Source organism: Eucalyptus grandis, chromosome 11 (genome assembly GCF_016545825.1).
Source record: "Eucalyptus grandis isolate ANBG69807.140 chromosome 11, ASM1654582v1, whole genome shotgun sequence".
Taxonomy (NCBI): domain Eukaryota; kingdom Viridiplantae; phylum Streptophyta; class Magnoliopsida; order Myrtales; family Myrtaceae; genus Eucalyptus; species Eucalyptus grandis.
The window spans coordinates 39,772,900-39,844,988 of record NC_052622.1 but is presented as its reverse complement, the minus strand read 5'-3'; the positions used below and the strand labels follow the sequence as shown (position 1 = coordinate 39,844,988).

The following is a 72,089-nucleotide window of genomic DNA, read 5'->3' as shown; positions in this document are numbered from 1 at the left end:
GGCAGCTTCCACTTCGTCGTGGCTTTGCTCGTCACCGCCCTTGTCGGTTCCGCCGTCTATCTCTCGAGCGAACAGCCACAACTCCGGAGCCCGACGCCCACCAGACGGTCCTCCCGATGCGACTTGTTCTCCGGGAGGTGGGTGTTCGACAACGTATCATACCCATTGTACAAGGAGAAGGAATGCTCGTACATGTCGGAGCAGCACGCGTGCGAGGCGTACGGGAGGAAGGACTTGAGGTACCAGCAATGGCGGTGGCAACCCCACGGCTGTGATCTTCCCAGGTATAATGATGCGCATCTGCTCCACTCTGCTTTTCTGCTTCATCCTCTACTTCTCACTAAGTTCGGCAGCGCAAAACCCCATTTTCTTTATGAGATCTCCCGAATGAAATTTCTGGTTCCGTCACTGAAAATGGGGTTCAGGTTCAATGCCACGGCGTTGATGCACGTCTGCTCCACTCTGCTTTTCTTCTTCATCTTCTACTTCACACTAAGTTAGGCAGCGCAAAACCCCTTTTCTTTATGAGATCTCCCGAATGAAATTTCTGCTTCCGTCACTGAAAATGGGGTTCAGGTTCAATGCCACGGCGTTGTTGGAGAGGCTGAGGAATAAGAGATTTATGTACGTGGGCGACTCCTTGAATAGAAACCAATGGGATTCCATGGTTTGCATGGTCCAGTCCGCAATCCCTCCCGACCTCAAATCCCTGTCGTATCATTACAACGCCTCCTTAGTCGTCTTCAGGGCCCATGTAAGTGCTCTCCTCCAACACAGTCATTAAATGATTATTATTCTTCTTCCTCCTCTTCTTCTTTTTCTTGTGCTCTCCTACTGACATTTATGCATTTAGTAGTCACGGCTATTTATTTATAGTTATATATATGTATATATATTGACCCATCTTGCACATTCACCAAAATGACCTCAAAGGGACATTGGTTTAAAAAAAAAAAAAAAAAAGTGAAATATCTTAGTGTTTATCAACAGTACCGCCATAGATTATTTTTTATTAGGCGCTTGTAGAAAAAACCTCTGTTCAAATCAAAGTTATGAGTCTATTACTCGGCCAGATAATACGAAAACCAAACCCACTAGACCCAGTCAAATCACATTTTAAGAATATGTGAGACTCCCATATGGGTGTCACTCAAATACACAAGTCTTCGTACAATTCTACCACTAGGATATAGATCTTCCATGTCATGGTGTCTCCATCTATCCGGACTGTTGATGCGTACCTCATTCACGTACAATATTGTAGATCAATAGTTGAGAAATGTTTGAGACACCAAAGAAAGCATCATGCGACACAGAGGATTTAGATCCATATTAAGTAATCCCTTAGGAATATGATGTCGTGTGGTCTCTAGAGTGTGTTTACACCAAAAATTGCAACTCCCTGGCCGTCGACTCGAACTAGAAGAGGTCCAGCACAAGACTTTGCAGAAGTAAAATTCACCGAGTGTCGAGAGCTTTTAGTTGGCAAATATAGACAGTCAACAAAACAAATAAATAGTTGTCGACTGTAAAAGCTAAAAGAAATTACCAACTCCAAAGGTATGGGTGTCAGTGAATGAAGTTGCCGACAAGAGAGTCGCGATCAAAGCGATTTGCGGTGAATTAGAAATAAGTCAATTAGTTATGGAGCTGGCAACCTTGAAAGCACTAGTGAAGACTAACACAGTTGTTAGACCAACACAATCATCAGGTCATGAAGCCACTAGTTTTGGAAGCCACTCGCTGTAGTGGCCGGGGAATATCGGTTGTTGTTACTGTCATGAAGTGAAACCGCAGGAGTGTAACTTTCAGGTGTTGGACACTAGGTCGAAGTAGTAAGTTTGTTTAATAATTGCTTGTAAATACATGTTGATGAATTTTAGGAATCATGTAGGATGTGTTTGCGTTTTTTTGCATCCGTCAGTCAATAAAGGAACACCAGCTGCTCACTTTTATCACTTTTATCATCTGATTTTTTTTTTTGGTAAGAAGCTTTTATCATCTGATTTATCTTTACATTTTCAATATTTTTACATGATTGGCTGGAGTTATCTCTAATCTTAGTACTTTTAGTTTTCTCTTCGAAGCAGTTTCATGATTGCCGACATTTTTCGACGACACATAGTGTTTGTGCAAAGATTGTTGTCAATGTACGATTGAAAATTCTTCACTCTTTCTTTATTTGCTCTTTTTTTTTTTTTTTTGGTCGAATATTTGCTCATAATTAGATAGGTAACATTGTGGAGTTTCCAATGCTCCTTTTCCGTAAGTCGCACGTGAAGTGAGGTTCCCATGACTATGGATCCTCGAGCCGAAGAAAATCGGTGTAAACAAATGAAAAGATAACGGTATCAACAATTAAATGATGGATGCTTCTTCGAGAACTTAGCAGTAGCCGACGCATCCAATTTTATTTTATTTTTTATTTCAAATGCTCGTTAGAAAACCCACCCGTCACCGGTAGAAAAGAATTTGTACTTTTGTTTTTGGACACAGGTAGTGTAAAAAAATTATTAGGCAAGCAAAGTTCTGACGCTGATACATTATGCAATTCTTTGATTTTCGGCAAATGGATTCATTCCATAAGCAGATGAGGCTTTTCATCTCACGACTACTTGTGTAAAAAAAATTCTACACTGCCGATGTACCTTGTATAAATCATTTTTTCTTGCTAGCCAAATGATGTATAATTTGATGTCTGAACTTTGATTCATTTGGTTTTTGTTAATTACCACGTTTCATGGATGTGAAGGAATATAATGCGACGATTGAGTACTACTGGGCGCCAATGCTTGTGGAGTCTAATTGCGATAACGCAGTGAGCCACCCGGCTGATCATCGCATCGCTCGAGCTCAGGCTATTGAAAAACATGGCAGGCGTTGGAATGATGCAGATTTCCTCATCTTCGACTGCTACCTCTGGTGGAGGTTACCCAAGATTGAACTCTTGTGAGTATATGTACTATTAGAAATTATGTTTTACGAGTGTCTCAAGAGTATTTATTAAACATAAATTTAACGAGAAAAGTTTCAATTCCAAAAATATTAAATACTAGCATTTTAAAAAATAAGTCATCACTATCGTGAAAACTATAACATTGCTTTTATTTAACTACTTAACAAGTGCCGTAAAATTTTTGTAAACTGAATTCGGTTATAAGAAAGAAAATATGCTTTTATCCCCTTAATTTTGGTTTTCTAATATTCTAGAGGTTTTTACAGTTGCACAATGATCCCTCCAATGTTGTCAAGAGTGTTTTTTCTAAGTTTAAGTGATTGGTAATTTGAAATAAAATAAAATAAAATGATTGTATGATAATCTTTAATGTATTGTGAGGATAATAGTCTATTCTGATTAACAAAAAAAATCAAATTACAAATAATTATAAATTGTTGTGAAACCCACTTCTTTAAGAATTTGTGACTTACAATAAACTGTTATTCTAATAGTACTATTATGCTAATATAGCCCTTTTGAAATATCCATTTCTACTTCTTGATTGACTATTTATCTGTACTTTCTTTATCCGAGTCCCAAATGTAGCGTTTCAAATCCTATTTCCCACTCTAAATAAAAATTATAATGAAGACAGAGAGATGCTCGTGAAAATGTTAAACTTAAAAATGTAAATTGAATTACTTAATTTAAGGATTCTGATCCCTTAATCTATATGTAAATTCACTTCTTCTACTCATGGAATTGTTAAACTTCAAAAAATAAATTGAATGATTTGAATTAAAGGATACGGATCCCTCTATCTATAAGTAAATTGACTTCTTCGATTCATCAGGATACAAGCTAACACGTTCACTTGGAGAGAACTTTTGAACAAAAAATGAAGTAGTAGATTTTTCACTTTAAGATAATGACAAACTGGTCATAATGTCTAGAGTTTGAGAGGTGGTCACGAGACTTGGCAACGACGTGGCTACCTCCTACGGGAATAAATATAAGATAGAGACATCCTTATATAAATTTCCAATTGTAAAATTAATACCTCGAGAAGAGGACGCATCAACACATTAAATGTTCGATAATTGAGGATTTATCCCCTAAATTTAGAGAAACCCAGTCTCCTAAATTGAGACTATTTTGTGTAAATTCTATAATAATATGAGAGAGCTATATACTTCAATATAAAGCTAAGTCCCAATTGAAATTTCTTGAAGACACGAGAGTTGGATACACATAAGAAACTCTTAAGGTCAGTGCTGAGCTCACCGTAAGGTAAATAGTTCTCAAATGGAAGCTGATCTTTCTACTTCGATTTGTTCTTCTTTCAATGAGAATGTGATTTTTAATATCTCGATCAGGTGGGGATCATTCGAAAGTCCAGATGCAATACACAAAATGGTGGAAATGACTCGTGCATATGAGATGGCTCTCAATACCTGGTCAGACTGGTTGGAGATGCATGTCAATAAGTCAAAGACTCAATTAATCTTCGTTAGCATGTCTCCGACTCACAAGAAGTAAGTTTTTACCACATGCCTCTTTGTCTGGCGATACCTCTTTTTTCTTAAAGCAAATTGTTAGGATCATTGAAGCCTACATTTCTTTTTTCCAAGAGCTCTGCGATCTGCTTGATAATGAATTAACAAAGTCTAACGTCGAAAACAACAGAAAAGGTTCTTAGGTTGATTGACTAAAACATCTTTATGCAATGCATTGTTTTTCTTGAAATTTTGCAATTTCCTGTTACATTTAATTCGATCCAACTAAAAGGATTTAGTAAACTCGAGGTACCAAATCATGCACTAGGCCTTTATAGGTCATTAAAACGAGCCCAACACCTCGTGTTTTAAGCCAGCTTCTACAAATTTCTTGATGCATATGGCGTTGGTCTTTTTCTATATGGCAGAGCAGAGGAATGGGGCGGGGTCCCTGGCAGAAACTGTTTAGGGGAAACCGAACAAATTACCCGAGAAGGGTATTGGGGTAATGGGTCGGTTCCTGCGATGATGCGTGTGGTGGAGAGCGTGATCGAGAAACTCAAAACAAGAGGCGTCACAATCCACGTCCTCAATATCACCCAACTCTCAGAGTATCGCAAGGAAGCGCACCCCGCCATCTACAGGAAACAGTGGCATCCCCTAACTAAAGAACAGCTTGCATATCCGATTAGCTATGCGGATTGCCTCCACTGGTGCCTCCCTGGAGTGCCAGATGTGTGGAACGAACTTCTCTACACTTACATTTTCCGTTATATACACACCTAGGGCAAATTCCAAATATTAGTTATGCCATTGCTTATACTTTTACTTTTTGTTTATCTATATATTATTCATAGTGATAGAATGGGGACAAATCAATCTATAAAAAGGGTGGGCTAGTTTCACTCCCATTACAATTGAAGACATACCCCATTTCATGTCGTATTGTCGAGTCCGCAATCCCTCCCACCCTTAAATCCTAGTTGTATCGCCACAACGGCTCCTTTATGGTCTTTGGGGCCCATCTAGGTGCTCTCCTCTTACACGTTATTTATTGACAAATTGGGTTTATACTAAAGGGTATAATTGTCATTATTATTTTAGCCCTAAACCCTATGTATATATTGTATATTACTTCATCAATGCAAGTAAGTTCGCACAATCTCTACATGGTATCAGAGCGGCAATTCTTGGAGCCCGTCTCTCACATCTATCTTTGGCCTTCTCGCTTGCAATCACTGCTGCTGCTGCTACAGGGAAGAGGCCGTAGCATTGATGCCATGCTCCGACAGAATGGCTCCGATCAAGCGCTAGGGTTTCTTTCAGATGCGTTTTCGACAAGCTTCCCACGCCACCGCAGCCTTGTAGCGGATGATGTTGGAGAAATCTTCTTAAAGTGTTTTGAAGTTGACAAAACGTTTCTATCGCCTAGTCGAAGGCTTTACAGGACTCGCTGTTTAAAGTCTGAAGACCTCCGACAGCCAGACTCAAGACTCAAAGTCTATCCTCATTGACAGTCTTTAATCCGTTGTAGAAAGGTTATCCAGAACTGGATGTTCCGTTAAGGATTTAACCTTATCAACTGGAGAAGATCTCATGGCTGGAGAAGACATAACGGAGTCCTTTGATTGATCGAAGATTGACTCGATAAATTGAAGATCCGATGATTGCCTAAATATTATTGGAAGGTTCTGCTTATGGAAACCGAGATCCTGATTGTATAGGCGAACAGGATTGATGGGCTATCAACACGTTCCTTTAATAGCTTGGACAATCTTCCTAATTGATTTCGTCCAACGGGTAGATTGGAGGAATTCCTTTGGTAAGTGCCAACGGGTATGATGGCATAAAGGAGTATATAAGGAAGACTGTCTTAGTTGTTCAAGGTGTGCGCGATAGAAGAATTCCAAAGTCTGAAGCTCCTTTTTGTTTAGACAAATCCTTTGAGCGAATACTTGTATACGAAAGAAAGAGTCTATATTTGTGAGAAATCTTGAGGAGGTGTGGTAGAACATCTACACTGTGGAATCAAGGCAAAGCTGTGCTGTAACCTCTCTCTTGTTCATAGTGGAATCCAGCCAATGACCAGAAGAGTGGACTCTTGATATAACCCATAAACTTCAATTTTCTCTTCTCTCGCCTTACTTTGATTATCGTTTCCTCGACAATTGATTAAGAAAAATTCTTTATATACCTATTCACCCCCCTCTAGGTACTCCAAATTCATGACCAGCCCACTCATCTCAACCTCGGCAATATTCTACTGCCCAAATTCTAAAACTCAACCTCGGTGATATACTACTGCCCAAATTCTGAAACTGCTTGTTTTATCTAATCTCTTCGTCCTCAAGAATCGGTTCTTGTGTAGATGTGAGCAAGTGGGTCAAAATCGGCAATGGTATTTATACCATAACAGCTTGTAGAGATAAACTCAAAGCGAACAACCGCTCTTTTGGCCGCAAGTAATCATGGCAACCGAGTCTCAAAACTCTTCAGCCACCGTTCCCACACATGAGCAGGTGGGTAGCCCTTATTTTTTGCATCATTCTGATAACCCAAGATCTAATCTCATTGGCATGGTCCTTATGGGTGACAATTACAACAATTGGTCTCGTGCCATGGAGATTGCCCTTTCCACCAAGAACAAGATGGTGTTTGTTACTAGAGAAATAAATAAAAAAGCCAGTTGCAATAGATCCTACCTAGCATCTTGGATTCGTGTGAACAATATGATTCTATCTTGGATCCTTAATTCCATCCATCCAGATTTGGTGCCAACAGTTCTCTACGCAGTCAATTGCGGATGTCTGGGCCAATCTTCATGAACGTTTTTCGCCATCGAATGGTCCTATGATTTTTCATCTCGAGCAAAAGATATGCACCCTTGCTCAATGTGACAATGCCGTGATAAGTACTACAACAATTTGCGAAGCTACTGGGATGAATTGAATAATTTGGATCCATTACCGCAATGCTCTTGTTCGGCTCATTCTATCATCACCACACAACAAGAGAATCAACACTTGTTTCAATTTCTCATGGGTCTCAATCCGAGGTACGCTAATGTTATTAGCCAGATTTTACTAATGAATCAGTTACCTAATGTTGCATGTGCATATGCGCTAGTTCTTCAAGATGAGTCACATCACCATATCTAATTGGACTGCCCATTATCCGACCAAACAAGCACTTTGCTTAGCACTCACGAAAATAATGCTCCACGGCCGTACACGAATTCCTCATACCATGGACAGCCCAGCTCTCTTGGTGCCCCCACTCCGTCCGCTAACCTAGCTAAATGGACAAACACATCTCATAGCCGAGAAAGATGTGCCCAATGTGGTATCCCGGGACATATGCGGGATGTGTGTTATCGACTTCATGGCTTCCCTCCTAACCACAAGCAAAGCCGTGGATAGCCATCTACTTCCTCCCGGCTTGTGGATAACAAGTCCAATCATACTTCTATGCGGCATCTCCACTGTTGACAAATGATCAGTATAAGCAATTAATGCGCTTGTTGCAAGAGGTAAACATCCCGAAAGCCAACCTCTTAGGTAATGTTCTCGGCTTAATTTCAAATTCATTTAATTCTAATACTTGGGTCATTGACACTAGCGCCACCAATCACATCACACTTGAACCCCATTACCTTACAAACCCGACATACTATTTCTCTCCACATCCCACCATTGGAATTCCAAATGGTGTTGGTGTCCCCGTGACATCACACGGTTCAGCTCCCCTTACCTCAACTATCTCCCTTGATAATGTCCTTTGCGCTCCCTCTTTCAAATACAAGTTATTGTCAATCTCCAAACTCACTCAAACTTTAAACTGCTCAGTCATTGTTTTTCCTAACTATTGTCTTTTTCAAGACCTCTTGACGAAGAAGATCATTGGTCGGGGCCATGAACGTGGTGGTCTCTATTATCTGGAGATTCCTACTACAACCTCTTCATCTCATCTTTGGTACGCCCGCTTAGGACATCCATCTGAGTCAATTTTATCTACTTTGCAACAAACTTTATGTTTTAGTCTAGCAAAACAATTCAGTCCATGTGATGCTTGTCATTTATCTAAGCAAACGCATCTATCTTTTGCGTCTAGCACTATTACTACTTCACGTCCTTTTGAGCTTATTCATGTTGACATTTGGGGACCCTGTTCTCATTTTACACATAAGACATGTCATTATTTTTTATCTATTAATAATTAATAATTGCGCTATACTTGGATTTTTTTGCTTACTTTTAAGTCTGATGTAATTGACTCTATGATTCGTTTCTTTACTTTTGTTGAGACTCAATATCAAACCAAAGTCCAAAATGTTCAATTTGATAACAAGACTGAATTCATTTCCTCTCGCTTACAAGATTTTTTTTGCGCACATGGTGTTCACCACCAACGTAGTTGCCCTCACACTCCTCAACAAAATAGAGTTGTTAAGCGTAAGCATCATCACTTGCTCAATGTTGCTCGTGCATTGCGTTTTCATTCCAGCATACCTCTTCACTTTCGGGGGATTGTGTCTTAACTGCTACTCACTCATTAATAGACTACCTAGTCCTCTCCTACACAATAAAACCTAGTATGAACTTCTTTATGGCAAACCACCTTCCTATTCTTATCTCCGTGTCTTTGGCTCATTATGCTATGCTTCCACCGGTCATCTTCACTCCGATAAATTTGGTCCCCGATCTCGCCGACATGTTCTAATTGGTTATCCCACAAACCACAAAGGTTACCATCTCTATGACTTTCAAGACCAAACAATTTTTACCAGTCACAACATCATTTTCTATGAACAATATTTTCCTTTCCGTCAAATCATCAAACATACCACAACCGAACAAACCTCAATACTTCAATTACCCATACTTGACCTTGGTAAAACGTACCCACCTCCCTCCACCCCAATCCTTGCACCGACCTCAACACCTCAACCTCCTGCACCCATGATCGCACCACCACCAACTAAACCCAAGCCATGCCTCAGCCATCTCGGCAATGCCATCCACCCGAATATCTTCGAGACTACTACTGCGCTATTGTGGCCTTTGATCAATCCTCTTCGGACTCTAAGGTAGCTAAATCAAGTACTCTTTACCCTTTATCCAACTGTTTATCATACTCGCGTTTTTCACCCACTCACTGTGCCTTTTTAGCCTCCATATTCTCTAAACAAGAACTTGAAACTTATGACGCTGCGTGTCAATCTCCCAAGTGGCGAGAGGCATTGTCTTATGAGATACAGGCTCTTGAACAAAATGGCACTTGGGATATTGTTCATCTTCCTCCTAACAAACATCCCATTGAATGTAAATGGGTTTACCGAATCAAATATAATTCTAATGGCACCATTGAGCGTTACAAGGCTTGACTCGTTGTAAAGGATTACACTAAAACAGAGGGGTTTGATTACCATGGCACATTTGCGCATGTTGCTAAAATGGTAATTGTCTGCACTTTATTAGCTCTTGCTTCAATTTGTCATTGGCCTCTCTACCAATTAGATGTGAATAACGCTTTTCTGCATGGTGATCTTGACGAAGAGGTCTACATGAGGTTTCCATCGGGTTTTCATACTAAGGGGGAGAATTTAGTTTGTCGACTTAAGAAATCACTCTATGGCCTTAAACAGGCATCAAGGCAATGGTTTGCTAAATTCTCTTCTACACTACTTGATGTTGGTTTTCAACAATCAAATGTGGACTATTCACTTTTTACATTAGTCCGTGGCTCTCTCTTGACCATTGTCCTTGTTTATGTTGATGATTTGGTTATAACGGGTGATGGTGAAGTTATGATTCAACTTCTCAAGCGATTTCTCAACACACAATTTTGTATTAAGGACTTGGGCACTCTCAAATATTTCTTGGGCATTGAAGTTTCTCGTTCCAAGTTTGGGATTTTCTTGTCACAAAGGAAATACGCTCTTGATATTTTGTCTGACATTGGTCTTCTTGGTGGACGTCCTATTGATACTCCGATGGAACCCAATATACAATTTTCGGACTCCTCTCCAACTCTTAAGGATCCAGGTTCATATCGACGACTTATTGGTAGATTATTATATCTTATAGTAACTCATCCAGATTTACTCTTTGTAGTGCAACATCTTAGTCAATTTATGCACTCTCCTCATGAAGACCATTGGAATGTTGCCCTTCGCATTGTGTGATATCTCAAGCATGATCCTAGCATTAGTTTATTTTTCCCATCTAATTCAACTCTCCAACTTAATGGTTATACAAATTCTGATTGGGCATCTTGTTCTACATCCCGACAATCTATTTCTAGCTACTGCATGTTTCTTGGTTCTTGTCCTATCTTATGGCGTTCCAAAAAACAAACCACTATTGCCCGTTCCTCAGCAGAAGCCGAATATCATGCTATGGCGTCTGCCGCATGCGAAATCACATGGCTTCACATGCTTCTCTCGGATCTCCATGTCAACACTACCACTACCAATCTTTTTTGTGATAATAAAGCGGCCATCCATATCGCCACTAATCATGTCTTCCATGAACGAACCAAACACATCAAGATTGACTGTCACTTGGTTCGTGAAAAAATTCAAGATGGCACTTTGCATACTCTTTATGTTCCCAATCACTCCCAACTCGCGGACTTGTTCACGAAACCGGTTGCACGTGATTTATTTTGTAATTTTAAGAACAAGTTGTTGACATGTTTACATTCACCAACTTGAGGGGGAGTATTGGCAAATTGGGTTTATACTAAATGGTATAATTGTCATTGTATTGTTTTAGCCCTAAACCCTATGTATATATTGTAAATTACTTCATCAATGCAAGTAAGTTCACCCAATCTCTACATCATTCGATGATTCTCTCTCTTTTTCTAGGCTCTTAAGGAAAAGCTACTCATTCAATTACTGGCCTACTGGGATTTATGCATACTAGTCACAGTTATTGTTTTATGTTTGGATATATAAACCCCTCTCGCACATTTTCCACAATGACCTTCAACCAAAATTGATTTTGAAATTGAATTGGGTTGCTGAATGGGCAAAAAGTGAATTTTCTTAGTGTTTATGGACAATACCACTATCAATTATTTTGATTAGGGTGCATGAGAAAAAGCGACGTCCATGTTAATTTTTCCTAAAAAAAGCGCGGTTGATATCAAGATATGAGTCCATTACTAGACAAGATATTACATAAACTAAATCAACTAGACCTAGTCAAATTGCATTTGGAGAAAATGTGAGGCTATACTGAGTGCCACCAAAAGGCACAAGTTTCCATACAATTCTTGTACTAACTTAATCTTGTAAGAATTTTTATGGTATGAACTATATTAACTGACATTGTAATTTACCGTTTTATGGGATTATTACAATAAGATGAGATATAAAGATTCTTAATTAGAGAGCCTGTGACTTAAAACTCTATAAATAGTGCTCAAGTCTCTTCGTTAACTCTAATTCACAAATAACTTTACATAAGGAGCGTAAGCCGGCAATGGTTAGACAATCTAGATGTTGATAGAGAAAACTCCTTTATTATTTTGAAGCAGACAAAACTTTTTCAAAAAACTAATCTGAAGACTTGCAGACTCAAGTGTTATAGTCTGAAGATCTCCAGACTCTATTGTCAAAGTCTGAAGACCGCCAAACCTTAATCTCAAAGTCTGCCCTCGCTGACAGGTTCCAGACCGAAGAATGAAGACTTATCCAAATGCGAAATTATTTTCAAGGATTCGATTCGTATGGTTTGTGGAAAACCTTATGACTGGATGCAGCATCTACTTGATTGATTGTTCTTATTGGAATCAATTTCAATATGAAAATCCTTTGGAAGGCAAACAAACTTGGAATGTTCTACTTATGGAAACAAAGATCATGATTGTATGGGCAAGTAGGATTAATGGGCTCTCATCACATTCCTAAAACGACTCGAGATCTCTTTGATTGATTATGTCCAACGGGTAGATTGGAAGAACTCCTTAGAAAAGTGCCAACGGTCGTGAAGGCATGAAGGAGTATTTAAGGTGGACTCTCCTGTTGTTCGATGAAGTGCTTGAAAGAAAATTTTCAAAGTCTGAAACTTTCTAGTTCTTTGCTTTCTCATTTGTCAAGCTCAAAATTGTATACAAAAGAGAGAAACTCTTAGTGAGATTTTGTGAGAGACCAAGAGAAACTCTTCACTGAGAAAGTCGAGATCACAAGCTATAAAATCTCTTTTGATCCATAGTGAAATCCAACCAATGGACTGTCAGTGCGGGAAAGTGGACGTAGGCTTAATCTAAACTGAACTACTATAAATTTTGTGTTTCTATTCTCTTTCCTTGAACTCCTTACTTTAATTCGTGGCTTTATATAATTGTTTAAAGTTGATTATGTCCTTAGTTTATTTTCTTCTAAAGGCAATTTACTTTTACTAAGTCTTGCGAAAATTTTTATTTATACCTATTCACCCCCCCTTTACGTGCTGATACTAGCCCTTCCAAATGTCACATGGTTTCATGCTACCAAGTAATGGCAAAGACCACCGCAACTCTAGCATTATATTCGGATACGTCGTATGTTGCGCTGAAATTCTAATAAAGATTGATAGTACACAACAAGCCAAAAGCATGAAAATTTATAAATTGGACAATAATGTGCCAACATGATTTTCTTAAACACGAAAATCTGTAAGTCAATAAATTGTGCAATCTATGTTTAGTATTAATTTTTAAATAATTATAGCAACTCAAATCGAAGTTTTTATAGATATTGCCTGACGGTGGAAAACAGATTTCATATCTTGTGAACGGTATAATAACTCTAATTAATTTATCATTTTTAAAAAGATTACAATGTCTCAGTACGTGTATAGCGTCTTGTCCTCTTGCCAACAGGGTGCAGTTTTCTCCATCGTAAATCCCGAATGCAACCACCACATGGGAGAAGGGAATCTGTACTTTTGAAATATCTAATGCCTCCTGCTGCAAAATGTATAAAAATAACTGTCGCGCTTAATGCGGTTGCTTTGCAAGTGGTCATTCAATTATTTTCTTTTGTTGACCAAGAGCATTAAAAACAAAGAAAAATAAACTAATCATCTGGGGAGACTAAACTGAATTTATTTACTTTTGAGTCTTCAAATTGAATAATTAGAAGCATTCACGTGTCACGAAAAAAATAACTCCTAATTTCCGGGGCAGTTACATATTTTTTAAGTTGTCCATCTTCTTAAATATTTTTTTCCATAGCACCAGGGTGTATTCTTTGTTCTCTCCTCTTTGAAAGTTTGAAGTACAGATGCATCAGAATCCGATCTCGGTCAATATCACCTCCCCAAGTAACTACCCCAGAAGAAAGTAGCAGCCTCCTCAGCAACAATACAAGAAGAAGGCTGAAGAAAAGAGAGGGGAGAGAGAAAGAGAGAACGAGAGCAACAACAATATGGCAAATAGATCCCAGGTGGCTGCAATCGCACCTCCCACATGGGCATCTTCAGTTGCCGCCAGCTTCCACTCCCTAGTGGCACTGCTCGTCGCCGTCCTGTCGTCTCCACCCTCTACCTCTCGCGCGACCAGCCACAAGGGTACCGAGTCTACCGACCCGTCAATGTGACTTGTTCTCCGGGAGGTGGGCATGCGACACCGTATCGTACCAACGGTACAAGGAGAAGCAACGCCAGTACATGTCGTCGAAGATCACATGCCAGGCGTACGGGAGGAAGGACTTGAAGTATCAGAAATGGAGGTGGCAATCCATCGCGGAAGGCTAGCACTCTAACAATTTAATAGATAAAATAAGACAATAAATTAAACATCAAATTTACGTAATTCACCTATGTCCACGTAGGAAAACAGCGATGAATTTTACCATAAATTAAGCAATATAATAAAAATTGCTCACTCAAGTCACTCAAATACGTTCAGTGTTTCCTAAGCTCTCATTACATCCAATAGAAATGCACGCAATATTTAATCCCAAAATTTCTTACGAAATAATCTTTCAATTCTAATGGAGAAATTTACAATATCAAATGCTCGACAGCACTTCAAAGTGTTTGAGAAATCCTTCTGGAATATTTTGAAGCTGACGAAACATTTCTATCAGTCTAGTCTGAAGTTTTGCAGACTCTTCTATTAAAGTCTGAAGACCTCTGGACTACCAGACTCAAGACTCAAAGTCTATTCTCATTGACAGTTTCTAATCCGTTGAAGAAATGCTATCCAAAACTACTTTATTAAGGATTTGGCCTTATCGACTGGAGAAGATCTCTTGGCTGGATATGACATAACGGATTCATTTGTTCAAATCAAGAATGATTAAAGATCCAATGATTGGCGAAGTATTCTTGAAAGTTCTACTTATGGAAACCAAGATCCTATTGTATGGGCGAGCGGGATTGATGGGCTATCGACATGTTCCTTTAATAGCTCGAATAATCTTCCTAATTGATTCTGTCCAACGGGAGGATTGGAAGAATTCCTTTGGTAAGTGCCAACGGGTATGATGGCACAAAGGAGTATAAAGGAAGACGTTCCAGTTGTTCGAGGAGGTGCACGATAGAAGAATTCCAAAGTCTGAAGCTCTTTGATTCTTAGTCTATTCATTTGCTGAGCGAAATCTTGTACGGAAAAGAGAGTCTATATTTTGAGATACCTTGAGGAAGTGTGATAGATCATCTACACTGTGAATCAAGGGAAAGCATTGTTGTAACATCTCTTTTGTTCATAGTGAAATCCAACCGGTGGGCTGTCAGTGCAGAAGAGTGGACGTAAGCTTGAAATAAGCCAAACCACTATGAACCTTGTGTTCAATTTTCTCTTCCCTACTCTCTGTTTTACTTTGTTCTTAGTTCGTTTTGTTAAATAAAGGAGAGCTTCCTTTCTATTGTTTACCTAGTATTGCTTTTATATCTCGAGAAATTATTTAAACACCTATTCACCCCCCTCTAGGTGCTATTACTAGCCATATCAATTGGTATCAGAGCTTGTGTACTCACTTTATTTGAAGTGTTTTACTTCAGAGTTAAAGATCCATGGCTAGTATGCTAGCTCCAAGGCTGGTGGAAGGGCAAAGCAATACCAGACCACCTTACTTTGATGAAAAGGATTACAACATCTAAAACAACAAGATGAAAGTGTTCCTATGATCAAAGGATCCTCTAGAATGTGACGTTGTAGAAAAAGGAATCACTCCTAAAGCTGCATCTGTCTCAAAGAGAGGAAAAGAAACTGTTGAGTCAAGTGAAATGACTCAGGAAGAGATAATCAAGAGACAAGCTTTTGATGCAAAAGCAATTTATTCTTTATATTGTGCTTTGTCACCTACTGAATATAACAGAATATCTTCTTGTGTTACAACAAAAGAAGTCTGGGATAGATTACATATCACCTATGAAGGAACTGATCGAGTGAAAGAGACCAGAATCAACATTCTCCTCGGTCAATATGAAGCCTTCAAAATGAAATCAGGAGAATCTATAACTGACATGTTTAGTCGTTTTACAGAAATCATGAATGGTCTTCAAAATCAAGGTCAACCAATTTCTGATCCCATGAAGGTAAACAAGTTACTGCGTGAACTCTCCAAGGATTGGAATCACATAAAGACCTCAATAAGAGAGACACAAAGAATCATGCCACTATATGTCGATGAGTTGGTTGAAACTCTTCAGTCTTATGAAGTGGAACGAATCAATGAAGATGAAGATCCTAAAGGTAAGAAATCCATTGCATTAAAATCCAATGATGATTCTGATGTCACAGATTCTGAAGACGATATGAACGATGAGGAGCTTGCTCTCATGATAAGAAGATTCAGAAAGCTGAACAGAAAAGGAAGAAGATTCAATCCAAAGAAACATAATTTTCAAAAGCAACAGACCAAGTCTGTTGATGATGATGAATCAAACAAAGATGTAGTCTGCTTTGAATGTAAGAAAAATGGACACATCAGACCCAACTGTCCTCTTCTGAAAAAGAAGAAAGGAAAAGCTGAAAAGTATCGAAAGGCTCTTAAAGTAGAAACCTGAAGTGATACAGAGTGTGAAGAAAGTGATGATGATTATGCCAATATATGTCTGATGGCACAATCAGATTTAGATTCAAACTCTGAGACAGACTTAGATTCAGACAGTGAATTTGAGGTAAATAACCTTAAAATCCCTGTTAAAGTTTCAAAATACATTGATGAGCTGTGTTTTAGTCTTAAGACTTCTCTTAAAAGGATTTCCGAACTTAAAAAGGAAAACTCTGCACTAAAACAATAGGAAAATGTTTTGAAAGAAAAGTTGAAATGTTTAGACATGAATGTTTCTACTCTTAAAGAAAGCGAAGATAATCTCTTGAAAGAAAATGCATTTTTAAAAATGACTTATCAAATATTTCAAAAGATTTTCAATAGGATCGAGAAACTTGAAAAATTCTTTCAAGACAAAGACCTTATTTCAATAAATCTGGTTTAGGAATGACAGCAGAAACCATTCCTTTAATTGATTTTCCTAAAGTAAAGGAAAGAATTAAGCAAAGACCTCCAAAGACATTTTACAAAAATCATTTTCAAAAAGTATTTGTAAAACCAGTAGGTCAAAATGCTCTCAGATGTTCAAAGTGCAATAGTGCATATCATTTTGAAAAAGAGTGTCCTATGGTTTGGAAACCTGTTAAGAAAGTATGGGCAAAAACCGCATATCATACTAACACCAATGGACCCAAGAAAATATGGGTACCAAAGAAAGCTTAAGTCCTTTTAAATGCAGGTCACTATCAAGAAAAATGTAAAATGGTATATGGATAGTGGATGCTCAAGACATATGACAAGAGATTCAAATTGTTTCATAAAGCTCGTTCAAGTAAATGGTGGAAAAGTCTCATTTGGAGGAAACAGCAAAGGAAGAATCGTGGGATTTGGAACTGTAAAGATTGGAAACCTCACAATAAGCAATGTTTCCCTAGTGGAAGGACTCAACTACAATCTGCTCAGTGTCAGTCAGTTGTGTGATACTGGTTTCAAAATCAATTTTTAAGAGGGAATATGTTCAGGAACCAGTAAAGACTCTACTCAGTCATTCATGGGCCGAAGACATGGAAATATCTACCTCTTGGATGTGAAACCAGATGAATCGCAATGTCTAATTTCAATTCAAGATGAAGCGAGCTTATGGCACAAAAAGCTTGGGCATATCAATATGAAGCAGATAGCCAAAATTTCAGCAAAGAAGCTTATTCGAGGTCTACCCAAATTATCATACCAAAAGTCTGATCTATGTACACCATGCATATTGGGAAAGCAGGTAAGAAATTCCTTTAAACCAATAAATCAAGTTTCCACTAATCGTGTACTCGTAGCTTCGCATATGGATCTCTTTGGACCAACCAGAACTCAGAGCATTGGAGGTAAGAAATATTGCCTAGTAATTGTGGATGATTACTCACGATTTACTTGGGTATATTTCCTGACAAGTAAGTCTGAAACCTTCTCTTACTTTGAAAAGTTTGCTAAAAAGGTTCAAAATGAAAATGGTATGTTATCTCGAGTATAAGAACAGACCATGGAGGTGAATTTGAAAATCAAGATTTTATAAAATTCTGTGATGAATCTCGTTTTCAGCATGTGTTCTCTTCTCCATATACTCCAGAGCAAATTGGAGTTGTGGAAATAAAGAATAGATCGCTTCAAGAAATGGCTAGAACTCTTTTAATTGAAAGTAACATCTCTTCACGATTTTGGGCTGAAGCAGCTTTCAACAAAGCATGTTACATTATCAATAGAGTTTTTCTAAGGCCTATTCTTGAAAAAAAAAAAACCCTATGAGTTATTCAAAGGAAAGAAGCCTATTGTTTCATATTTTCATGTGTTTGGATGCAAATGCTTTATATTGAAAAATGCAAATGATAGAGTTGATAAGTTTGAAGAAAAATCAGACGAAGGCATCTTCCTTGGATATTCTACCTCAAGCAAAGCCTACAGAGTCTATAACAAGAAGAGTCAATCTGTGGAGGAATCAATGAATGTCAAATTCCAGGATTCTATGCAAAATGAATCTGCTCAGACTCATCTTGAAGAATCTAAACCTGCCCTAGACTCTACAAAGTCTAAATCTCAAGAAGCAACTCAGACTTTAAAAGACCAGCAACAAATGGTTATTGAAGATTCAAATGAAGGAAATGATCATCAACCTGACAAATCAACCAGTAACTTGAAGCATAAGTCCAGTCAGCCCAAAGACCTCATTATTGGTGACATTAATGAAGGAATTCGCACAAGATCCAAAAGGCGCGAAAGTCTAGTGTTGTGGCTCTTATTTCGAAATAGAACCAAAAGCATAGACGAAACTTTATCTCGATGAAAGTTGGATTGAAGCTATGCAAGAAGAACTCGATACAATTCAAGTATTAATGATGTCCGGAGTTGACTCCTAAACCAAAAGGTAAATCTATTATTGGAGCTAAATGGGTTTTCGGAACAAGATAAACGAAAAAGGTAAAGTCGTAAGAAACAAAGCAAGACTTGTGGCCAAGGGATATACGCAAGAAGAAGGGATAGACTATGACGAGACTTACGTACCGGTAGCAAGGTTAGAAGCAATTCGATTATTACTTGCTTTTGCTTGTTATAAGAATTTCAAAGTTATTCCAAATGGACGTCAAAAGTGATTTCCTAAATGGATTTATCCATGAGGAAGTCTATGTGGAACAACCACCTGGGTTTGAAGACCCAAGGAAGCCAGACTCAGTATTCAAACTGAAAAAAGCCTTGTATGGATTGAAGCAAGCACCTCGAGCTTGGTACGAAAGGCTGAGTAAGTTTTTAATTCAAAATGGCTTTGAAAAAGGTAAAATAGACACTACTATGTTTATCAAAAGAGAAAGCAAAAGTTTTCTACTTGTTCAAATATATGTTGATGATATCATTTTTGGATCATCTAATGAAAGTTTGTGCAAGAAATTTTCTAAGTCTATACAAGATGAATTTGAAATGAGCATGATGGGTAAACTAACCTTCTTTCTTGGACTTCAAGTGAAACAATTGAAGGAATGGACTTTTATTCATCAAAAAAAATATGCTAAAGATCTTGTCAAAAAGTTTGGACTGGAAAATTACAAAAAGACTGAAATACCAATATCAAGTTCTTTGAAGATAGACAAAGATGAAGGAGGAAAGAAAATTGACCAGAAGCTATACAGGAGTATCATCGGTGATATAGCTAGTATAAGTACCTAGAGGGGGGTGAATAAGTATATAAAGGATTTTTCTCGATAATTGCACAATACTAGACAGTTGATAGATTTGAGACAAACAATAATCAAAGTAAGACTGAGAGAAGAGAAAATTGAACACGCGGTTTATAGTGGTTCGGCTCATTTCAAGCCTACGTCCACTCTTCTGCACTGACAGCATATTGGCTGGATTCCACTATGAACAAAGAGATGTTACAGCGATGTTCTTCCTTGATTTCTTGGTGTAGATGTTCTTCCTTGATTTCTTGGTGTAGATGATCTACCACACTCGCTCAAGGTATCACTAAGTATAGACACTCTTTGTGTATACAATTTCGCTCAAAATGTATCCACTAATAATCAAGGTACTTCAAACTCTGGAATTTCTCTATCGATCATGCACTAAAGCAACTAGAACGTCTTCCTTTTATACTCCTTTATGCCATCATACCCGTTGGCACTTACCAAAGGAATTCCTCCAATCTACCCGTTGGACGGAATCGAGTCAAGAAGATCATTCGAGCTATTAAAGGAACCCGACGATAGCCCATCAATCCTGTTCGCCCATACAATCGGGATCTTGGTTTCCAAGAATAGAACCTTCCAAGAATATTCCGTCGACCATCGGATCTTCAAACGATCTTGATTACGAATAAAAGAATCCGTTATTTTTATCCAGCCAAGAGATCTTCTCCGGAGGATAGGACTAAATCCTCAACCAAATACTTTGGCTCGGATTGCCTTTGTCACCGGATTAGAAAAACTGTCAATGAGAATAGTTTTGAGTCTTGAGTCTTGAGTGCTGAGTCTCGTGATCTGAAAGTCTTCGGACTCTAAAACAAAGGTCCGTATTTATCCAGACTAGACCGATAGAAACGTTTTGTCGACTTCAAAATATTCTGAAAAGATTTCTCCAACAATCTCCCCCTTTTTTATGGTAACAAAACTTTCCTGTAGATTTGAACAACTTTGACCTACAAAACATTACTCAAGCAAAATGGCTATCTCATAAAGATTAATAAATCAACCAGACTCGCATCCACGAAAATTGGTTAGTCTTTCATGAGTAAGACCATTCAACAACACTTGATATAAATGCAAACAATCAAACATCAAAATCCACAGCCAAGTCAGTCAAATTCAAGTTCACACTCAAGTCATACTCAAAAACAAATTTTTAAACACACAAAAGAAATTTAAAGTCAAAGTTTAAAGAGTTCAAATTGCAGTTCTCCCCTTTTTGTCATCATTAAAAAGGTGAGAAAAGAGTCAAGTCGCCTTGGGAACGCGCACAACTGAAATCTCCCATCGACGGACGATGCCTTCCACCTCTTCAAGTCTTCCCGTAGATGAGCCACCTCTTCTCCTTTGGCATTGGCTTGAATTTGAAGAGCGAGGTCTTTCATTTGATCTCCAGTGGTAATGAAGATGCTTGTCCAGCATTCTTCATGACTTGAAGTTCACATTCCGAGCATAGATTTGACCCCGCATTTCCAGAAGAACATCAAGGATACGACGAAAATCTGCGGTATTGTCCATCGTGTGCTCGCATTTGCTCTTTCGGATGGAGTGAAGGCGGGACGATGGAACTTCGGTGTAATCGGCGATTTGGTGTTGACGTATCATGTCCTTCCTCGGGCATTTGAGAAGCCTGAAAATCTTCCTCGGATTTGCTGGTGAGCGACTCACACCTTCACTTTGTTGACAGCATGTGGTGTAGTTCTTCCTTGCTCGCCATCTCCCCCTTGTCTCTAGGACCTCAATTGGGGAAGAGTGATGGTCATGCTCTTCAGCGTCTTGATTCCCTTTCTCTGCGGCTTCATCTGCAGACTTTTCTTTTACTGCTTCTCCTTCTTCAGCTTCTTTCTCTTTATCTTGTTGCTCCTCTCGCTTCTTTGTTCTTTGCTTGTCCCTCTTCTTCTCTCTCGTTCTTTTCCTCTCGCTTCTTTTCCTTTCTTCCGTCGTTACGTTGATTCGGTACGTAACGTCCGGTCCTTTTCAATGCAGAGATAGTGAGATCTTCCTCTTCATCTTCATCCTCCAAGATAAGAGTTCTTTTCTTTTTTGGATGGAGCGCCCATGGCTCCTTCCCTTTTCTCTTTGATGCAGAAGATACTGGAGTCTTCACTTTGAACTTTTCCATTGCCTTATTAAGCTCTTTCAGACGCATTTTTGTCAACATTTTCAAACCCACCACCATTTTGTCGCATAGTTGAACACAAAGAGTATGTGGAGGTTCAATGTTCAAGTGTCTGAAGATCTTGGTCACAAGACCTGGATAAGGCAATTGGCCTTTGTCCTTCAACATTGCTCTGTACATGTGAAAGAGAATGGTGTGAGGGAGAGAGAACTTCTTCCCCGAATTGATCGCGTACATCAATTTCGCCTCGGAGTTAGATACGTCGCCTTGGATGTAGACTTTGGCCTGATACAGTTGATCACAATTTTGTGAAGCAAGATGTTGATGGCATGCATTCTTGAGTAGGTAACTCTTCCTTCTGTACTCCTGTCTTTGACAAGTTCCAGTGTTGTACGAGCGATTGAAACCTTGATTGGTTTATATCGTCCTCTTTCAACTCCAATTATGTTTGCCAACATGTCCACATCTACCTCATAGACTTGGTCTCGAACACTGAAGGATATTCTATTCGCATCTAAAAAGCTAAGATTCGAATAGAAGTATGCTGTTAATTGCGCATAACCGTACAGTGGTATCGGAGCAAAATTGCTCAAGTTGAAGCAGATTGAACTTCTCCCTTAAGTTCACATTAATGGCATCCAAGAAATCGAAATCAACACTCCTAGGGTTTATCACCCTCGTTTCAACAATCGAAGAACAGATTCTCTGTTCCTTCGATTTAAACAAATCCATCCTTTTTCCCTTCACCTTCGCAGCAACACCCATTCTAGGTTGAAATTCACTTGAACATTTTATCATCAGCGTTCCCCGTCGCCGGATTCGGTCCCGATACACGAGGGTCACTTGGAATGTTCGCAAGTGCTTCCTCACCTTTCCTTTGGGAGCAATTCCCAAATCCTCCATTAAATCGCAAAAATATATACTCATTCCCATAATTCTTATCTTTAAGGAAATCATCTATATAGTTCAGCGGAGTCCCAATGCTCTTCAACGCACGATAGAGCTTGTAAATAAAAGAGGGTTTTGGACTCTTACGGTGCAAGTCTCGATTATTTCTTCCTCCGGTTGTTGACCCGCACCTTGTGGGGTAGATGATGAAGAGTGACGTGGTGGAGAGTGAATAGGGCTCGTTCTGACTCGGTAAATCTTCCTCTTCGGTGAGATCGAAATGGGTAGGCCCCTCCCTCATTCTCTGTGGTCCCCTGTTCGCAATTCTTGAAGACTTTCTCGAAGAAGACATCCTTCCTTGTCGTTGAAAGATTCCTTTACTCGCTTTCCCAAGAAAAGATGACAACTTTCTCGAAGATGAACACGAAGTAGAGACAGGATTGGGAGGAGAATCCCTTTTTAGGGTTTTGAAGTTTAAGCGAGGAAAACCGTATATATATAACTCGCTTTAAAAGGAAAAATCAATCGGCACAAAGGAAAATGAACAGACGCCTCTTTTTAAAATCGATAACTGCCAAATAGGAGTTAATCTTTTTGAAAAGACAAGATTCAGTTTTTCACTAATGATCGTACCTTTTCGAGATTGAATATAATAACAACTTACAGTCTATAGCCATGAATGTCTGAGTCTGAGGGTTGGAGAGTCTCTAGACTTTAACTTCCTCAAGCTTCAAAATGTTGAGTCTGGAACGGATAAAATCGAATTGATTTTTCTCCAAAGGCTTTGTGAATATATCCGCTAGTTGATTTTTGAATCAACAAATTGAATCGAGATTTCTCCATTTTGAACATGATCTCTAATGAAATGATGTCGAATCTCTATATGCTTTGCTCTTGAGTGAAGGATTGGATTTTTAGTGAGATTGATTGCGTTTGGTGTTGTCACATCTAATCTCGTGCATGAGTCTTCAATTCCAAAGTCTTGTAGCTGTTGTTTTATCCATAGAATTTGCGAACAGCAACTTCCAAGAGCTACATACTGCTACATTGTTGAGAGAGCCACGGTGCTTTGTTTCCTTGAGAACCAAGACACATCCCCTTCCAAGCAGCGGCAAGTTCCCAAAGTGCTTTTCTATCAACTCGCAACCGGCCAGATCTGCGTCTCGAATATCCCGGAAGATTAAAGTCTCCTTCTTAGGATACCAAAGACCGATGCTTGAAGATGAAGCAACATATTTAATAATACGTTTCGCAGCACTGAGATGGGATTCTCTAGGATCTGATTGAAACCTAGCACAAATGCAAACACTTAACAAAATGTCAGGTCTAGAAGCAGTAAGATAAAGAAGTGAACCAATGATACTCCTGTATAGCTTTTGATCGACTTTCTTCCCTTCTTCATCTTTGTCTATCTTCAAAGAACTTGACATCGGTATGTCGGTCTTTTTGCACTTTTCCAGTCCAAACCTTTTGACAAGATCATTAGCATATTTTTCTTGATAAATAAAAGTTCATTCCTTCAATTGTTTTACTTGAAGACCAAGAAAGAATGTTAACTCTCCCATCATACTCATTTCAAACTCATCCTGCATAGACTTAGAAAATTTCTTGCCTGAGACTTTCATTAGAGGATCCAAAAATAATATCATCCACATATATTTGAACAAGCAAAAAAATTTTGTTTTCCTTTTTGATAAATAAAGTAGTATCTACTTTACCTTTGACAAAACCATTCTGTATTAAGAACTTACTTAGTCTGTCGTACCAAGCTCGAGGTGCTTGCTACTGGTGCGTAAGTCTCATCATAGTCTATTCCTTCTTCTTGCGTATATCCCTTGGCCACGAGTCTTGCTTTGTTTCGTACGACTCTTCCTTTCTCATTCATCTTGTTCCTGAACACCCATTTAGCTCCAATAATAGTTTTTCCTTTTGGTTTAGATGTCAATTCCCAGACATCATTAATGTTGAACTATCTGAGCTCTTCTTGCATAGCTTCAATCCAGCTTTCATCAGATAAAGCTTCTTCTGTGACATCCCAAATTTTCAACCCTGTCTTCTACTGAATTAATCGGGCATTTCATTGACGCGTCTATAGGGTTATTCTCAAAGCCGATCACTCTCGAGATAACTAGACTAGCTGGGAAATTATTAAGGAATTTTAAGGCAATAGACTTGAGAACTTCGATCGGAATCGGCTTGACCATGTCTATCTTTAGAGGCCATTGCGGCGCAAAGTATAAAATCGATTAGAGATCGAGATAGGTCGGTTCGGCGAGAGGTGTGGCTAATCGTGGGTGGCACCACTAAATTAGAAAATTCTCGTTGACCGGCACTAGACCGATTTCTTATCGTTTTGGTACCCTATGTCCGTATTTGAATCCTCGAGATTTTCACGACGATCAAGAGTAGCCATTGAGTCGAGTGGGTTCATAGTGGCTCGAAGAAAATCGACCACGGGTCATTTGCCTTAAAAAGTTCTGAAAACTACCCGATAGTCTAGGTCACGCTAAAAACGCGTCGGATGAAAATTAACCGCCAATTCAAGTCCGATTTCAGAAATCGAAAGTTCGGTGATGTCACCAGCTGTTTTAGGAACATCAACTCTGTCTCGAAGATTTTTCGGAGATTCAGGAATTTTTACGGAAACTGCTTTCGGACGTCGCGGAAATTTGGCGGAAATTCGATTAGGCTAAATTGATGGAAAATTGGAGGCTTTCGGGTTGAGCCTTTATGTCGGGATTTATAGAAAATCACTTGGGATTTTTCTACATTGAGATTGGACCTCAATTTGGGAAATTGAGCAAGAAATTTTAGTTTATTTGAGTGAAATTCGAAATTGAAAAAGGGGCAGAAATGGAGGCTTCAATTTGGATAATTAAGTGGATATTAGTGCTAGAAAGTAAAAAGGGAACACTAGGATATTTTTTAGAGCTACTGGGGGGACAAGCATTTAAGAGAAGAGATGTTGTGTTGATCTTTTCTTTGGCTAGTGGAACACGCACAAACGGCTGGCCTCCATCTTCTCACGCTCGGCAACCCTCCCATCCGCTCATTATTCCTGCTTTGGTTTTAATCTCTCTGCCGTGCGAAGCAATCCCCATCACTCACCTCTCTCCATCTCGGTTACTTCTCTTCCTCAACCGAAGCCCACACACTCCACTCACGCCAGCCACGAGATCTTCAATTTAAGCTGCTCCTCGCCACTTGCCCATCAACCAGCATCTCTCGGTCAACAACTGCAAGAACGAAGCCGTTGGTTGACCGCTTGAAGCCCACGACTCCACCGAGTTCCTTCACGTTGCCACCTGCCCGCTCCTCCTTCTGCTTCGGTCAACAAGCGAAACCGCCGAAGCCCGAGTCCAACGTCTTCAGCCCGAGCATATCGTGGAGTCCACGAAGACAGCGTCCATGAGCAGCTCCCATCTTTAGTCTTCCCCTGTGGCGTGCCCTCAACTCCACGCCAGCACGCCAGTCAACTCCAACGCCCACGGAAGACCACCGATTCAACCAAGTATTCATCTGCGAAATTCACCGAAGTCCCCACGCCTCTGCCGTCCACACGTCATCTCGGTCAAATTCTCCACCGAGCGAAGCACTTGTTGACCGAGCAACACCACCGAAGAAGCCACACGTCCGCCAGCGAAGCTTGAAGAGCAGCAACGCTTGAAGATCAACGGCACAGCTTCTTCGACGCTGCTTTTCCTCCATCGTCCACACCGGCACGCCCCCATCTTAGTCGAATTTCCACCGGGTGAAGCCTTCGTTGACCCACGTTCGCGTGTCTTCGCCATCAACTCCACGAAGCTGCGAGCGTGAAATTGAACGGCCTTCATCCGACCGTGCGAAGCCCACTGAAGTCCAGCGTTGTGGGCCCATCTTCATCAACAATTCGGGCCTTTTGGTACAGTCCACTGATCAGCCCAGCTTCCATTTTGTAAATTGCTTGGCCCAAATCTCCAGCAGCCATCAACTGAAAGTTTAAGGCCCAATCTTCCAGCAAAGCAATTGAAGCCCAGTTCAGTTTGGTTTCAACGAGGCCCAGCAAGTTCAGCCCAGTCTAAAGGAAGCCCAGTCTAGCGCAAGAACAAATCTCATTTGGGCTGAGATTTGTTGAGCCAAGGTCGAGGCCCGGTCCCAAGCCCGCCGGTGTTGTCGAAAGTTCGATTTCGGCCGCCGTCGCGTCGCCGTTGCGGTGATTCGATCCCCGTTTTTAATCAAGTGAGTTTTACTCACTAATGCTTTATTAGTTTGCTAATTATGCCTTAGGGTTGGTTAGATTTAATTACATGCACTTAGGTGGTTAGATTAGGTTAGAACAATTAAATTAGTGACTTGAGGATGCATGTTAGGTGGTTAGACCTAGCTATTAGCAAGTAGAAATGTTTGGTTATTTATTGAATGTATCTCGGGATTTTTCCCGACTGCTTTCGGGCTCCAATAAGGCAATATAGGCCTAAATTGGATTTTTATGTTTATTTATTTATTTTCGAAATTTATTTATTTAATTAATTATTTTTCCGGAAATTCAACCGGATGGCCGGTGACCGGAATTTCGTGCCGATTGTCGTGGTGTAGACCGTTTATTTATTTGAGCTCTACGTTGTGTGGAATTGAATTTATTGTGGAATTTTAGGAATTGCCCTAAATTGTTTGTTATTGAATATTTGATTGGTTGTTGGCCGAATGTGGGTATATAGCGCCAGTACGTTGATGGGCTATATAGTAGGGAGAATGGTGAGAGCTAACTAAGAATGTTATTGGCTGAGACCAATCAGGGTACGATGTTATTGGATATACGTGGTTCGGTGATTGGAAGTATCACTTTGGCGAAAACGGCGCCTTTTTAAAGAACGCACGTAAATGACTTATAGACAAACGTGGTTCGGTGGTTATGGGAATATCACTGGTGAAAACGGCGCCTTAAAGAACTCACGATGTTGTCTATAGCCGATGTCACCTTGGCGAAAACGGCGCCCTTGAAAGGACACGTGGTTCGGTGATCAAGGTTATCACTGGTGAAAACGGCGTCTTAAAGAACGCACAGTGTCGGTGATCGGTATGTCATTGGCGAAAACGACGCCCGAGAAACACATGTGATTTGGTGAATGAGTACACCACTGGGAAATCGTGGTATGAGTGGGAATAACCTAGAAAGGGTCTGTCGACATGTAATCGACTTAGTCGATTGACCAAAGGCTTGATCGATGTCGTGAATTGTTTGAATATCTATGTTTAACCTTGAATTGCAGGTTGGAACCGAGGCTAAGGTAAGTCCTCGACTCGTGTTGTGCTTAGGCAACCGTATGGCGTATTAGTTTATTAATCGAGTCTTAGGGGGTAGGACTCGCCGAGACGTGGTCTCATTGGTTATTGAATAACCATTTCGGGACCCCGAGGAGAAGCTAAGGAAGAGGAACTCCGAAGGGGAGAAAGACTTTTGAAGAAGAAGAAGATCCGAGAGGGATCTTGAATATAACCCGGATGTGGATTGAGATCCCATCCCTTTTGTGAACCCTGTCTTAGTATAGATAGGTGTGAGACAAGTATGTTGTGAATAGTATTGTAAATATACTATGAGTTGTGCTATTAATGAAAGTGTGGTTGTGAATTTCAATATGAAAAATATGGCCTGCTTTCCTATCCCATTGTTTTATTGTCTAGGGATTTATAACTGCTTCCGCATGTGCTTAAATAAAAGAAAGGGTCGGCGATACATAGTCCTGGGATATCGCATTATAAAATCGACCAAGTAGAAGGATGTGTGCGCGTCCGAGGATCGGGGCGTGACATCTTCTATGCTCTTTGGTTCAATTTCAGAAATGAGAGCCACAGCACTAGACTCTTCACGCCTTTTGAATCTGGTGTGAATTCCTTCATTAATTTCGCCGATAATGAGATCTTTGGGATGACTGGACTTATGCTTCCAGTTACTGGTTGATTTGTCTAGTTGATGATCTCTTTCTTTATTTGAATCTTCACTAACATCTTGATGCTGGTCTTCCAGAGTCTGAGATGCTTCTTGAGTTGTAAGCTTTGGAGGGTCTGGAGCAGATTCAGACTCTTCATAGTGAGTCTCGACCGGATTCATCTTGCGTAGAGTCTTGAAATTTGACATTCATTGACTCCTCCACGGCATCGACTCTTCTTGTTATAGACTCTGTAAGCTTTGCTTGATGTAGAATATCCAAGGAAAATGCCTTCATCTGATCTTTCTTCAAACTTACCAACTCGATCTTTTGCATTTTTCAATATAAAGCATTTGCAACCGAACACATGAAAGTATGAAACAATAGGCTTCTTATCTTTGAATAACTCATAAGGGGTTTTCTCTAGAATAGGTCTTAAGAAGACTCTATTGATGATATAGCACGCTGTTGAAACAGCTTCAGCCCAAAATCGTGAAGAAATCTTACTTTCAATTAAAAGAGTTCTAGCCATTTCTTGAAGAGATCTATTCTTTCTTTCCACAACTCAATTTTGTTGAGGAGTATATGGAGAGGAGAACACATGCTTAAAGCCAGATTCATCACAAAATTTTGTAAAATCTTGATTTTCAAATTCACCTCCATGATCTGTTCTTATACTTGAGATAACACATCATTTTTCATTTTGAACCTTTTAGCAAATTTTTCAAAATACGAGAAGGTTTCGGACTTACTTGCAAGGAAATATACCCAAGTAAAGCGGGAGTAATCATCCACAATTACTAGGCAATATTTCTTACCTCCAATACTCTGGGTTCTGGTTGGTCCGAAGAGATCCATATGCAGCAACTGTAGTACATGATTAGTAGAGACATGATTTATTGGCTTAAATGAATTTCTTACCTGCTTTCCCAGAATACATGGAGTGCATGGATTAGTCTTTTGGTATGGTAATTTGGGTAGACCTCGAACAAGCTGCTTTGATGAGATTTTGGCTAATTGCTTCATGTTGACATGACCAAGCTTTCTATGACATAAGCTTGCTTCGTCTTGAATTGAGATTAGGCATTGCGATTCATTTGGTTTCACATCCGAAGATAAATATTTCCATGTCTTCGACCCATGAAAGATCGAGTAGAGTCTTTTTACCGGTTCCGTAACATGTTCCTTCTTGAAAGAAGATCTTGAAACCAAGTATCACACAATTGGCTAATGCTAAAAAGATTGTAATTGAGTCCTTCCACTAGGAAACATTACTTATTGTGAGATTTCCAATTCTCACAGCCCAAATCCCACAATACTTCCTTTGCTGTTCCTCCAAATGAAACTTTTCCACCTTTTACTTGAACGAGTTTTATGAAGCAATTTGAGTCTCATGTCATGTGTCTTGAGCATCCACCGTCAAGATACCACTTTACCTTTTTCTTGACGGAGACTCCGCATTTAAAGAAGAGTCTCAAGCTTTCTTTGGTACCCAAATTTTCTTGGGTCCTTTGGTGTTAGTAAGATAAACAAAAGTATTAGCCCATACTTTCTTAACAGGTTTCCAAACCATAGGACACTCTTTTTCAAAGTGATCCGGACTGTTGCACTTTGAACACCTTAGGGCATTTCGACCTACAGACTTTACAAAAACTTTCTTGAAATGATTTTTGTAAGCCTCTCTCGAGGGTCTTTCCTTAATTCTTTCTTTTACTTTAGGAAAATCAATCAAGGGAATTGTTTCGCTGTCATACCTAGACCGGACTTATTGAAGTAAGGTCTTTGAGCCGAAAGAATTTTTTCAAGTTTTTCGGACCCTATTGAAAATTTCTTTGAAATATTTGATAAGTTAGTTTTTTAAAGGGCATTTTCTTTTAAAATATTATCTTCATTTTCTTTAAGAGTGGAAACATTCAAGTCTAAACTTTTAACTCTTTCTTCTAAAACGTTTTCCTTTTGTTTTAGAGCTGAGTTTTCCTTTTTAAGTTCGGAAATTCTTTTGAGAGAAGTCTTAAGACTAAAACACAGTTCATCAATGTATTTAGAAACTTTGACAAGAATTTTAAAATTATTTGCCTCAAATTCACTATCTCGAGTCGATCCGGGAGACTCCGAGTCCGAGTCCGATTGTGCCATCGACATAGGTTGGCATATTCATTTTTACTTTCTTCACACTCGTATCACTCCCGGTTTCGGCTTTGAGAGCTTTTCGAAACTTTTCAGCTTTTCCTTTCTTCTTCTTCGTAAGAGGACAGTTGGGTCCGATGTGTCCCTTTTTCTTACATTCAAAGCAAACTACATCTTTGTTTGGTTCTCATCATCACCGACTTGGTCTGCTGTCTTTGAAAACTTTGTTTCTTTGAGTTGAACCTTCTTCCTTTTCTATTCGGTTTTACAATCTTCTTATCATGAGAGCAAGCTCCTCATCGTCCATATCATCTTCAGAATCAGTATCATCGAATCATCATTTGATTTTAATGCAATGGATTTCTTACCTTTTGGATCTTCGTCTTCATTAATTCGTTCCACTTCATAAGATCAAGAGTTCCAATCAGCTCGTCGACGATAGTGGCATAATTCTTTGCGTCTCTCTTATTGAAGTCTTTATGTGATTCCAATCCTTGGAGAGTCCACGCAAAGAGCTTGTTTACCTTCATGGGATCAGAAATTGTTTGTCCTTGATTCTCAAGACCATTGACAATATCTGTAAAATGGTTAAACATGTCAGTTATAGATTTTCCTGATTTCATTTTGAAGGCTTCATATTGACCGAGGAGAATGTTAATTCTGGTTTCCTTCACTCGATCTGTTCCTTCATAGGTGATATGTAATCTGTCCCAAACTTCTTTGCTGTAACACAAGAAGATATTCTGTTATATTCAGTTGGTGACAAAGCACAATATAAAGAGTAAATTGCTTTTGCATCGAGTGCTTATCTCTTGATTATCTCTTCCTGAGTCATTCCGCTGGTCTCAACAGTTTCTTTCCCTCTTTCAGAGACTGATGCAGCTTTAGGAGTAATTCCTTTTTCTACAATGTCCCATTCCAGATGATCCTTTGATTGTAGGAAGCTTTCATCTTGTTCTTCCAGATGTTGTAATCCTTTCCATCAAAGTAGGGTGGTCTGGTATTGCTTTGCCCTTCCACTAGCCCTGGTGCTAGCATACTAGCCATGGATCTTTTTCTCTAAAGTAAAACACTTCAAATAAAGTGAGTACAAGCACTCTGATACCAATTGATATAGCTAGTATAAGTACCTAGAAGGGGGTGAATAGGTATATAAAGGATTTTTCTCGATAATTGCACAATACTAGACAGTTGATAGATTTGAGACAAACAATAATCAAAGTAAGACTGAGAGAAGAGAAAATTGAACACGCAGTTTATAGTGGTTCGGCTTATTTCAAGCCTACGTCCACTCTTCTGCATTGACAGCCTATTGGTTGGATTCCACTATGAACAAAGAGATGTTACAGCGATGTTCTTCCTTGATTTCTTGGTGTAGATGATCTACCACACTCACTCAAGGTATCACTAAGTATAGACACTCTCTGTGTATACAATTTCGCTCAAAATGTATCGACTAATAATCAAGGTGCTTCGTACTGGAATTTCTCTATCGATCATGCACTAAAGCAACTAGAACGTCTTCCTTTTATACTCCTTTATGCCATCATACCCGTTAGCACTTACCAAAGGAATTCCTCCAATCTACCCGTTGGACGGAATCGCCAAGAAGATCATTCGAGCTATTAAAGGAACTGACGATAGCCCATCAATCCTGTTCGCCCATACAATCGGGATCTTGGTTTCCAAGAATAGAACCTTCCAAGAATATTCCGTCGACCATCGGATCTTCAAACGATCTTGATTACGAATAAAAGAATCCGTTATTTTATCCGGCCAAGAGATCTTCTCCGGAGGATAGGACTAAATCCTCAACCAAATACTTTGGCTCGGATTGCCTTCGTCCACCGGATTAGAAAAACTCGTCAATGAGAATAGTTTTGAGTCTTGAGTCTTGAGTGCTTTGAGTCCGGTGATCCGAAAGTCTTCGGACTCTAAACGAAGAGGTCTGTATTTATCCGCACTAGACTGATAGAAACGTTTTGTCGCTTCAAAATATTCCCTGAAAGATTTCTCCAACAATCAGTTCACTTCTTTATCTTACTACTTCTAGACCTGACATTTTGTTTAGTGTTTGCATTTGTGCCAGATTTCAAGCAGACCCTAAAGAATCACATCTAAGTATCGCAAAGCGTATTATCAAATGCATTGCTTCAACTTCAAGCATCGACCTTTGGTATCCTAAAAAGGGAGACTTCACTCTCCTTGGATACTCAGACGCAAATCTAGCCGGTTGCAGAGTTGATAGGAAGAGCACCTCGGGTACCGGTCAGTTACTTGGAAGCAGGACAGTATCTTGGTTTTCAAGGAAGCAAAATACAGTAGCTCTTTCTACAGCAGAAACAGAGTATGTAGCTCTTGGAAGTTGTTGTTCACAAATTATGTAGATAAAACAACAGCTAAGAGATTTTGGAATTGAAGATTCATGCACGGAGATTAACTGTGACAACACCAGTGCAATCAATCTTACCAAAAATCCGATTCTTCACTCAAGAGCAAAGCATATAGAAATTCGACATCATTTCATTAGAGATCATGTTCAAAATGGAGAAGTTTCAATTCAGTTTGTTGACTCAAAGAACCAACTGGCGGATATATTTACAAAGCTTTTGGAGAAAAGTCAATTTGAAATCATCCATTCCAGACTCAACATTTTGAAACTTGAAGAAGTTAAAGTCTAGAGACTCTCAATCTCAGACAATCATGATTCTTGGCTGTAAGTTATTTTATTTTCTCATATATTAAATCTCGTAAAGGTACGATCATTTATCCATTCATAATTGATTTATGCTATCTTCAATTTCCGTGAAAAGTGCAATTTTTTCCTTTTCAAAAAGAGTTAAAGACAGTTATCTATTTTTGAAAAAGGCAGTTATTTTTTTAAAAGGCATCTTTTAACCTTCCTTTACGACGTTTAGCATTTCCCCGTTTCGACTGAACTATATACCATCGGTTCCTCTTCATTTAACTCCAAAACCCTAAAAAGCATCGATCCTCCATTCCTGTCTTCCTCCCTTGTTTAATCTTTGAAAAAGTTGTCATCTTTCTTGGGAAAGTCAAGCAAGGAATCTTTCAAAGACTGAGAAAGATGTCGTCTTCAAGAAAGTCTTCGAGAATCGCAAGTAGGGGACCACGGCGAATGAGTGAGGGGCCTACTCACTTTGATCTCACCGAGGAAGAGGAGTCACCAAGTAAGCAGCAGTGCCCACAACATTCTCAGCAACGTCATTCTCCACCATCTAGTCCACAGGATGCTGGTCATCAACAAGAGGAAGAAATCATTGAAGATGCAAATCCTGTAAGAGTTCAAAAGCCCTTTTTTATTTATAAGCTTTACCGTGTTTTAAAGAGCATTGGTACTCCATTGAACTACATCGATGAGTTTCTTAAGGACAAGGGATATGGGAATGAGTACATCTTTTTGCGAAAAATGGAGAGTTTAGAAATTGCTCCTAAGGGGTTGGCAGAAAAAACCCTTGCAAATATCCCAAGTGATCCGCGTGTTGGGGGATTTAATCCGATAGATGGAAATGATGATGACAGATTGTACAGAGAATTTCAACCGAGAATGGGTGTTGCGGCGAAAATTCGAGGAAAAAGAACAGAGTTGTTTAGATCGAAGGAACAAAATGATCTATACTCCAAATTGTTGAAGCGTGGGGTGATAAACCCTAGGAGTGTGGATTTTGATTTCTTTGATGCTGTGAATGTAAATTTGAGGGAAAAATTCAGTTTTCTTCAACTAGAACAGTTTTGTTCTAACAACCACAGAAGCCTTTGCTCAATTAACTGCATATTTCTATTCAAATCTTAGTTTCTTGGATGCAAATAGAATCTCTTTCAGTGTTCGAGATCAGGACTTTGTAGTGGATGTGGATATGTTGGCAGATGTGATTGGGGTTGAGAGAGGGAGATATCAACCCATTAGTGTCTCTATAGCTCGTGCTACATTGGAACTTGTTAAAGACAGAATGACAGAGGGAAGGATTTCTTACTCAAGGATGCATGCGTGCAATATTCTGCTTCACAAAATTGTGATTAATTGCCTCAGATCGAATCAACTTCCAAGACTGATGTTTCTAATTCAGAGGCAAAGCTAATGTATGCCATCAATGTTGGGAAAAAGTTTTCTCTTCCTCACACTATTCTGTTTCACATGTATAGAGCGGTGGTGAAGGACAAGGGCCAATTTCCTTATCCAAGTCTTGTGTCAAAGATATTCAGACATTTGAATATTCAGCCTCCACAAATTCTCTACGTTCGACAATGTGACAAAATGGTGGTAGGACTAAAAATGGTGTCCAAAATGCATCTGAAAGAACTCGACAAGGAGTTGGAGAAATTTAAAGAGAAAACCCCTGTCAAATCTCATCAAGTCTCTTCTGCAGCGAAAAGAAAAGGGAAGGAGCCCATGCTTGCTCCATCCAAAAAGAGAAAAGCTCTCATTACTGATGAAGATGATGAGGATGACCTCACAATTTCTGCTATAGCATTGAAGAAGCTGAGTCGTTCTGTTCTAGAATCAAATGAACGACAGGAGAAAGAGGCAGAGGAGAGAGAAGAACAGAAGAAAGAAGAAGAAGAAGCAGAAACAGAGGAGCAAGAAGCAGAGGAAAAGGAAGAAGACGAGAGAGAAGCTAAAGAAAGAGAAGCAAAGAAGGAAAGGTTTGAAGAAGAAGAAGACAGAGAAAATCAACGAAAGAAGAGCATGAGGAACTCTCTTCTCCACCGAAGCCATGGAAACGGGGGAGGTGATGAGAACAGGGAATGTCCTCATATCCTATTAACAATGAAGGAGTCGGCCTCTCTCCAGCGAGATCCGAGAGGACATTCATGCCTCTCAATTTCCTGAGGAGGGACATGGTGCTTCATCGCCAAATCTGCGTGATTATGCTGATATACCATTGTCTGCTTTTACTCCATCAGATCGTGCCGAAGCCAATACGCAAACTGATAACTCAACAAATTTTCGCAGAATCATTGATGTTCTCTTGGAATTGCGGGGTCAGATATATGCTTTGGAAAGCGAAGTTCAGAACTTGAAAAATGCAAGACAAGCTTCTTCCGTTTCATTATCTGATCAGATCCAAGCTCTTGCTCTTCAAATTCAAGCCAATGCTAAAGGTGAAGAGGTGGATCAACTGAAGGAATAATTGAAAAAGCTGGAAGGCATCATCCAGTCCATGGGAGATTTCCAGCTTGGTCGCATTCCCAAGCAAACTTGACTCCATTCTATTCCCATCTCAACCTTTTTTATGATGACAAAAAGGGCGAGAGATGCGAGATTTGAAATCTTTGAACTTAAACTTGTTGAATTTTTAGTTTGTTTTGATGTGTGACTTATATGTCTGTGTCTGGATGAGGATTGACTAAACGTGGATTTGGATTGGATTTGACTGCTACTTATATTAAGTATTATTGATATTTTATGAATGGCTTTACCCTTATTCAAGACTAACCTATTTTTTGTGGTTGTAGATTCTAGTGTTATCATTAAGCCATTAATCTTTATAAGATATCCATATTTGCTTGAATAATATTTTGCGGTCAAATTTATTCAAATCTGCGGGAAAGTTTTGTCACCATCAAAAAGGGGAGATTGTTGGAGAAATCCTTCGGAATATTTTGAAGCCGACAAAACGTTTCTATCGCCCTAGTCTGAAGTTTTGCAGACTCTTCTATTAAAGTCTAAAGACCTCCGGACTACCAGACTCAAGACTCAAAGTCTATTTCATTGACAGTTTCTAATCCGTTGAAGAAAGGCTATCCAGAACTACTTTATTAAGGATTTGGCCTTATCGACTAGAGAAGATCTCTTGGCTGGATATGACATAACAGATTCATTTGTTCAAATCAAGAATGATTAAAGATCCGATGATTGGCGAAGTATTCTTGGAATGTTCTACTTATGGAAACCAAGATCCTAATTGTATGGGCGAGCAGGATTGATGGGCTATCGACATGTTCCTTTAATAGCTCGAATAATCTTCCTAATTGATTATGTCCAACGGGAGGATTGGAAGAATTCCTTTGGTAAGTGCCAACGAGTATGATGGCACAAAGGAGTATAAAAGGAAGACGTTCCAATTGTTCGAGGAGGTGCACAATAGAAGAATTCCAAAGTCTGAAGCTCTTTGATTCTTAGTCTATTCATTTGCCGAGCGAAATCTTGTACGCAAAAGAAAGTCTATATTTTGAGATACCTTGAGGAAGTGTGATAGATCATCTACACTGTAAATCAAGAGAAAGCATTGCTGTAGCATCTCTTTTGTTCATAGTGAAATCCAGCCGGTGGGCTGTCAGTGCAGAAGAGTGGACATAGGCTTGAAATAAGCCGAACCACTATAAACCTTGTGTTCAATTTTCTCTTCCCTACTCTCTGCTTTACTTTGTTCTTAGTTCGTTTTGTTAACTAAAGGAGAGCTTCCTTTCTATTGTTTGCCTAGTATTGCTTTTATATCTCGAGAAATTATTTAAACACTTATTCACCCCTCTCTAGGTGCTATTACTAGCCATATCACAAAGACTCCTCTTGCGGCCACTGCAAAACACATGATGAAGTCACCTCTGCACAGTAACAACGCTTGCTTTTTAGAGCACTCACGCATCACTTGAAACATAAATGCAAGGCGAGACACACTAGAGGACAAATCCCTAATTATGCATATATAGCCATTAGCCAAAGTAGTCCAACTTCGGTCAACACAATCCAATTTCAGTTGAACAAATATTATCCAATCCAATCCCACTTCGGCCTTTCCAATATTAATCCATAAACTGGAGCACTCAAAATATAAGTCTGTCAATATATTTCCTTCTCTATTTTGCCCATTCCAATTTGATATAAAGACAAAATAGGAAATATCAATTAAGACTTTAACACCAAACAGGATATATATATATATTTGTGGCACATACTCTGGATGTTCACAAATAACACTCCATCTCGGGTCGGATTTCATTTGCAGGCTTACTTTCGAGACATAATTCAACAGTGAACTTCCCAGGTATTTATAAGGATGCGTGTACACTCCATTCCACACTTCTCTTCATCTTCTATAAATCTAAAGAATGCGTTAGGATCCTAGTGTGCTCGTTGCCACTTTCTGCTTTCCGTCACAGAAAACGGGGTTAGATTCAATGCGACAGCGTTGTCAGAGAAGCTGAGGAACAAGAGGTTGGTGTACGTCGGCGACTCTTTGAACAGAGGCTAATGGCACTCCATGGTTTGCATGGTCGAGACCGCGATCCCTCCCACCCTCAAATCCATGCCGGGTCCCCATGGCGCCTCCTTACGCATCTTCAGGGCTCATGTAAGTGTTCTCCCTTTCATACTCTCATTCAAAAGTTAGTTTAGGGTAAATGTAACGTGGACGTACTAATTTAGCTAATGAATTTATAATTTTATTTTAGACACCAATGGTATAAAAGAATCTCTACACAAGCAAAGTTCTGATGATGATAAAAATGCATGTTTTGAATTTCACAAGTGAATTTATTTCATTGTACATGAATATTTTACACAAGCGATGTATCATAAATGAATTTTTTTTTTTTGGCTTGCCAAATAATGTTTAATTTGGTACCTCAACGTCGACACATTAAACTTTTGGCAATCACGATGCTTGATGAATTTGAAGGAACATAATGCGACGATTGAGTTTTACTGCGCAGCATATCTAGTGGAGTCAAACTGCGATGATCCTAAGAACCAGTCGACTCATCATCGGGTTGTTCGAGTTCGAGCCATTGAAAATCATGCCAAGCATTGGCGTGATGCAGATTTCCTCATTTTCAACACCTACCTCTGGTGGAGGGAATCCGAGATGGAACTTATGTGAGTATATACTATCAAAAATTATTTTGAATGAGTGTCTGTCGTAAGAAAAGCTGTCTTTTTCATGGAAACTGTTGCATTTTCATATTTGATCACTCAACAAATGTCCTAGAATATTTGTTAACTGATTTCTGTCGTAAGAAGAATTAACTCTTACCTCTTAAGTCTTGTGAAAATTAATGCATCTTTTCTGATATAAAAGAGGCTTTTCCTGTTGCATATTGATCCCTCCAATGTGGACTCGAGTGTCTTTTCCAAGTTAAAGGATTGATAATTTAAAATATCCGCTTCTACTTCTTGGTCGGCTATTAATCTATACCGTTTTTTTTTAACCCGAGGTGGGAAAACTGTTGTTTCAAATCGTATTTCCCACCATAAATTTAATGAAAATACAGACAGAAAGGTGCTCAGGAAATGTTAAATTTAAAACATAAATAGTATGATTTAATTGAAGGATTTGGATTCCTCATTCTATGATTAAATTTGACTTCTTCAGTTCGCCAAGATACAAGTCAACACATTAACTTGGAGAGAACTTTTGAACTAGAATGAAGCGGTGAATTTTTTTTTTTAATGAATGTTGGCATACTTGTCTTGATGTTTAGAATAGGATTTGAGGAGGTGGTTATAGTACTTGACAACGAATTGGCTATCTCCTATGGGAATAAAGAGAAGATGTATTAGACATCCTTTAAATTTAGGGGATGAAGAAAACACAATCAACATGTTGGATCTTCAGCAGCTGAGATGTGTCCTCGTTGTTTTCGTTTTCTGTTCTTTTCTTTTTTTTCCCTATTTCTCTCGGTCTCCTTCTTCTTCTTCTTCACCCTCCTCGACCCAGGCGTCATCACATTTCCTTTCTAGTGCCACCCCATCCGCTACAGCCGCCGCCTTCGCTCTTGACACCCTATTCTGACTCAGTGTGCCCTCCCTTCCTCCCCCCAAGTCTTCAGCCAGGGAGGTCATGACCTCCAACGACTAGCTTGTTATGTTAGCGGGGAGGGAGAGGGAGAGAGAGAGAGAGAGAGAGGGACGGCGGTTGGTCCTCTTAGTTTTGCAGTCGAGAACCTAAGTGAGTTCGAAGGGTGGTCTCCACGAAGGCCGGTCGTGGCTTCAATGATCATGGCAACAACGGAGCCGAGTGGTTTTGTAGGCACGAGAGAGAGAGAGAGAGAGAGAGAGAGATCTTAGGATTTTTGTTGATGGGACTGTGATTTCCTCACAATATTTTGGCCATCTTTATATATTCAAGGTACTCTTGGGTGCTGTGGGTGAATCTGGCCCCTCAACTCGATTGTTGGTGTGTTGATCAATGCAACGGGATTAAATTTAAGACTTAAATTATATCCTAAATTCAAGGAAGCCCAATCCCCTAAACTAAGACTCTTTTAAGTAAATTATATAATACAGTAAGAGAGCTGGATGCTTTTCAACATGAAGCCAAAATAAGACACGAGAGTTGGATACGCGTGAGAAACTCATAAGCTCAACTTGAGACTAATACTTTTTAAACGGAAGTTACTCTTTCTACTTGGATTTTTTCTTCTTTCAATAAGGATGTGCTTTCTAATATCTCAACCAGGTGGGGACCGTTTGAAAGTCCCACTGCGATGCACAAAGTGGTGAAAATGCCTCGCGCGTATGAGATGGCTCTCAATACCTGGTCAGCCTAGTTGGAGGCGCATGTCAATAAATCAAAGACCAAATTATTCTTCTTCAGCATGTCTCCGTCTCACGAAAAGCAAGTTTTCGCCACATTGCTCTCTATCTAAAGCTATTTCAAGTTACGACTTGTAGAGATGAGTTGTGCGATGCATTTTCCCCGGAAACAAGGCAATATTAGGCTCGTGCATATCCCTTAATTTCTCCACGCCTTTCTTATCCTAAAAGCAAATTGTCAGGATCATTTAAGTCTCCATTTCTTTTTCTCCAAATGCTCTTCAATCTACTTGCCAATGAATTAGCAAAGTCTACGATGAAGGTTCGTAGGTCAATTGACTAACATATTAATGCCATGCATTTTGTTTCTTGAAGTTTTATAGTCTTCCTTACTTAGAAACAATCCAATTAAAATGTTTTACAAAACTAAGTATACCAAATCATGCACTAGGCCTTAATTTGGTTATTTAAACAAGCCCCACACCTCGTGTTTTAAACAAATTTATCTGAGCATACAACTAATTTGGGGCATGTTATTTGGCATGTCAAATTTTTCAAGTTTCTTATATATTTGGCATTACTCTTTTTTCATACGATAGTGCGGGGGAATGGGGTGGGATTCCTGGCCGAAGCTGTTAGGGTGAAACTGAACCAATTACTCAAGAAGGGTGTTGGGTTGGGATTCGCCCCAGTGGCCACCCTTCCAACATGGAAGGGGGAGGTGAGGGGTTCAAATCCCCACCTTCTCAAGAGGAAATGTGGTGGGGACGAGTAAGTTTTAGGAGTGGGTTTCAACTCCCACGCTCTGCAAGAGGCAGGGCAAAAGTCTGAGAGTGAGTGTAGAGTAGGCATAGAGTAGGACTGACAAAAAAAAAAAAAAGGGTGTTGGGGAACCGGATCGGTTCTTGCGATGATGCATGTGGTAGAGAGAGTGATCAAGAAACTTGAAAGACGAAGCGTCACGATTCACGTTCTCAATATTACACAGCTGTCGGAGCATCGCAAGAAAGCACACCCCACCATTAATAGAAAATATTGGCATCCCTTGACTAAACAGCAGCTTGCAAATCCCTTTAGCTATACGGATTACTTCCACTGGTGCCTCCCTGGATTACCAGATGTGTGGAACAAACTTCTATGCACTTATATTTTCCATATTTTGGACACCTACGTTTAATTTTTGAGTTGAAGGTGCAAAGAGGCAATTGCAAACTACTAGTTGTGCAATTGGTATCTTTTGTCTATCAATCTATATATTTGGACATATAATAGTGATAGATCAAGGATGATTCCATCAGTCCAAAATTGGAGGGAATGAAGGAAAATGGGGTCAAATTTCAGCTCCATTTATTTCAGGAAAAATGAATAATTTAAAATAAATTTTCCTAAAAATAATTGTTTTTACCGCTTGAAATAATTAGTTAAGTGAAAATGTTTCATTATAGATGATAATCTATACTTGAACATTTTTATGGACAATGAAATTTTTTTTCTTTCGCTCATTTCTATAAGCGCTATAAGTATTATTTTTAGGAAAAGATTTTCTAAATCTTTTATTTTTTGAGAAACAAATACATTTTTTTTATTATGAAACTTACTAATAGGGTAGGGCTTTTTACATTTCCATTGGGATTGGAAACATACAATATTATGTTGAACGAACTAAATTTCCTTGACATAATTTATTACTCAGGACATTTTCTTTTCAAACTTTCTCTTGACAAATCAATTTTCATTGAGAAATTGTCTAAAAAATTCTAAATTTATTATACTTTTGTCAATTCAATACTAAAATTTTATGTCAATTGAGTTCTAAAAAATTTCACATTTTGTCAATTAAATTCATTTGACCGATTTTCATCAAATTGCCGACTTGGATATCGATCATTTTATATGATACGGTTGACACTGATATGGATAAATTTTAATAATATTTTAAGTAGTTGTGTACCTCACATGCGACTTGGAGCGACAGATATTGGAGGAAGCCAACACTAGTAGAGAAGCGCCTAGGAACACTAGTACAAAAGCAGTCCGGAACTCGAGCAAAACGAAGCGGCAGGCGTGCGATCTGTTCTGGGGGACGTGGGTGTACGACAAGGTGTCGTACCGCTGGACGAGGAGAAGCGATGCACGTTCATGTCGGAGGAGCAGGCTTGCAAGAAGTACGGACGGAAGGACTTGAAGTACCAGCACCAGAGGTGGCATGGCAACCCATGGCCGTGACACCATCCCGAGGCACGCACGAACCACAGATTAAACCTACATTCATACCTTAATTTCTTCTTCTATATAAACATTTCCCCAAAACTGAGGTCTATAGGTTCAACGTGACGCGGTTGTTGGGGAGTTTGAGGAACAGGATCATGGTGTGCGTTGGGGGATCAGTTGAGTCCTCCATCCGTCCCCACCTCAAATCTGTCTCGCACTTCCGCAATCACTCCTTATTCGTCTTGGAGCCCTATGAGAGTCTCTCTCTCTCTCTCTCTCTCTCTCTCTCTCTCTCTCTCCGCAACCGTGCCCTCTTGAGCTGTGAGGACATACATTTTGCCATCGAATATCGTGCTAAATAGTGCGGTGCTCAATACAATGATTGAATTCTACTCATAACCGATGCTTGTGGAAGCAAAAAAAGACGATACCTATGGCCATCGCTTCGATCGACAAGATCGTGTTCAAGTTCAAGCCATCAATAAGCATGTGAGGCATTGGTCGGATGCAGACATTTTTGTTAATATAACAGTTATTTCCTTTTTCACATGTTGCTGATTTGGTTTTTTAGTTATTAGAGTTAGTGGAGTCATGTGTGTTGGTTATCCTAGTTTTTAGGTGTTAGTGGGGCAAGTGCTTTATGGGGAACATGGGTAGTTATGGTGTGTTTTACGTTATGTACTTTGTCTTTTGTAAAAGACTTGGTTTTTGCTTTGTACGTAAGATAAAGTTTCAGCCTCATCTCTCCTCCTTTTAGCAATCATGGTGTGCGTTGGATTTTTTTCAGGCTATCGATCGTTCCATCTTGAAGACTATTCTTTGCAAAGAAACTTCTAAGGATATATGGGATTCTATGAAGAAGAAATATCAAGGCTCTGTAGAGTGAAGCGTGCAGCTTCAAGCCTTGAGAAAAGATTTTGACTCCTTGAAATTTCAAGGCAAAGGCAAGAGGACAGATCCTTACAAAGCCAAGGTAGAGTGTTTTAGATGTCAGAAATGAAGATTTTCATTCCACTTGTGAGTTTTGGGGATCATTCTACCGTGAAAGTGATGGGAAAATGGCCAATGGTACTCCATGGTCCACCTTGGGTTTATTTTTTTTACAGACATTTAAAAGCTTCAAAACTCGTGTTGAAAATGAAGCAGAAAGACCATTAAGACTCTTCGAACAAATCGTGGCGGTCCTCCATCCGTCCCCACCTCAAATCTGTCAATGATGCTGAACAGGAGCACTTCCCAACAGGCACAAGTCAATGAAGAAGAAGCAATCAATTGGAGATTCTCCTTATTCGTCTTGGAGCCCTATGATGAAATTAATTCCATTGAAAGAAATGATACTTGGGAGTTATTCTCTGGACAAAAAACCATCTCTCTGGTGAAGTTGACAAATACAAAGCACGTTTGGTAGCCAAGGGATCTCCGACTATCTCGCAACCGTGCCCTCTTGAGCTGTGAGGACATACATTTTCAAGATTGGAAATGAGCCATCGAATATCTTATTTTCTTAAAGTGGTTTTTCAAAATAAATAGTGTGATTGTGCTTATTGTCAATACAATGATTGAAAGAATTCTCTACTCATAACCGATGCTTGTGAAATATGCAAAAAATTGACGATACCTATGGCCATCGCTTCGATCGACAAGATCGTTTGTTCAAGTTCAAGCCATTTTACAATAAAAGCATTTGTTGAGGCATTGGTCGGATGCAGACATTTTCTCATATTCACATTATCAAGACTCTTATGTTTGTCAAGCTATTTGGCTAAGGAGAATTCTTGAGGAGTTACAATTCAAGCAACAGGGACCTACTAAAAATTTTGTGACAATAACTCAGCAATAAAACTCTCCAAGAATCCAGTGTTACATGGAAGAAGCAAGCACATTGATGTGAAGTTTTATTTCTTGGCGAACCTTATCCCAAATGTTTTGTAAGTGCTTGGTTTTTGCTTTGTACGTAAGATAAAGTTTCAGCCTCAATAAAGTCATGAGTTCCGGAAAACCTTTTGGAATGGATAGAATTGTTTTCAGGAAAAATTCACTCTGATATATACTTATGTAAAATTTCTCTTGATTAAATGGGGCTCATTTCGGAGTGTTGACGGAATTTATAAGATGGTTAAACGTATCATGTGTACGAGATGGCTCTAAATACATGCTTAGATTGGTTGGAAGTTCACATAAACAAATCCAAGACGAAGGTGTTCTTCGTTAGCTCATTGCCTAAGTGAAGGCAACACCAAAAGAGGTCACCCTAGTTAAGGTGAGGCCGAACCTCACTAGGCCTCACCTATGGCCGGTGGCTGGTCATTAGCAAAAGGAAGAAGATGGGAAAAAATAGAAAAAAATATTAAAACATTATTGAAAATTATTTACATCAGCCCCCACAGTGTTATGTAGGTCAATTGGCATCCACGTCGGCAATATCAAATCAAAATTAGCTTAGAATGACTAAATTAACACTAGATCAAAAGATTTATGACTAAATTGACACCATGAAAAATTTTAAGACAAAATTAGCACCAATGTAATAGGTTTAGGACTAATCTGACATATTTCCCTTCTAGAACATACAAACTTTTGGACACAAGAAATTGGGAAAAAAAATATTTATAAAGTCCTAGACCTATTACATTGAAACTAATTCAGTCATAAACTTTTTAATTTTACTAATTTAATCTTAAACATTTTGACAATATGCTATTGTAGTCATTTTGGCCAATATTGACCTAAAATCACTAAGATAGACACTTTCCATTCTACATGGCATGGGGGGTTGACACTAACAGGAACAATTTTTTCAATTTCTTAATTTGTATGATTTTTTTCTTTTCTTTTCTTTCCTTTTTTTCTTTTTTTTTTTTTTTTTTTAATTTTCCTTTGCCCGTCCACGACCTTGGCAATGGCCTGCTCCATCAACCATAGGTGATCCCCTTAATTGGCCCAAATTTGGTAAAGGCGTCATGGCCCTCACCAAATCAGGGCTAGGGGCCGCAAGCCCTCACTAGTGGCCAGCAAGGGCATCTCAATTCTCACATAGGGCCAATGGAGGGAAATAAGAAAAAAGGGAAGTGGGAAAGAAAAGAAAATGGAGAAAAAGAAGGTAAAAAAACTTTTAAAAAATGCAGAAATTCTTCACTTTAGCTCCGACCATCCTAAGTGTTGATTATGCCACATAGGACGATCAACATCCACATCAATAATTTCCTACTAAAATTAGCCAGAATAACTATTACATTGGAAAATTGCCAAAAGGTTATAAGACTAAATTGACAAAATTAAATCATTTATGGCTGAATTGGCACCGTACAATAATTTTAAGGCTTTTTTGATAATTTTCCCCAAAAAATTGCCTAGTTTTTTCAAACCAAATGCAGCAATTGGAAAAACAAATAAATATTTTTATTGACTTTGACATTTCTTACATGATTAGATTGAAAATTTTGACATCTAATGTTTTATATATTAAATGCCATATCTGTTACTAAATATGTTCGAGGTGCGCATAAAAAGTTCCCATTCCTTGTCTTCAAGAACAAGTACTTCATTTATTCATGGCCTGTTAGCTTATTCAGTTAAATTTTTCACTCAAAAGCTTATGAAGTCATTTAGTTATCAGCCGACGATCAAACGCTGCGTACCGCATCACTTATCTGATGTGACCACAAGCAAGCACAAACTCTATCCTGAATACAGAGAAGCATTTCCACTCCGTCAGTCACTTAATTCAGGAGTCCCCGACGAATTTCAACTCGCATTGAATCTCCACCATCGCCATAACCAAAAGCAGACTCCCTCTTTCAAACATATAGGGGCATTATCTCCTCCATTAGTTAATTGATTCCAAAGTCCTTACTCCACTTGGTTACCATTGGTAACACCAAGCATCAACAAATCTGAGAATGAGATGCAGTAAAAGTTTGGGACCTCGTCTTAGTTAGAGAGATTATCGAGAGTGAACCTAAAATTGAGTCCATTAACATACGCAATTGGAATTTGGATTTATGTTTACTCTATAGTTTAAATCATTGAATGATGAGCCGACTGAATATATCTATTGCTCCATGTGATCAATGTCACTTATCGGACACACGATTCCTTGTGGTCATTAGCATATTCACACACATGAACTATACCAAAATCATTTAAAACTTACATGATATCCTTGTGTGATACAATGATGGATACTGGAAATCTTCGTTTTGGCATATTCAATAGTTACTCTAAAGATTTACATTCAAATCGATTGTCAAACATATTCACACGAAAGATTATCTTCAGATCAAAAATATGTACATTCCGATGACTATGAAAAGAGCGTAAAAAGGTCACACTCTTTTAGGGGGGAAAAGTACCAAAAAAGTCTTAAACTTATTATATTAGCACCAATTCAATTCTAGATTTTTTAATTAAACCAAGTTAGTCCTAAATATTTTTACAATAATACTAATTCAATACATTCACTCAATTTTGGCCAGCTGGCACTATCATAGATGCCGACTGGTAGCTAGACATTGACATGGCAATTTTCAAATAATTTATTTTATTTTTCGATTTTTTATTAATTTTTTTTTTTTCCTTTTCTTTTTCTCTTCTTCTTCCTTGCGCTTCTTCTCCCACAATGGCCAATGAGGCTCCGACAAGGCTTGTCGACCACTTTGGTGAGGGCCAAGAAGCCCTTGCCGCCGCCAGCAAGGGTTGCAACCCTCACCTAGCCTCTCCCAAGGGCGAAGGCCGCCATGGCCTCACAGACCGCAAGCGAGGCCACCTTCACCCACAATAAGGCCATGGCAAGGCTAGCCTCGACCAGATTTGGGCAGGGCAGGCCAACCACTACAAGAGAAGAAGCCCAAGGAAGAAGAAGAGAAAAAGAAAAGGAAAAAATTTAATAAAAAATTTGAAAAATATATTTAAAAATTGCCACATCATCAGCCCGATATCCACATCAGCACCGGCCAACCATAATTAGTTAGATGAACTGAATTGTTATCAATCTAAAAAGATTTAAGATTAATTTAGTCCGATTAAAAAATTTATGACTGAATTGATATCAATACAATAGGTTGATGAATTTTTTAGTACTTTTCCCCTCTTTTAAGCTGTCAAAGAGTTATATGATAAAATTCAAAAAAGATAACAATAATAAGAAAAATGCTAACACGATATGCCAGGGGACTTACTAATCGCCAACGTTTGTATTTGCGGAGCTCAGTCCCAAAACGAGAGGCCTCACTGTTCACGACCTCAACATTACCCAGCTCTCCAAGTATTGCAAGGAAGCACACCCAACCATTTGCAGAAGACGATGGCATGCCCTAACCGAAGACCAGATAGCTAATCCCAAGAACTATGCAGATTGCGGTCATTGACGCCTACGTTTGGAACGAGCTTCTTTATGCCTACCTTCTTCGAAATTGAACCTTTGAGTCGAAAGAAGAGCAAGACGATAGCAAAATCGAATGGCTAGCTTAAATTCATGATACATTAAGACATTAATAGATTAATTGGTTAAATGGACCAGTCGGTTCAGATTGCAAAACATGATTTGCAAAGATTTAAATAAAAATAAAAATAAAAGGTCTTTTTATTGTCTCGGTGCCGTTAATTGTAAATGGAACATACATATATTTTTCAATTATATGAATATAATATTTGGTAAGATAAATCTCTATTTATGTGGACAATATATAATTATATACTTTAACAAATTGTAATTTCACCCAACGAGGTAGAGATTATAAATGAGATATCCGATAGTGATTTATTAATACAAGTCCTTCCATCAACCAGCAGTTCATATATACTCGTAGAGGTCTACACACAATTCTCCGGGGTTCATTGAGTATGTGCATCTCTATCCTCTCGACCATGAAAGAATTTAGATGAAGAAAAACTTACTAACAGCATAATTTACAGTAAAAAAATGTTTGAATGGCTGGTTTTTTGGTTAGTCAAAAGATGCAATTTGGACATTCACCTCTACCATCAGAAGTAATGGATCCCAAGGTACTTAATGCTCTTCATAAATTAATCACATGAGCCGGCATGCCGAGGTTTACCTTGTATTAATGTATAACCTGTTAAAATATGTCTCGAGTTTGAGCTCAATGTGAAATTCCGAATATTTCGAATTGGATATGTTGCGGGCGTTTAAAATCGAGCCAAAAAAATCCGAAGATCAATTTCCCAAAATTCGAATCTGCCTTTTGGCCATTGAAATAGGAAAGTCCAACTTTGACTTGGACTTGGATTTTATTTAAAATATATGAAGATATGTTTTCGTTGAAATGGGCAAGTTGACTTAGTCCAACCTTTTACTTCTGTTGACCGAATCCTGGCTGATTCATTTTCCCTCATGCATGGAATTCTCTGGCGGTGGATTATATTATTCTTCTTAAGGCTTCTTCGTGGGTAGTTATTGATCATGAAGAATTAGTCTTGAAGCGTCGTCTTGTCATCAAATGCTTAGGAAGGATTTTCTTTGTCATTCTTGTTAGTGAATTACATCCAAGAAGATTTAGTCTTCGAGCAAATTAAATCTTGTAGTAAGATTTACGTGTAATTCCTTCGTGAGATTGAAAGATTATTTCTTGAGCAATTTTGGGGCTAAAAGTGAGTTCGTTATTGAGTGTAATTGGGGTTTGGGAAATACTGAGAGAGTGTTTGAATGACTTGAATGTGTAATCTCCTTGTATCGCTTGATCTACAGTGAAATTCATCACTGCTCTCCTCGTGAATATAGGTATTTACGACCAAACCACATAAATCTAGTGTCTTATTATTTTTTTCTTTATCTATATTATTATTCGATCGCTCGCTTTTCGCAACATGACCAATTGACGAATCAAAATAATGGGACTGCTTGTATAAAAGTAAAGAAGACCTTCAGGTCAAAAGACTTTATAAATATCTCTTATAAAATTTCTTTCTCGAATCGACCCTCAACAAGCCCAAGAGATGATCTGGGTTGGTCCAGTTCAACTTTTGTCATCCACAAATATCTGTATATTCACTGAGAGTATCTATATTAGTGCAAAAACACAACAACTTTGCTCCAATTATCATGCCCAATTTATACTTTCTAGTTGCAAGTTATTCTAGGTTATAGTCTCTCATAACAATCACTATCATTACGAAAATATCTACACAATATAACCTCGGACAACTGATATGAATATGAAATCCAAACGTGCACGTGAAAAAATATTGGCTTTGTAAAGGACATGACTCTTTCCATTTGGAGGAGATAAATTCTGGTAATGCCATCTTTGCTCTTTAAACATTAACAGATGATTGCGTGTGCAACCGATTCTATATGTTCATCCCAATCAATTAAGTAGTCCCGTGTACCTTTGGGCATTGATACTTCAATTTCCAGCGACCATAGTCAAGCAAATATATTATAAACACAAAAAATGTTTATTTTAATCAATATAAAATTTTCCCCACCTGCCATTCCCTCAGGGAAGGGTTTTCTTCTTGAGGTGACTTCCAAGACACCGAATCGAGACGTGGAAGTGCCAACCACTCCGAAACCTAATTCGCCTTTTCTTGTTTTGATTATATTGAAGTTTTGAAAAGGATCAAAGAAATTGCAACACAGCTAGCTTTTTTGCTGTTCATTATTCTTTAGTTTAAGATAGCTTTCTGCCTTTTACTACATACCGCTATTACCCCTCAACTGATCCCCCGACCAACTCAAGCCGTCTTTTTACCTTAACACGAGATGAAATTACCGGAAGATTCAAGAGCATCGATTGGAATTATTAGTTTATAAGGTCTATTTGAGGCCAAATGACAAGATACGATAATAATAATAATATTATTATTATTATTATTATTATTATTATTATTATTATTATTATTATTGAAAATATTTTAATTCTCATTAGGTTCTCAATAATGTCTTCCTTCATTGGCACTGTAAAATTCTCTGGTGGGCAGAGCTAATTACGTGCAAGTTTTGTGGAATGACGCGTGGCACCCGTCCTTTTATGGGTGTGAGTAGTTTAGGGTAAGAATAGTAAAACGAGTCTTGTCAGTCAATAATAGCACGGTGAAAAAGATTTGGTCGATAAAGTATGCAATAAGCCGATTGACTGCCAGAGATTCGAGAACTCAGCATTGGTTAAAGAAACCATAAAGCAACCAATTAAATTTGTTAGATTAGTTAGATTGGAGCGCCTGGAAAGTGACATTTTCTTGAATAGGGTTCGGTATCCGAAGTGGATAAAACCAAGTCCATGATGATGATGATGTACGAAACAAAATTTAGAAATGGGAAAAAAATGGGATCAATTGACTAACCGAAGCAGACAAACCTTCCCAATCAATTGCTTTCCTCAAACTACCCAAGAAAGCTGTTTCCACTTGCTCTAATTCAGGAGAAACCAAACCAAACCCGCTCAAAAAGATATCATCTCCTTCCTCTTGAACAACTTCAATGACAAGCGAACCACTCACATATAACTCCCGCAGCAAGCTACCCTAGCACACCCGAAAAAAAAAATTATTGGCAATGGCAAACAAAGCCCAAATAGCGGCTGCGTCGTGGGGGATCAAGACCAGCTTCCACTCCCTGTTGGCTCTCCTCGTCACCGGCGTCGTCATCGGTGTTGTCTACCTCACCCGCGACGCAGAGCAGCCACTGCTGGATGAAGATAGAGCAGCAATCCTCCATAACTCGGCCGAAACGGCTTCACCGACACCAGCACCGTCCACATCAACGTCGACAACAGAGCGGGAGTGCAACTTGTTCTCAGGGCAATGGGTGTTCGACAATGTGTCATACCCTCTCTACAAGGAGAAAGAGTGCACGTACATGTCGGATCAACTGGCTTGCGAGAAGTTCGGCCGGAGGGACTTGAGGTATCAGCAATGGAGGTGGCAACCCCATGGATGTGACCTTCCTAGGTATATATACGCATCAACGATTTTTCTTGAAAGTAACTTTAGGTATATCGAGACTAATTTACGAAATTGGGTGATATGTTACGATTGTCATTAAATATCGTACACGACTCTTGTGTTTTGATGTAGAGAGAGAGAGAGAGAAGCCGACTCATATTATTTGAATGTCCACTATACCCATGTTGAGTTTTGATGTGCTTCTGAAATTGATTAGGGTTTATGAGTTGAGTGTTGTGGCTGTGTGTCTGGTGGTAACAAGGGTAGGTTCAATGCCACAGCATTGTTGGAGAGGTTGAGGAACAAGAGGCTCGTGTACGTGGGTGACTCGCTGAATCGAGGCCAATGGGTCTCCATGGTTTGCCTGGTCGAGTCGGCCATCCCTCCAAACCTCAAATCCATGTCGTCCAAGCACAACAATTCCTTGCTCATCTTCAAGGCCTCTGTAAGTCAACATCTCTTTCTTCCCCTCTTAAAACTCTTTCTCATGGGAGACAGCGCAACAACGTTGGCAATTGTACATTGTTTTTATCTACGACATTGGACTTTTCTACGGATTTACGACATTTTTTTCAACATTTTAGGTGAGGAAAAAAGCTTTCGACTTTGAATATAATGCAGCAGCAAAAGGAGAATCAAGATTCTTCCACATCCCTAAACATATTTTTTAAATGTACATGGCATTCATGCAAATCAACCGGTTTACAAGTTCTGTATATAATAAAAAGCCATCATTAATTAAAAACCAGTTTATCGCTGGAAACTAGAACAATAATTTTAATTTTGGCCTTGTCCTCAATTGAACTCACCCCTCGAAAATCATTAATAATGGTATCCAACAAGTTGTCATATCGAATTATGTCAGAAACAATGCATCAAGCGACATTCAAATTAAGTTTGAATCGATGCAATACAAGATGATAAAATTCTATCAAAAGCTAACATCGTATCTTTTATATGGAGTTCAAGCGGTCATTTGTGAAATTGGTATCTTTACGATGTTTTCACTGTAATCCAAGTTTTAACACTATGTAATTTCAAATGATTTAAATGTCAATATCTTTTAGTCTTGAAAATTTGAGATGTCTAGCTACTTTCGGGATCGATTTCAGGAATTTAATGGTTTTGGTATCAACAAAATTAGGAATACAATGCAACTATTGAGTACTATTGGGCACCATTGCTAGTGGAATCCAACTCGGATGACCCGGTCAACCACCGAGTGCCCGATCGGATCGTCCGGGTTCAAGCCATTGAGAAGCATGCGAGGCATTGGTCCGACGCCGACATTCTCATTTTCGATTCGTATCTTTGGTGGAGGAGATCTCAAATGAAAGTCTTGTAAGTACTTCATCTATAAATGAAAATTATGTCCAGCATTTTCTCAATAAAAAGGAGCTAAATAACTCCTAATTAAACCTTAATTTCGTGTGGCAATTATTCTTAATTTAGGTGGGGCTCGTTCGGGAGTCCGGATGGAATTTACAAAGATGTGATGATGCCACGGGCCTATGAGATGGCTCTCAACACATGGTCGGATTGGTTGGAAGTGCATGTGAATAGGTCCAAGACCCAAGTCTTCTTTGTGAGCATGTCTCCAACTCATGAAAGGTATGATCTTTTCATAGCATCGATGCACCCCTTTTGGCTGCAAGATTCGTTTACAAAGGAATAAGCAAGACAACGCTCTTTTCTATGTCGTAGAGCCGAGGAATGGGATGGGGACGAAGGCCAAAACTGCTACGCGGAAACCGAACCTATCGCCAAAGAAGGGTACTGGGGAAGTGGGTCGGACCCAGGAATGATGCGGGTCGTCGAGTCCGTGATCGACCAGTTGAAGGCGAGAGGCCTTGGGGTTCAAATCCTGAACATCACTCAGCTCTCAGAGTACCGGAAAGAAGCACACCCGACCATACATAGGCGACAATGGGAACCCTTAACCGAAGAGCAGAAGGCAAAGCCAACTAGCTATGCAGACTGCTTCCACTGGTGCTTGCCCGGAGTGCCAGATGTGTGGAACGAGCTTCTTTACGCCCACATTTTCCAAAATCGGACACAAAGATTAGAGAATAGAGTTGAAGGATTGTGATTCAGATAACTTCTTATTTCTTACTTTTTCTTAACTTGAGGTTTGACCACAATTAAGTGAAGCTGGGATGGAAGTGAAGCTAGGATGGATTCACCCCTCACCACACCACAAGCCAAAAATTGTCTTGAAAGAAGAAAGAATGTACAAAGTGTGACTTGATTGCTTTTTCTTTTTTTTTCTTCTTTTTCCACCATTTTTATCTTTTTCAATGTGCAGTAATGTGATGGGGATTTTTTAGTTGAGTAGCCCTCCACCCCGAATATAAAAAGCAGGAACAACCATACACTAGTCAAATTAATATCTGGCAATGATGACAAACAATGTGGATTATAATTCTGGTAAAGGTTCACTCTCTAGTTTGACAACCGTATCTTCTATCGTATTGATAAAAAGTGAACGAAAAGTATGATTAGAAAAAGAAATACTCATTTCAAGTGGATATATAGGATACGATTTCAACATTTCTAAGCAGCCAAAAGAACGTAATTAATACATGGCACTACTTTTGTAACCTTCAACCACAAACCCAGCCCTTGAGGAAACCCTTTTAGTTCATTATAAATATCTCCATGTAGCTATAGTATATCCACAAAGATGTAGATGTACACTACTCTTACTCGATCTATTATCTAAAACTATTTATGATATGACCCTAATTATTACAATGATAATGTGAGGTCAGTATTTTTTTCATGAACAGAGACTTTTTCCAAGGCAAAGCAGTTGGCATGATCTACATTTTCACGATCAGCACAAGTGCAATAATCAAGACCTTCAAGTGACACCATTGGAGAACTTGAGCTTGACTTGTCCGAGGGAACATTCTGCGGCATCATTTGTAAATACACATGTAATCATGCTTGTTCATCATGAAGAAACCAAAACTTCTACTTTTCTAACAACACAAAAGGAAAACAAGCATATAAAGAATAAAGTTTAGTAGCAACAATTGAGCATTGTGATTGAGACAGCGTTCAGAAGACTTACTTTTCTGGAAATGGTTCCATCCTCTTCGACATGCCAACCTGCTTCTTCACAAAGAGCCTTCAGCAAGTCATTGGAATCGGCATGTTTAGGCAGTTTATAATTTCCATGAGCTCGAAGGCCAGCAAATATTTTTCGAGCCAAGGCTCGTCGCTTGCACTCCCTGCTTTTGTTGTTTTGACGTTCAGTCTCCGAAGGGAATCGATATCGTGTGACAAGGCTTCCATCTTTCCCAGCTTTGTGGACTATCCAAGGTCCTGTAGAGGTCTTGATGCACCCTCTTAGTTCACTTTTCTTTTCCTCGGCCATGGTAACTTGCCCTTGTATTGGACTACTTTCATGCAAGAAGCTGGTCCATTTATAGAGTTGGAAGCAGTAGACAAAAAGTAGGGTATATGCACAACAGTCTTCAATGCTTTTTCCATGATCCGACAATGATTTTCAGTAAATTATGCGTGAGTACGACTTGTCCTATAGCATGGTTTTAAGCTAAAAAAACATTCTGGGAACCTACTTTTTTGCTCGAGAGGTGTCAATAAAAAAGAAAAAAGATTTTATGCGACCGTTAGGATTTGTTTGTTTCGCAGGTTCAGGTTGTCTCTTGCCGTGACATCGGGTCATAGTCCTTGCAGATTTTGGTTTGAGGACCACGAGATTCCGAACAGGCAAAGCAGATGGGAAACAAAGATTGTCATTGTCCTCCAAGGAAGGCACCCACTGAGAGTCTGAGACTCCAATACCATCTGTACACCTGTCGGAATAGTATGGAACCGAGTGTAAATAGGAGCTTTTGGATTAAAAGCATGGAATCACTCCAGAAGTGTGACTCTCCTGGGGAACAAGCTTTTTAGTAAAATCAGAGACACCGATTGGCATGCTTGAAATAAGGGAGAACAGCCCGCAAACAGAAGATTTCATTCAAAGTAAGACAATGCCATGTTTAATCAGACCAAGTTCTCAGATTGCAATGGTAGAGAAACAAAGAAAGAGAAGGGTAACGCTTACAACTGGCACTATATGCTTGGGACAGTTGATCTAGATGTGCAGGGCTGCTATTCATAGCAAATTCTTGCCTGAACCCGCGTGCATCGTGACTATTATCCATGCAAACCCCTGTGATTGTTTTGGGCTCATGAACCGAGTCCGTGCAAGACTCAAGTGTTCATCCACTTTACCTCCTAAGACGAACTTAACATTCTATTCTCAATCTGTAATATTTTCGGTGCCAAATGCAACTTGAAGGTTAGTTATCATCAAGACATTGTACAGGATGCGCATGGAGTCTATCACTCCTAGCAAATCCAACACCCAATATACACGGACAGTAAAGAAGAGAATTTAAACTTGTCATAATGTACTCTTCGCGTAACCAAAAACCTTACGACGCTAGACCAGCCGGGGTTCTCAGCTAGAGGGCTAAATAGGAACTCGAGATTTGACCACAAATGTCTATACAACTGAGCTCTACTTAACAAGAAGAAATGGAAGATTGTGTCATGGTTGATCCTTTCTTCAGGAAGATGTGAACAATGTACAGTGAAACATCTGCAAAATGGAAGCAAACTCCAAGATCAGCACCAACTTTGGGCCAATGGAAACCGAATATCTAAGAACTTTAGTTGCATTGAAGGCTTTTCAACTGACCAACGAAATCAATGCTGCTCCTTCAAGCACTGCCCATCCCGAACTAGCATCATGCATCAACTTGAATTGCACATTCTTTCTGCAAGTGAATCGATGTAGTACATATCCAAGGATTAGCCAACTACTAATGAAATGTGGACAAAGCAACTTACTGACATCATATACATAAGTGATCCATAATGATCATTAATATAAATGGGGCTGACAATGCTGGACACAACCCGTTTGCAGGATGCTGACATGAGATGAGGCAAAACATGAATTACAAAGAGAACCTGAATATGACACAGCGCGACACACTAACTATATATCTCTACACAAATTGAAACAATTTTCATCATGATTAAATGCTTTGGCATGATTAACACGATTATGACATGTTAACCTGAATTGCCAGTCCCCGTAAAACGGTATAGAATCTTAATGATGTCAAGCACATTGAAACTGCCACCTATAACACGAGATTACAGAGTGAACCCAATGTCACCATAAGTTCTCACGGAAATGACAATTAAGAATGCAGCAGCAAAGTGTAGAACTAGAGTAGCTATTCTGTGTCTTAAGCATTTGGTACCATTCTTAAGCATTTGGTACCATTGCCAGTGGCATGGGTTCCATTACAACCAAAAAGTGAGAGTGAAAGAAGCTATATAATGGGTAAACTTACAATCAAGGTTGCATTGTCACCTTCACCATCTAGTTTTTGCAACCCCCAATAATAAATAACACCCTCTCCTTTAGCTCATCAATTATCTGTTTCGAGGTAAATGCAGAGATCATTTTATAGAAATCATTGTCACCAATGCCAAATTGTCACCATGAAATTTTGAACTCCATACCAACTCAGAGACTTTTGCCCATCCGTGAGTAGACAGGGCAGCTTCTTTAAGGTGACAAAAATGGGGAGGGTCGAAGCTAAGAAAGTAGTTTGAATTTTCTGTTGCTTCTGCTACCCAGAGATGATTCATTTGGTCTTTTGCTCTTTTAATAAGATTACAGAACCCAACCTGCAAAACAATGCAAAGAGGGCCAATAAGAACTCTAATCAGAATGTAGAACTATGGGAACAGATTTGCTGACATTGAACCTATCATATTGACAAGAACATTGTAAGTCGCACACATACAGGATGAAAACCCTTAATTCAAGATAGACAATACCGTAATGGACAGAAAATTATCTGGATTTCGTAATTGAAAACAAAAAACACCTGAAAGAGAGTAACTACATCTAGGTTATGCCAAAATGCTTTCCAGTGGCCATTAGAACCTTGACTTTGCATAGGTGCGATTACCTTGTGTCAGCCATCTCTAGTACTTGATGAAACTCTCCTTAATAAATATTTTGTCCGGAGTCATGACAACATATTTTAAGAAAAAAATTTGGAACTTGTCTACTGCAATTAAGTACATTCCTTACTCTCTCGGTTTTCTCACCTTAACACCATCAAAAACAGCATGTTATAAATCCAAAGTTTAACCTTCATCTGGAGTTGATTGCATTAGACTTAATTGAATGATGCTTACCGTCGATCCCACAAGGTTGTAATTGATTGGGACAAACGAATTATCATCAGTTGGAGGGAAGAAGAAGCTGATGGCAAGTAAAGAAGTGTCATATTCGCCAGCCTGCTTCTCAACTTTAGAACCATCTGTCACAAAGATCCACTGCCTTTTTTGGTTGGCCATTGTGTAAACCTCACCCACGTAAAGAACGAAAGCAGCAATATCGAATTCACTGAAGCATCCAAAGACCAATCTTGTTGATCTGCGGGAAAATTAAGCTTGTATAATTTTAACCTTGATAAGATATACATACCTGGAAAGCGGAATTTCACCCAAATTCGATAGAGAAATGGCTTTGCGGGGACTGAAGAATGGCCTGCAGTGGATAGCTTTGAGGTTGGAATTCTAAACTGTCTTAAGGAACAGAACATTTCGAAAAGGGTCTCACTCGAAATTTTCAACTTCTCGAGAAGATAGATGCTGCCATTTTGTAGTGGGTCCTCTTGCCTGTAGGTAGATGGTTTCTGAATTGGACTTCGCTGGAACAAGCCCAGTGATAGCGTATGCCTGCCCCTCAATTAAATCATTTTGCTGTGGCAACAACCAAAAATTCAATTGCAATGAAATCAAAATGCAAAGCACAAACCCTGCTAGCTAGCCTAAAGCACCGTAATATATACCTAAAATTTACCTGCTTCTCAGTTGGGTTCCAGATTGTTATAAATCCCTCTTCTTGACTACTTTTTCCATGGTAAGTTCTTCTTTTTAGCCCTACCACCCTCACCCTCATAAATGCAGTGACTTCTCTTTCAGTTAAACCAGCATCTTGCAGAGCTTTCTCAATAGATTTCTCCATGTCAGATTGCCTAGTCACCTGAGACAAACGTACCATCAATAATTATTGCTAGTATCTAATAGGGTAGGCAAGAGTCTGAGACCTACTTCCAATCTCGATCGATAAGCAGCAAAAGAATTCAACTGATCAGGACTCATCTCGGCCATAAGAACTTCAGGTTCAGCAGACATCTCAAGTAACTTCAATATTTTTGCTCCCTCCTCACTATCACTGTCATTAGAAAGAAGAAAGTCTTTGGTACTTCGTTGAAATTCTGAAACGGCACCTTCAATGACCAAGGAACGCCTGCAGCCATACAAGTCAATGAGATCAAAGACAATTCCAGAACTAGGATTAAGAATTTGATGCAGGTTGCTGCGAAGATTATACAACATTAATGCCGTTCTCTCCTTAGAGCACTACCATTCTCAAATGTCAGGACCACTATTCATATGACAATCAGAACATTCGTAATGCATCTTTTGAAGTTATTGGAAAACATTCACATGCCATTTTCGAAGAAAACCGCAGTACTTAACAATCCTGTGAAACTGCAAAATTGCCAAGGTCATTTTCCCCTTCATAACTATTGACAATCTTTACAATCTTATTACATTTGAACCCTTATCAGGATGGACATCTTCACCGAAACTCAGGTTGTAGACCTCTTTCTTCCAAAAAATCTTTTCTTGTGCAATTCAGCTAAGCATTCAGAGACAAGACACAGTAGGAGATCACTTACATGTTGCCCCATTCAGAATGATTATCTTCCATCTAAGCAAGATTATATCATAACTTCAGAGTGAAACACATAGCTTGTATGGGGATGTATCAAGCATTGTTCCAGAAGAATTTCAGCAAATACAACAGGTAATGTCCATATTAGCATTGACAGTTGAATTTCTCTGGTACTGTAAGACCCACCTCTGATTGTACAACTGCCTGATTTTCATCTCCATCCTCTCTGATCTGACAATGGAATCTCCACTACAAAACCTAAAATTGATAACTCCCATCAAATAAAGCAGAATTTCCACTACACCTGACTCATGAAGATGGAATGAAAGTTGGATTACCTCTCCCTGTAGAGAATAGGGTATATTCGTGTAACTCCAACTAAAGTCATGGGGATTGGACCTCCATTACTCTTGATACATCTGAATGCCAATGGAGCCCCAGCACCCTTGCCTACAGAATGATGATTTCAGGGCTATGCTAATTGTGTAAGTTATTGTCAGAAAGTTGGTAAACCCAATAATGCTTACAAAAACCCAGTCGATCAGCCCAATGAGCTCTATATGTTCCATTTGCATGCAATAATAAAGTAACCGTTCTTGTTTCCTGAAAATAAAGCTAGAATGAGGAAGTTCTTTATTTGGCCTGTAGGAAGTTCTTTATAAGTACAATGTGTGGTGGAAACTGTTGACAGCAGGACGTATAAGTTAAAGAGAGGAACCTCAAGCGGTGAAACAGGTGCAGCCCAGCCACCTAATCTTGCTCCCCAGATCTTCAAAGGATCATTTTAAACCATGAATAATGTGTGATTCCTAATTTCTCACAAATAAAATAAAAAGTTTAAAAAAAAAAAACTAAGCTTGTGATGCATTACTCGAATTTTTTGGCCAATGTAGATTTTCTTTTCCATAAGATGCTTTGACAGCAAATCATCTAAAAGGGCATCTACAGAGTACCTGCAAAACAACCTTAGTTTTCAACAGCTCGGAAAAAAGGACCATATGGTCAAATTAACACACCTCTTACCAGCCATCAGTTAGCTCCAATCGCATGGCATTGTTGTTTAGTGTCCCATTTGATGGTGTGGTTGAGCTTGGAGTCTTAAGGTTGTCGTCGGCATGGATAGCTGAAACACACAGCACAAGCATTGCAGCGGGGGAGGCATCTCCTTCAAGAATTCTCTTAATTGCAGAACGGTGGCCATGATTGATTTCCCTTTCATATCTAAATAAATTTATCATGAAAATTTCAAGCCTGCCTCTCTCAGCCATGAAAGAACGTAGAGATCAACATAATTAAATACCTATACTTCAGTTCCTCTAGCACATTTGTGGTGGTAAGAAACTTTCCAGTTGTAGCTGGGTAATATCTCTCATAAGAGGCAAGCTTCCAAATAATCCACCTATAGTGATTTGTGACCCATCTGGACAATGTGAAAAGAACTGAGCGGATTGTTTGAGAAAGCGAATGATGCAAAAGATACTAAATCCAAGGATAAAAAATTAGTGAGCATGATCGGAACATCTGGGGAACCCCTTTACCATTATTGGAGCAGGCATATTTCGCATGTTTAAAGCTAATATGCTACAAAGCCGACAAGAATATGATATTCCCAGGCCCCAATACATCTAGTGACATACTTCTTACAACTCAGAAAACACCATCAGATACCGGCACAAATAATGTATCTGTCATTCCGCAAATCCTCTGAAATTATTCTTTGAGATTAGAACAGCAAATCACAAGAAATCGTTAAAGACAGTACCCTTTAGAAATATGCTGTGTAGATGCTCCAGACTGGACCAGCATGTGAAGGAAGGCTTCTGCCCCAATGCCATTCAAGCCAGATTCATTAGTAAACACAAATTTGTGGGCATTATCTGGTTTAATCCTTCTCAACTGGTCTGGAATATGCTGCACCTAAGTACAATCAGGAATAAGACAAAAGCCGCTAGTCAAACTGAAAAAGGATAAAGAATTGATTTACCGTGTTCTGCTCTTGTGGAGGCCCCGCAAAGTATTCACTCACATATACTCTTGGAATCTGAGATGGGTATCGAGATGACACCTTTCCTTTATGGAGGGATTGCTTAGCCAATGAAGTGGATAAGCCTGTTAAGACAGAAATTTTTCATATCAGACTCCTCATGCTATGTTTGGCAAAACAAGTTGGTTGGCTTAGGAAGTTACCACTGGAAGAGAATAAGCGATCACTTTTCAATGGGGATGAGAATGCAGAACTTCGTGGCCTCTTGAAAGGGGAAACGAAACTTGCTTTTTTGAGTCTCCTCGTTTCAACTTTTCCAGCGCCTGAACAAGTGATGTCAATTCTGTTGGAGATGTCCATCAGTGAACCACCTGACAATCTTACATGTGGATTCATCCCTGGACCGATTCCATTTGCCAAGGACTTGCCAATTACAGGGCTAGAGGATGACCTAGTAGTTAAGGGCTTCTGCAGACAAGCCACATCAAAATTGGACCTATCTGTGCTGTCACAGACAGCTGCATCAAACTTGTTGATCAAGTTATCCCCAAACGATGGTTTTTCCAACACTTTTGGGTAACACGCTTTATTAGAGGATGATCGCAATGGAGTTATGAAACCATTGGGCATATGGTTCCTCTTCGGTGTTCCTTGACAGAGAAAGGACATCGAAGAATCATTTTCTTTGTTTGATGAATTATCCCCGGTCTCTCTCTCATTCAAGAAAGAAAATGGCCTGCTGTCAAAGTTCCCCTCATTCAAGAAGTCTCCCAATTCTGGATCACCAAGAAGACTCCTGGCACGTTTAAGGGCATCACCAGAAATTGATATAGATCTCCCACCAGCTGTTTGGAACTTGATTGGAGCTGGTTTAGAAGGTATATCACACATCTTTGTTTGCATATTACTACAATTTCCAGAGTCCTTCAGTTTAGTTTCTACTAAACTAGTTCCACAAGTAAATGAGATGCTCGGAGCAGATAAAGAGTGCAGGGCATCAGCATGAACCAAACCTTCTTTTCTGTCCAAATGTGATGCGAGTTGACACCTATTAGTGTTATTGACAATGGGTGGCCTTCTTGTGGGTCGTAAGCCTGCGAAATCGTGTTGATCGGTACCTTCTTCCAGCCCCAACAACGTCTTGGCTCTTTCCATACCTGTAGGAGATGCACTAACCACTTTCCCAGACCCAGTCTGGAAAAGAAAACTAGATCTGTCAGGCCTAAAATCTCGAACATGTGCTTGTCCTACACAAGAAGTCCATGTCAATATCAGGGCTTCATTTATTATAACACTGAGGTGTTTGAGGCATAAATGCAAAGAAAGGTTTTTCATAGAATAAATACTACCTGCAAGTATTTTGAAGTTATACATACTTATCAACATTCTCAACCAAAATATTACATACATGTGGAGCAAATTTAGCCTGAAACATATGGAAACTGTGAAGATAAATATAAACTTTATCAGAACCTTATTTGTTCAGATCTGTTCTTCGAACTTTCCTCAGAAAAATTGTTGGGGAAACAGAAATAGTTAGCTACAAACCAGGCAGCAGCCACATTAGAAGTTTGTTCTTCACAGAGAATTTATAATCTCCTCAAAGGTGTCCATTTGTGCAACAGGTTAAAAGACTCTCTCTCTCTCTCATAACCTCAGTCAGCTCAATTTGAAGCTTTGAGCACAGTCAAAACCGGCCCATAATGACCACTGTGATTGCATCAACAAAAGAAGTGATGAACTAATCCACAATCTAAGCCTGGATTAATCACCAAACAAGCTGTCTTCTTTTCTCTACATGTATTTCTTTCTTCATATTCCAATAAATGCATTGACCAGAAAACAGTTCTATCCCATACAGACGCCCTGGTATAGAGTCCCCATCATATGCATTCTGACTGGGTTTTTGTAGAGTATCTGCATGATCGAGCCACGGCAACATTGGCAGTGCACTAATAGTGAACAGGCTGCCGATTGACTGCAATCAACTGGACGGCAGGTAGTTCGCTGCTGCCAAGGATGCAGCGAAATCTTTCTCTGACGAATTTAGAGCGGAGATTGAAGCTATGTAAGGTTAAGAACAGACCAGTCCTTTTTCTTTAAGTAAAGATTGTGCTGTCACTCAGAGTAATATTTGGAACATAGGGAGAATCCAAGGGATCACCTCAAAACTAGACAAATTTACAAAAACATGCCATTTCGGATAATTACTAGCTTCTAGTGACCAAATTAAGAATTTCGTCAAGAATTTAGGAACAGAGACTGCTCTGTGCTCACCAGGATCAGGGAAATCATCACCATCTTCATCGCCCAGAACAGACAAAGCTTTGGCTATAGAAGACTTTTTCAGAGCCACTGATTTGCCCGACCCAGTCCGGAACATCGGCAAGCTCCGCGAAGCAGCATCGCCATTCTCTAGAAGCTTCGAACATCCTACGTACCCAAAAAGTCACCAAAAAGAGTGTTCAGTCTCTCACTTACGGGTCAATTGTTTTCAAGGTTGACAAAGCAATTCAAGATGCGAACACTACAATTAGAGTAATATTTGGAACAGAAGGAGAATCCAAAGGATCACCTCAAAACTAGATGAATTTACAAAAACATGCCATTTCGGATAATTACTAGCTTCTAGTGACCAAATAAATAATTTCGTGGCGGAATTTGGGAACAGAGACTGCTAAAAGCTCACCAGGATCAGGGAAATCATCGCCATCTTCATCGCCCAGAACAGACAAAGCTTTGGCTATAGAAGACTGTTTCGGAGCCACTGATTTGCCCGACCCAGTCTGGAACATCGGCAAGCTTTGCAAAGCAGCATCACCATTCTCTAATAGCCTCGAACATCCTACGTAACCAGAAAGTCACCAGAAAGGGTGTTCGGTCTCTCAATTACAGGTCAATTGTTTTCGAGGTTGACAAAGCAATTCAAGGTGCAAACGCTACAATTAGAGTGATATTTGGAACAAGGGAGAATCCAAGGGATCACCTCAAAACTAGAAAAGTTCACAAAAACATGCCATTTCGGATAATCACTAACTTCTAGTGACCAAGCTATGATTAAGAATTTAGTGCGAGAATTACGGAACAGAGACTGCTCAGTGCTCACCAGGATCAGGGAAATCATCACCATCTTCATCGCCCAGAACAGACAAAGCTTTGGCTACAGAAGACTGTTTCAGAGCCACTGATTTGCCGGACCCAGTCCGGAACATCGGCAAGCTCCGCGAAGCAGCATCACCATTCTCGAGAAGCTTCGAACGTCCTACGCAACCAAAAAATTCATCAAAAAAGGGCGTTCACTCTCTCGCTTACGGGTCAATTGTTGTCGAGGTTGACGAAGCAGCTCGAGATGCGACCACTCCAATTGACGAGCCCGAAACTGTGTCAGAAATGGAGAAAGAAAATCGCGCAAACCTTGAAGCAAGAGATCGGACATCGAAGGGAGACGAGAATTGGGCAGACGCTGCTCGGTCGGAGCTCCATTCGGTTCGTTCTCGAGCGCGGCCCCCGAGTGGCCGCCGCACGGCTCCCACCGGTAATCGCCGCCGCCGCAGCCGCCGGGGAGTATCTGCCACGCGGACATTTCGCCGGCGGAGGTCGATTTCCGCCGGGCGAAGTCGTGTTTAGGGGTTTCGACGGAGGAGGGAAATGGGGGTTTCGCCGTGCGAGCTCGCTCTGCTCATTTTGTTATTTCTTTTTTTGGGAGTGGCGGGAAAGGAAAAGGAGTGGAGGGACTTGGAAAGTGTAGCGCATCATGAAATGGCCTAATATATGATTTGAAATGTTCTCTTTCTTTATTGGAAATTCGAAAAAGATAAATCGTGCAAAAATATCTCGAAATAAATTCCTAATCGTATTATTAATTGAATGCAACTCGTGATAATAAGAGTTGAAGAGGCTAACATAGCAACTGAGGATGGGTCGATCGGTTGTTATGACGATTTTTTCTTTTCTTTTTTAGCTAAAGACTTGTAGAAAATTTTTTGTAGAATGAAAATCGATAGTGCAAATGCAAGCATTTCTATCTAACAAATAATAATAAAATAAGACACAGAGGAAATTCCAAATAGATTTATAGTAATTCGGCTTTCACTTGGTTTACATTCACTTTCTCAAATTAGCGATCAAACAAAAATGTGAAATCCAACAATAATCTCAATAGTCAAGAGGTAAAAGTCTATAAATAGTGCTGTTCTTCACAAAACTCAATAGATAACTATAGAATAACAAGCATCTCTTGGCAGTATGTTATACTCAGCAAATGAATATAAGGAGTGTGTTTAAAAAGTGGATATGAGTAGTATGTAGCAATACTTAGCAAGTAAATATGAGTAGTAAATGATCATACTCAGAGTGGATATGAGCATTTTGTGGTAATACTAAACAAGTAAATACAAGCACAAGTGGTCATATTCATGACGTAGATATGAGTAGCAATTAGCGAGTGTAAAGTGAATACAATTAGTAACAGATGTGTGATCATTGATGCGGTATCAACAAGTTGCAAATATGAGATGAACATGATAGTGGCTACTAACTATAAGGTGAATATAATCGGCGGTTGATGATTATAGGATGAGTATGAGCAGTGGATGATAAATGTAATTTATGAAAATAACACTTTGAAATCTAGTTTCATCATTTTCCCGTACAACATGCTATCACTTCTCAAAAAAAAAAACAATTAAACACATTTAAGCATGTAAAAATTCGTCAAAACAAGTCAAATCAACACAATATTTTAATTTGCCACTATTGAGACTTGCTCACACTTACCATCAAATTCAATTAAAACTAAATTAACAAATTTCGATCAACCAAATCAAGAATGCTAACCACCGTAAAATCATGGATCAATCTAACTTAACTTCTAAAGTTTTCACTTACCTTAATAACAACTCGAACATATCAAAGCCTTAATTACCTTTATAAACAAAATAGAAAGTTAACAATTTTCGTCTCTAAAACGACAAAACCCATTGGTAGAAAGTCATGGAATCCAATAATTCACCTTGTCCACACTCGAGAGACTTGAGATAGGAACTTTAATAACTCAAGTGTGGGACTTTTGGTTTTATTTGCAACACTTGAAAACGAAAGTAGAAAAAGAAAGTTGGAAATTGGAAGTTAGTGAGATACATGACTCCGAGGAGATGAGGTCAAGCAACCAAGGCTAAGAGAAGCGATTACTTTGAGTTTAAAAGACGCGTGATGAAGATCAGACGGAATGTGACAAAAAAATCTCACACATGGTCACATTTGTTTTGCTTTGGCAAATAACCAAAGGTTAAACTAATAATGGCCTTAAGCTAGGTATAGGTAGAAGCATCGGTGTTTCAATACAAAAGCTTCAAGTGGACCGATAAGAGTAGTCACAAGAACATATTATGAGAAAGAGCTTCTTAGCTTAGTAAAATGAACAAGTCATCAAAGCATTAATGGGCTAAAGTTGAATAGGTGATGTAATACATGATATCACTATTAGACTAAGTCCAATATCCCCAACTAAAAACATATGAATTTTCAAAATACCAGGTAGAAAAATAAAAAGCGATGCATAACAATTAAAATAAAGTAAGGTTCATTCCAAAGCAAATATCTCGTCAAGTCACAGCAATATTTAGTAAATTGTTACAAAAAGGAAGAAACCGATATCCATTTTAAATATCGATAAATCTGAAAAAAAAAAAAAAAAGAATTTGACCTCGCTAAAATTATTAGTGAAAGATATTGAATGCTAAAAGAATTTCAATTTAATAAATTTAAAACTCGAATATCATCAAACAAATAATTCGAGGATTACAACTTATATGGTAATAAATTGATTAACATCACTCAACACCGTTGACATACATGTCAATATTTATCTCATCAGATTTCGAGCTATTATTGTCGGAAGAATCATCCATCATACTTTTGAACCTCATAAAATTGATGACTCACTTGAATTTTATATGAGACATTCGAAACTCCAAGTGAAATAATGTTTAACTTTATAACCTAAATATTTGAACGAAAATAGACCTAAATATTATTACCTAGCATATAAAATTTCGGATGTCACATGGCCCAAGTCAAATTATGCCGCACAGCCTAGCTACCTCTATGACTGGCACGTGGCAATTACAGGTTGGCCAGACTTGACCGCTGCAAATCCCTTTCTTTTATTATTAAAAAATGCTTTGATCGTCTGTTTCTCTCTCATTCGGTGTCCGCCTAATCCAAATCACGCGCCCATGGAAAGCTCGTGACCGGCATTTTTCAATGACGTGACCCAACCTTCGGGAAAGTTTTACGATCATGGCTTTCCAAGAATTGGACCAAAGGGACGGTCTTAATAAAAAAAAAAAGATATTTTCCTTGTTAAATATCAAATCGCCGTGATTCTCGTGTAAATCAAAAGCTTATCATGTGACTTAGAGATAGACTTAGACGATCTAATCAAATCATAAAACTCTCGAAACTTCGTCATGATTGGATCTACATAACTAAAAATTGAGATATTGAGATTTGATTTGAGCAAACCGGATGTAATTAGAAAGCTCTCAATATGTTTAATCCAATCGTACCATTTAATCAAACTTTTAAGTTAGCAATACTCCTAGTCAACTTTGGCGAAACCTTAAGTGAAAAATTACTTGCCAATAATTACGTTTTCTGGAAAATCAAATCGCATTGTAATTTTAGGAAATCATTTCAAGGATCACATCTAATTACTTGATTAAAAGAAGCAGCACAAAAAGAGCGTCGTCACACGTTAACCCCTCTCCAAATATAATTGAATCCAAGGATCACAGTTCCTTCTGTATCAGCATATTTTCTTTTCTGAAAAAAAATAGATAATTGAAACCCCAATTAGATTTGACATGAACACGCTGCCGTGCAACCGACTCAGGGCGAAAAATCCGTCCGTGGTTCGAATGGAGCAACTAGAGGAAGGGAAGAGGGAAGCGTGGAGATATTATTAGAGGGGGGGACAAAAAACCAAGAAAAGCAACCGTACGGTTGGGGTGGGGCGACATGGTTGCGCGGCATGTTGCATGAATTTAGGGGGATGGACCACCTTGGAAACGCATGAATCATGACCCAAAGACACAGGCCGTGACTTGCACGTAGTTGTAACGCACTCACGTGCAAAAGCCGGTCAACAACATGCCTTCCCATCATTCATCGGATGGGTATAAACCTGATATCGATCAATAAAAAAATTCACGATCGTAATCCGTCCTTCCTTCCCTCCTTCCCTCCCTATCTTTATCTATCTTCGTGCCATTTTCGATCATTGTTATCTTCCCATCGCTGGCATCGATGGCAGAGGCTCATCTGGGTTCAGATCAAGGGGATGGGCTCGAAATAATGGTCACAGATTGGCCCGACTCTGCCTTGCCTTTAAGGATTGTGTGGTTGGGATGTTCTGTACATTTCAAGGTCAAATCTCAGTAGTGCCCAGAATCTTTCTTGCACTGTGCTTTTCGTACTATTGCACCAAAGCCCTAGACAAGAATCGTGAGGTGGTCCGATGGACACACAAGATTGGATTAGATGTAAACCTGCTCCAACTAAGACTTCGATTGGGTACCTTCCAGCACCACCGTTTATTTTTAGTAAAGTCATGTGCAAGTGATACCGACATTTGCAATTTATTGATTTAAAATTTAGCCGAAAGAAATTTCCTCGAATCATGAATGGAGGAAAATACAGTAAAAGCGAATTTTGTTCAACTCGGCACTATACCACGAAACTCCTGTTTTATGCAATTTTGCATTTGACTTGGATTAGTAAAATTAAAAAAAAAAATTACGACAGCATTTTTGTTTTTAATTACGAGGAAATGCAATATACTAAGTGGACGTTGTCCAGTTGTCCTAAATCTGGCTTTAGGATCTCAATAGGCAGAAAGCTATAGAAGGGCTACTTGGTATTAGAGGCATGCTAAATGCTTTCGGAACCCAAATGTCAAACCTTTTACTTTTAGGAACTAAACTGGGGAGATGGACAAATTTCGATAGGGTAATGCCAAAAGAACTTGGAGAAAAAAGGTTCACGCTATTTTCATGTTCTAAATAACTACACTTTCTAACTTATTCAATCATCGAAAATAATCTCAAGAAAACTGATTAATCATAATTATGAATGGAAAGAGCAAGAGCTGCTATCTATTGAAAATGCAAAAGTTGCACATCGTCATGGTAATACAAGACTGCCCGTATTGATCATAATAATCATATGTTTTTCCACCATGTCATGTTACTTTCTTGTTTGTTTTTATGCAAATTTCAATTCCAATCTTCTATTTATTAATATTCTCATGCTAGTTTCCATAAAGAAATTTTTTTGGGCAATGAGTATGAACCTTGTTGATATTCTTTGTCAATTTAACATTTCTTAAATACAAATTATTATCATAAAGAGTTCACAATTTTAACCAAATAATTATCCTAAAAAATTTGAACTAGAGAATTGAACATTACCATCGCTTGTTAGAGATTGAACCTTTTTTTTTCCTATGGGTCCATATTAGAGATTGAACTTCGAAGAGACTTAAATAAATGGACTGTATAACTATTCTTCTAAATCGAATCTGATTATTATATTTATTAAATAACTGAATCCTAGATGATTCGTTAAAAAGTAACAAATATGTAAACTTCTCCGATTTGAATATTAAAAAAGAAGAAAAAAAACGGTTTGCCAAAAGTTGAAAAAATTACTAGATTGATTGATCTACATTATAGATATATTATTCCTATTTCGTCAAATCTCATTTTTAATGAGCTCTCAGTAAGGGTTATTTTGGACAATTTAAATTTAAGGTGTTTAAAGCTATCTGAGGAGCTGAAAAGAAATTCGCAATTTGCAAAACAGCTTTGCTAATTTCACTCTTTTTTAGCCTTTTGGCTTCAGAAAACCATTTAAGTTACTCTATAAGTTACCCTCCAAACCCTAGATTTGTTTATCTATGCATTGACATTTGCTGACATCTTTTTTAAGGCAAACTTATGGTTTAAGAGTTAGCACTTTTTTCATTTTTTTCTTTTTATCTCATGTACTTGAAGATTTTTCCCTCTGTATCCTTTCTTGCATCTAACACAGAAAGCATTGAATGTGTGTTTAGCTAGCAACTCAATCTAGGATTCAACTTGTTTGTCCCTTCCATTCTTAGAAGATAAACACCAAGATAAGATAACTATTACAAAATGGTCATCAATATAGTTATAAACCCTCATCTTGTAGTGATGGCATACATAGAGTGAGAGCTATATTCCCAGGAATTTTCCTCCTGAAGAATTATGAAATCAAATTTGAAGATTCGGACACTACGGATTGGACTTCCATCAACATCATGTAAAGCTTAGATAAAAGCATAAAGAAGCGATTTTCTAACAATTAAAACCAACAAAATAACATTAACAATAAGCATAGTCTTACAACTTTGAAAAGCGGTTTTGCTCGAAAACATTAACTTCCACGAGAGGTGATTCACGACTCGAATTTATGTAAGTAAATTACTAACCTTTTAGTGATACCATTGTGATTCAAAAGGACACTTCTGAGTCGAAGGAGAGAGATGTTGAATTAGAGAGAGAGAGAGAGAGAGAGAGAGAGAGATCTTGTAGCAAAATTTATGTTTCAAGGGCAATACGATTAATTCACTTAACTTGAACATGTGGAAATAGTCACATCCATTTCAAATTACTCATAACACATTTTACAAAAACAAAAGAAAAAGAAAAAAATCTATTGCAAAGAACATTGTAATATTTTCTCAATTGTAGCATGATTCGTTTCCATAACCGTGAGGGAGGTTCTATGAACCCTTAACTAAGCATTAAGTGGCTCATATCAATCTTTGAATCGATCTTATGAGATCTCATATCTCCATTACTGGTTTGATCTACCACTATGGATGGTCACCTGATGATACCCTGCAAAAGATCTTGGAAATTCCTTGACAGTGAATGCTACTTCATTGAAATTAACATAATACTCACGGCCCAGAAGTTTTCTATCAAATAGAAGTCAACGTCAAGATTAAGAGTACCCTAATAACACGCGTCACAACATCTTCAGCCCATCCGAGAAGATAGAAATTTCACACACCACAATAAACAATAACATCTTGTTAAATGAAAATTTTTCTTATTCAGTTAATTTTCCAGTGTTTTTGGAAGACCAGAATCTTGCAAAGTCAAATCCTTGCTAAACCAAGAATACAGAAATACAATTAATTTCTGCTTGTTGGAGGATCAGCACTTGACCAAGAAGTCTGAAACATGGTATGTTTTCCATGGTGCTGGTGGAACTACTCATTTACATAAGAAAGAGGGACCAGAACTTCATCCTTGGAAGCAGAAAGCAAAGGTTCTTAACTCTCGTTCCATCAGATTCTGATCATCATATAAGTTCGTGAAATTCCACTTGACCTTGTGTGACAAATATAGGAGCAGATAACCAATCACTCATCTTTCCGGTAAAAAAAAAAAAGAGTTGGCTGATTAAGTCCCTTTTTTGATCTGTCGCTTCCGCAAGCCTCGATATACTAAAACCGATCCTCTCTGAACGTTCAACCCAGATTTATGAAGATATTGGAAGACGCGAGTGGAAATAAAAGGGAAGAAAAATGCCAAGAAAGACCAAAACAAACGACTAAGATCCGCGCAGTGAGTGTCGCTCGATGTTTTGTGAGTGATCTAAACGAAAATCAACCCGATTTATCTGGCCAACAACGAGTGAAAACAAAGATTTGAGGCATATATCAATTTATAGTTTATGAAACCCTATAAACCGATCTTGTATCCCGAAAGCAGAAATGAGATCCCTCATCCTTACCCCACTGACTGTCGGAGCCGCTGTCCTCCTGGCGAAAGCCGGGCGAGCAAGCAAGAAGAAGCCATAAAACTCAGGATGGATAGCGCCGGAAGCTTGAGACCGACGGCTGCCGAATCTAAAGGCGCTATCCCTCCTGAGCTTGACAGATTCTTCCGTGCAGAGCCTAGTAGTCGGAGAGAAAA

At 39.0% G+C, this 72,089-nt stretch overlaps 3 protein-coding genes across 6 annotated transcripts in view; 2 read left to right on the top strand and 1 right to left on the bottom strand.

Moving 5' to 3' along the window:
- The window catches only part of LOC104426358 (protein trichome birefringence-like 34), a 5,763-nt gene extending 198 nt beyond the window's left edge, over positions 1–5,565 (top strand). Inside the window, exons 1-5 of the mRNA XM_010039377.3 lie at positions 1–284; positions 577–754; positions 2,753–2,949; positions 4,315–4,473; positions 4,863–5,565. The exon at positions 1–284 is cut by the window's left edge and continues 198 nt beyond it. Of these exons, the coding sequence (XP_010037679.2) occupies positions 1–284; positions 577–754; positions 2,753–2,949; positions 4,315–4,473; positions 4,863–5,220 (1,176 nt within the window). The 3' untranslated portion in view covers positions 5,221–5,565. The remainder of the gene's footprint in view (positions 285–576; positions 755–2,752; positions 2,950–4,314; positions 4,474–4,862) is intronic.
- A 45,221-nt stretch (positions 5,566–50,786) lies between these two features.
- On the top strand, positions 50,787–53,629 carry LOC104426357 (protein trichome birefringence-like 34). Its single transcript, XM_010039376.3, has 5 exons — positions 50,787–51,304; positions 51,566–51,743; positions 52,443–52,639; positions 52,751–52,909; positions 53,003–53,629. The coding sequence occupies exons 1-5, from the start codon at positions 50,910–50,912 to the stop codon at positions 53,385–53,387; spliced, it is 1,314 nt and encodes a 437-aa protein (XP_010037678.1). The 5' UTR covers positions 50,787–50,909; the 3' UTR covers positions 53,388–53,629.
- A 1,912-nt stretch (positions 53,630–55,541) lies between these two features.
- Positions 55,542–64,749, bottom strand: LOC104426355 (protein BREAST CANCER SUSCEPTIBILITY 2 homolog B). 4 transcript variants are annotated; one of them, XM_010039371.3, is made up of 23 exons: positions 64,492–64,749; positions 64,184–64,339; positions 63,767–63,922; positions 63,355–63,510; positions 61,281–62,324; positions 61,078–61,202; positions 60,856–61,010; positions 60,394–60,513; positions 60,117–60,314; positions 59,965–60,046; positions 59,812–59,862; positions 59,621–59,696; positions 59,432–59,543; positions 59,280–59,351; positions 58,463–58,661; positions 58,212–58,394; positions 57,969–58,111; positions 57,834–57,896; positions 57,542–57,752; positions 56,855–57,022; positions 56,683–56,768; positions 56,016–56,094; positions 55,542–55,916 (listed from the first exon to the last, which is right to left on the bottom strand). In XM_010039371.3, exons 1-21 carry the CDS (start codon positions 64,658–64,660, stop codon positions 56,712–56,714), a joined length of 3,696 nt encoding a protein of 1,231 aa, XP_010037673.2. In that variant the 5' UTR covers positions 64,661–64,749; the 3' UTR covers positions 55,542–55,916; positions 56,016–56,094; positions 56,683–56,711. The 4 variants fall into 4 exon arrangements, with proteins under 4 accessions (XP_010037673.2, XP_010037674.2, XP_018721412.2 ...); XM_010039372.3 differs by having other exon boundaries at positions 60,856–61,004; XM_018865867.2 differs by lacking the exons at positions 63,355–63,510; positions 63,767–63,922.
- Positions 64,750–72,089: the final 7,340 nt, after the last annotated feature.

Coding starts and splice junctions, on each gene's coding strand:
- LOC104426357 (XM_010039376.3), top strand. CDS start 50,910: ATGGCAAACAAAGCCCAAATAGCGGCTGCGTCGTGGGGGATCAAGACC. Junction 51,305..51,565: donor CATGGATGTGACCTTCCTAG/GTATATATACGC, acceptor TAACAAGGGTAG/GTTCAATGCCACAGCATTGT. Junction 52,640..52,750: donor AGATCTCAAATGAAAGTCTT/GTAAGTACTTCA, acceptor TTCTTAATTTAG/GTGGGGCTCGTTCGGGAGTC.
- LOC104426355 (XM_010039371.3), bottom strand. CDS start 64,660: ATGTCCGCGTGGCAGATACTCCCCGGCGGCTGCGGCGGCGGCGATTAC. Junction 58,112..58,211: donor GGAACCCAACTGAGAAGCAG/GTAAATTTTAGG, acceptor TTGTTGCCACAG/CAAAATGATTTAATTGAGGG. Junction 56,769..56,854: donor GGGCAAAAGTCTCTGAGTTG/GTATGGAGTTCA, acceptor ACCTCGAAACAG/ATAATTGATGAGCTAAAGGA.